At 38.0% G+C, this 60,948-nt stretch overlaps 2 protein-coding genes across 4 annotated transcripts in view; both read right to left on the bottom strand.

The window, feature by feature from the left end:
* Positions 1-8,001: 8,001 nt before the first annotated feature.
* Positions 8,002-47,892, bottom strand: clcn5b (Cl-/H+ antiporter 5b). Of its 3 annotated transcripts, none has more exons than XM_042512033.2 (17): positions 47,592-47,892; positions 46,878-47,027; positions 29,985-30,151; positions 28,501-28,600; positions 27,643-27,830; positions 26,027-26,149; positions 24,450-24,656; positions 23,742-23,822; positions 22,095-22,329; positions 21,819-21,994; positions 20,646-20,786; positions 19,491-19,677; positions 16,303-16,445; positions 15,986-16,135; positions 15,100-15,205; positions 13,987-14,203; positions 8,002-9,219 (listed from the first exon to the last, which is right to left on the bottom strand). In XM_042512033.2, exons 2-17 carry the CDS (start codon positions 47,017-47,019, stop codon positions 9,129-9,131), a joined length of 2,454 nt encoding a protein of 817 aa, XP_042367967.1. In that variant the 5' UTR covers positions 47,020-47,027; positions 47,592-47,892; the 3' UTR covers positions 8,002-9,128. The 3 variants fall into 3 exon arrangements, with proteins under 3 accessions (XP_042367967.1, XP_042367966.1, XP_042367968.1); XM_042512032.2 differs by lacking the exon at positions 47,592-47,892 and adding an exon at positions 47,106-47,504; XM_042512034.2 differs by lacking the exons at positions 46,878-47,027; positions 47,592-47,892 and adding an exon at positions 35,052-35,291.
* Positions 47,893-54,495: 6,603 nt separating this feature from the next.
* The window catches only part of shroom4 (shroom family member 4), a 70,315-nt gene continuing 63,862 nt past the window's right edge, over positions 54,496-60,948 (bottom strand). Inside the window, 7 exon segments of the mRNA XM_088073326.1 lie at positions 54,496-55,033; positions 55,623-55,765; positions 56,316-56,486; positions 58,210-58,311; positions 58,482-58,611; positions 59,572-60,234; positions 60,935-60,948. The exon segment at positions 60,935-60,948 is cut by the window's right edge and continues 832 nt beyond it. Coding sequence (XP_087929452.1) covers positions 54,877-55,033; positions 55,623-55,765; positions 56,316-56,486; positions 58,210-58,311; positions 58,482-58,611; positions 59,572-60,234; positions 60,935-60,948 — 1,380 coding nt within the window. The 3' untranslated portion in view covers positions 54,496-54,876.

Below are 60,948 nucleotides of genomic sequence, written 5' to 3'. Positions count from 1 at the left end.
CAAAACGTAACAAACAAATAAAATATGTTTAACAAATATCCTACAATTTTTATAAAATGTAGTTTGCAAATGGAAAAATATAATTAACAATAGGATATTGTTTTGCAAATACAAAATGAATCAGACAAAAACACATCATAGCCTACAAGTACAATAAAATAAAATAAAATAAAATAAAATAATGTTTTCTACAAAGACAAAAAAAAAATCACGACTTTTGGCACTGATTGATACTAGGATTTACTCACAAATGTCTCAAGTTATCAAACACCACACCAGCAGATGGCGTCAGTTTAAACGCTGCTGTTTTCTGGATAAAAAGAACAATAATATTCATATTTCACAACAGATTGCAATGAGTTGTTTTTAAAACTGCACCTGCCAATTGTATCACTGCACAGAGGGAAGCGTGCATCTATTGCTAGGTCACCGAGTGCTAAGTGCTAACCGTTGGGGAAAGCAACTAAGTACATTTACTTAAGTACAATATTGGCACACTTTGCATAAGTATTTCCCAATTATGATACCTTATACTCCAAACTACATTTTGGAGACAAATGTTGTACTTTTTTAAAGCTTTAGTTTAATTTTGTTTTACACTATTTTACTCACATTTTGTCTTACGTTTGATTGAAAACAGTCACTTTTTGTAGTTTGAGATAAAGTCATTAAAACAATAAAAACAATGTTTTACCATTAATACATCAAATGCTTAGGTCATAACCCACACAAATAAAGGACCATTAAGCATGTTTTTTGCATAGAGGAAAACAATGAGCTATAATAGGAGTTTGCATGAGATATAATTTTACAGTAAACTTGTATTTAAAAATACCCAAACTATAATAGTAAACAAAAAGCACAAATAAGCCCTTGTGGAGTTATTATGACTAGCCATTATTTTTAAAGAAGGCTCTTTATATGGGTTTGGCTAATGCTTAACAAACACTTAAACAATAAAAATCCTTGTGGGAGTAAGATAAAAGCTTTTGTGGATAATGGATGTGGTTGAGTGTGTTCAACCATGTGCTCCGTGAAGGTACAAAAAGTGCTGGTTTTGAGCAGAAAATAGGATTATATTGCAGGTTGGGGATGTAAATTGGCTCGCTCCTACTGCATGACCTCAACTTAGTAAGTGTCTGTGGAGAAAAATTACAACACATGGAACAACGTTTTGGATGAAGACCAATCTGATTGCAACCAGAGATCCATATTTTGATGTGTGTTCTGGAGGTCAGTGATAGTCGTCACACCAAAGAATGGGCCGATCCAAACCCACGGCACTCAGGAGCCCAATACGTGACGTTTCTGGGGTTAAACCAAAACCACCAGAGAGAATATAAATTTATGTGGCACTGGTATAATTTAGATTACTTCCAGAGTATATGTTGGCTCTGTAGAAGTTTTCTTTCCATTTCCCACTTTCTCTGGATTCAATCACAATCTTATCACCTCCTTAAACTCTGAATATGATCAGCAGTTCTCAGCCTCATTGCCTTGTGAGCTTTTAAAAGAAGCAGTGCCTGCTCGTGTCACCCCATCAGACGCTGCATTTGCAGTTCAACCAAGGAATGACTTTCCCTTTTTGGGTTGTTTCATTTGATTAACTACAAGCAGAGGCCAAAAAAGCCAGAAACCCTGCAGTATATCACCAGACAAAAGCTAATTTTGTGCACAATTATCAGCGAATAATACAATTTTATGGTGGCAATAGCATTAGTTGGCAGCACGACCTGGAGTTGCAGTTATAAGTTGTGCTGCAGCTACATACCGCACGACTTGGCTCATAATTTTTGGGTGCACCAATTTTTTTCAGGTACCAGGAGGACATAAATAGTTCTTTAGCCTAGTCTTGAACTTCCCCCGACACACTGAGTTCATGAGGGGTTCAAACTATTTCATTACCAGTTAGGTGTGGGCCCCCTGGGAGAGATCGAGTCTCTGAAATTCCTTATTTGAAATGTAGAAAGTCCAGTCTTTCGAGTCCTAAAGTGCTGTTACTTGTCAACACATCTCAAAACTGCGCTGATCAGTATTTTGTAATAACAATGGATCAAATGACGCATGTTAAGTAAAAGGGATTGCATGTAGTGACAAACCTGTGGAGAATGGGAAGGGCACTCGTGGTGACCTCCGCCAAGGCCAAATGCCCAATTTAGCAATGTCAAAGGGACGATAGACATTCAGAACATTCATGTAAAAGCAGACAACTATTTAGGATTAAAATTTACAGTGGAGTAATAGCATCCCAAGCAAAGAAATAATCCACACTCTCTCTCTGTGTTTTGTAATCTGAGCTTCTTTGTTCTTTGTTTTGGTGTTTGCATGTGAATTTTTGAATTTGAGTTCACAAAATTTTACAAAAGTGAAAAATAATTCATGCATCCAACCCAGGAAAAACAAGGACAGTAGTTTTTTTCGTTTTCCTGCTGACAAACTCTGATATTTCTGCCCCCAAGTAGCCAAGATATTAATTTAAAGCAGGTTTAAGTTTTAGTTTTGCTTTTTTTTTTGCTTGAGTTCTGAAAATATCCATCAATTATACAGTGTCTGTGAGAGGAAAGAAAAAAAATCCAGCAGTTTATTTTTCATAAATTAAATATAATATCAGATAACTTCAGAAACTAATCAGACTGGCATTGGCAGGATTTTTAACATCGTTGACTGTCGTCTCAGGCCTCCTACACATAAATGGACATGTTTTTAAACATATATTTCCTCCATCCCTTTAAAAAAGAAAAAATCTCACAATAAAATGCACAAACTACTCAAAACACTTGATGGGCCAGTCGCTGGTGATAGAAGCTGTGTCATTTTCCTTTGGTGTTATTAATGAATAAAACAATCAAAATCATTAAACATCAGTTGCTAATTATTTCTTTAATCATACAAAAATAATATTAAACATATTAAGCAATAGGGCAAAAACTACATATGTCTCCTGTGTGGATGGTTAACAAGGTACATGTAAACAAACCGGTAATCCATCATTGTTATTGTTTCTTATATATGCATATTACACATGGCAACAACGAACATGTGCATTGTTTTTATTGTTTCTTCGGAAGCATTTTCAAAAATCTCAGCGACTTAAAATTCTGTTTGCTTGTGGACTAGAAGCCAAAATGTAGAGGTAAGTATCACTTTTCAAAAATATCTGATAAACGCACCGTTATCATCTGACACAATTAGCAGTGCTATTCGGTTCACCCATGAGGCTAATTTTTAGCTTTAGGTTGTTTGGTAGTCAAAGGTCAGTGTGATTATTCTCTGTTACATGAGCAGCGGCAGAAGCTGTGGGAACCTCCACCTTTATAACCTCAGGTGAGACCGAGAGGGCAGAGATGCAACACTGTGAAGTGGATTGGATTGCATTCCTTGAAAACACACGCATACACGACTACATAGACAGTGCCTGCTCCTGCATATTTGCTGGCTCCGTCCAGCCCTCGGGGAAACACACACACACGCACACGTCATCTCTTTGCATGCATGCTCTCTGTTGGAGAGAAAGGTAAGGTTAGAGAAGAGATCTGACACTTTGGGGTGTAGGATGACACCTTGAATTGGCCTATTACCACACTGAAATGTTTTCGCTGCTTTGTAATGTGCACCGAGACAATAGAAGGCCTGGGAATGGGATGACTGATATGAGAGAGAAGCAAATGAGGTAAGGCAACAAATTTCAGAGAATAATGAACCAGGAACATAAAGGAAGGAACGGGCAATCAAACAAGGAGAAAATAAAGGCAAGCACAGTATGTGGAAGTCAAATTTGTGTTCATGTATGTGTGTGTGTGCGTGTTTGAGGTGTGAGAATGCAGAAGCCACAAGCAGGTCGGTAATTCAAGCCCCATGTGAAGTCTCAGCAACAGGAACTGAGCTCAGGAATACACTGAGTCATTACTAAGCAGCTACAATGCACTCACATTCCCCAACAGGCACACAAGTCCAGTCTCACACACACACACACACAGACACACACACACACACACACACAGACAGATGTCAACCACCCACTTACATCCACATACAAACACCCATGCACACATTAACACACACATCCTCTCCATCTCTGAACTCTAAACTTCTCACAGAGATTATGTGGCCAGAAACGAGTTCTGACTCGTTGTCGAGACGGTTAGTCAGGACTGACATCATAACACCTTTAACCCCGGGGGTCCGCAGTATAAACACACACACTGGGGTCATCTAAAGTGGTCCCAGATATGTTCTAATAATAAGACAGACATGAAAAAAGGATCAACACTAAAATAAAATAAACACACTAACAAAAGCTACTTTAAAAAAGATATTATAGAAGACTAGTAGTGCAATGGAAAAATAGAAAACCAAACTTTAATATATTGATTTGCTTATTTACTGTAGCCTCAGTACTGTACTGCTGTATTATGATGAAAAATAATCACAAATCTGTGTTGCTGGATATTAGGGGTAGACAGATCATCAGCCTCGCTAATTATTGGGGCTGATATTTGGCATTTTGCCAATTATCTGTATCAGTGTTTTATTTTAATGATAGCAAATTAAATTAATTAATTAAAAAGTGAAAAGAAAGTGTCAGCGTGAGAGGAACTTTTACTTTGTCAAATCTTAGGGAGCTATTTTTTTTTTATTAAATATTTGCTAAAAGCATGTAAACAAATTTTGCGTTGGAGTTTTTTATATTCCAAATTCTAAATTTTATCAGAAAGATTTTAACATTTATTGTAAATTCATATTGATTCCAAACATTGGTTATCGGTCTCATTAACTACTAATAATTGGTATTGTATTGGCCCTGAAAAAACACCATCAACTGTAATTATTTTTTCTCTGATATGGCTCATTTAGTAAGATCTTGGAATCTTATAATGAATTTGGACTGTTTTTGTTTGTTTTTTTTTGTCGTATATGTGACAGCAAATCTTTTCAGTATGTTGCGTCTGTATTTTTGAAATTATATATTGTTCCTTTTTGTTCTCTTCTCAAAATATTCTTATTTTAAGCTTCTGGTATGTTTCTTACATCCATACATTATCTGCACACAATTATCCGTTGCAGTCACATGGACTACAGCCTCACCTAGCTGACAATGGGCGCCATAAATCATGATTCAGCCGGTCCACGTTATGTGTTGCAGACCTCTGTTGGACCTTTGAAACTGTGCTAAATAATCACATAAAATGAAAGATTTCTTAAAGTTTTAAAAATGGTTCTTGCATCAACTTAATGAGGTAATTGCTGAGTATGATTAATTTGAGTAGTAGAATTATTAAATCAATCCTTTTCACAAATAATGTTTGGAATGGAAATTAGCTGCCTACAGAGCAGTTGCTTTTGTGAGGTTATTATTTTCTTAAGTTTGGAGTAAACTGAGTTGAATCATCAGGGACCACTGAGCCAATTATCTGAAACGAATCAACGCAGCCTTGAAAGAATTATCTCTCTGGCAGTAAATCCACATAATAAATCATAATAAAAGCTGTGACAAATTCATACAATGGGTTTGTCTCGCAACACTTCAACAGTAAACAGATGTATTGATAAAGACATCACAGGGCGTTTGTGCATGCTGTGCAACAACAGCTTCAAGCACGACATAAGTGAGACTCTGATTAAGTTACATTTGCTTTCATGAAGTCAAACTGTATCAATTAGGCTCGATTCAAAGATTATATCTTCTTGGAAGTGCTGGATCTTCCTGGTGCTGATTTGTCAGATGGATCTGACTGCGATAATAAATCTGCAAACAAGACTGATTAATTTGCAATGACAAAATAAAAGAAAAATGACTCCACATGCCAAGTTGCAGATAGAGCCTCTCTTTGGTCCAAGAGTCAACTTTCCCATGAAAGAATATGTTGTGCGCACATTCACAGGTTGATAACATGAAATACTTTTCTTTAGCAATAGTTTATAATAAACAGTTGTGTTTGGATTTCCATTAACCTACAAAAAGAAGACAGTTGGTTAATGCTGCAAAGGAAAGTTCAGAAAGTTTTTTGTATATTTAATAACCTTTTTTTGTCATCAAAACTCTATCAAAGTCTGTTTGTATCAATATAGTTTTTTTCAGGCACTCTCTTATAGAAACCTTTTTTGGGACCACTAAGGGAGCTTAGTAGTATTTACAACTAATAATCTCGCATTGTTAACAAAAATCATTTGTGTATCTGCGCAGTGATGCCGATCTGCTCCAAAATTCGATGGGTTCTTCCTTGGCCCATGTTTCACCCTGGCACCAAGTTTCATGAAAATCAGGCAAGTAGCTTTTTGGTTAACCTGCTGACAAACACACAAATAGAACAGAAAACATAACCTCCTGTGTGGAGATAAGTAGATTTTGACCACTTGGGGGCAGCAGAAACAAGCTGAAAGCACAAAACTAACAAATGATCATTTTAAAAAGTTTAACTTTGTGGCAAAAACTCAACTGTTTACACATCCATTCGACACGAAGCAACACTAGCATTCATTTAGAATCATGTCTGTGTCCGCCTGATAAATATTAGTCCAATCTTTACTCTCCTTTTAGCTCTGTTAAGGTCTCCACCAACTCTTTAAATAAACTTATTAATTACTCCACTATGTTGACCAGCTAGGTATTCTACAGTCTTTGTTTCTTTTGCTGAAAACAGCTGTTTGCCACTTTTGAAAACAATGCTGAGTAAAGTTATAAGTTGTAAAGCCAAAGCAATTTAAACTATTACTTAGTGTTTTTGCTAAGTGCCAAAAGCTTTTTGTGCCCAAACACAAAAGTTCATGCTTCTTAAAACAGTCAGCAAGAGTGTGTTTTAAATTAATAATTTAGGTGAAAGTGAAATTTTAGCATCACTGGAATGTTTTTACTGGCATAACAGAGCAGCGTCCAGGTGTGACATAATAAAAAAGAAGAATCAAGCCAGCGGACTAAGAAAAACAGAAACAACGAACCAGGGCTGAACTTTATGAGTACCAGGCTGAAGAAAGGGAGCATGAGGTCCAGACATGCTGCTCAAAGTTTTAAAAATACTCCAGAATAATAACAATCTGCTAATGCAAAAGGATCAGCAGGATCTGGGCGGTGATATAACGTCTGAATAATAATCAGAAGCAGGTCACAGGGTGAGCAGGGCTTTTCTTTTTTTAATCTTTCCTTTTTTGTGTTATTATACGTGAAAAAAGCCAAGGGAAACACACTAGCAGCTGAAAGTTTTTCAGGAAATCAGAAGGTTCAGAGTTTAATAGTTTAAAAAAAAAAGTCTATGCTTAAATGTAATGCTTTTTAAGACCTAAGATAATTTTTAACCAAATTTAAGCCTGGCTTTTAAACAAATCATCCTTTTCTTTTTCAGGCATTGCGGGTAAATATGAACATATGTGTTTCCATGCAGAGGTAGGTTTTATGTAGGAATATGGTTATTAGAGGGAGTTAGGTTAATCTACATTTTGCCAACAGGTAAGTATAAAACAAAAAGACAGTCTTAGATTCAGTGATAGCTTTAACATTTTGCAATGTAAGAAATGTGGACTTTCAAGTAGAGCTTGACTAATTTTGCCAAAAATAAAATTAAAAGATGGCTAAATGAAATTAGATAAAAATGTTTGCGGCAATTAAGCTTTACAAATTCAAATGTCAGACTATTTAATGACCTTTAAGACCTATTTACAAATTTGAATTCAAGACATTTTTACATTTTTAAGGACCTGCAGACAGACCTGACGTTGTGTCCAGGCCTTAACACAAACCTCTAGTTCAAACCTCATATCATGTTTCAGCTTAGGTTTTTAGCAAATGTATAAATATCATTCAGGATATTTAATAGGGAATTAGGGAATACTCTATACCGCACACTTTCTCGATTCAATTTTTTTTAGATTGCTCAATTCTATTTATCACTCAGTCTAAGTCTCAGTCGGCAAACTGATAGAATCAACCGTGTAAATTAAAAACTTTTTTCCCAAAATAGAGAAATTCACTGGATGAGGTTTGTTATTATACAAAGACACACAGACAGATTCGAGTCAGTGAAATAATTTAGTGGGACAGACAATTTTACATTTACACAAATTAACTTATGTGTCATGATTTTCGCTCTCGTTTGTATTTTTTAGCCCTTCCACAGCAGCCCAGAAACACCGAAACCCTTCCATAAGGCATGACGTGGCTTTTGCAGCGTTGTCATTATGCTTGTATGACTTTTAAAAAAAAATTTAACAGCCATGTTGACAATTGGAAAGTCTTCATGGTAAGACAACACTGCATAGTTCCCGGACTGGTGTCTCACGCCGTCCTACAAATCAGAGTCTATATGACAAAAAAAAAGACATTTCTGGAGATTTCCCAGGCTGTCAAGAAGTCTTTATGGAGTGTAAGTGTGTGTATTAGATCCTCTTCTCACACTCCTGTATGCTTCGCCCCCGAGGCTACAGGAAACCTCACAGAGGAGGAGGAGGAGGAGGAGGAGGAGGAGGAGGAGGAGGGGAGGTGGCTGAGCATCCATCAGCCCAGCTCAGAGTGCTCTGTCTGGGCTCGCTGTGACAGCCGGAGGGCAGGCACGGAGCTCCCCAAACCTCTCTTTATCCCTCCTGATGTCTTTATTTCCCCTCCTCTCCTCCTGTCAGTATCTATGACACAGGATTACCAGCTCCCACCTCCGTTTAAATGTTGTTCTCTCAGGTTTAGCTGAGAAGCAAGATGGTATTTTGGCTCCTTGGAGCTGCAAATTTCTCACTTTTTTTTTAAAGAGAGAAAGAAAAGGAATGGAAAAAGCCGAAAAGGAGCAGATGCAAACTATTCCATTGACTTTTTTCTCATGTGTATCTGTACTACATCCTTCTGGGTTCAACACAAAATTGGGGCCAGCAGTGTCAGTAAGGATGAGTCACTTTTTCTGAGAGCATTTTTTTTCTCTTTTGGAAAGCCAAAAACGCCTCCATTTTACAAAAAAAAGAAGAAAAAAAAGAAAAAGATGCATTGTTCTGTAGTCGCCTGTGCAAATGGAGCTTGACTTACTTGGCTTTCTCTGCACGGCTTTTTCTTTAAGTTAAAGAGGTACAAGGTGCATTTCGTTCGAGTGTGCGAGCTGGTGTCTTCTTCTCCCGCTGGTCTACAGAGGAGAGACGGCCAAGAAGGACGGAGGAGTTCAGTTGAAGAGGATGGAGTCGGGGTCTCTGTTGGCGATCTGTGCCATGTGTTTCAGGATGTCTTTTTTCGTGATGATTCCCAGCAGCCTCCTGAAGACATACCAAGAGAGAGGGAGAGAGAGAAAGGGGAACAAAAGTCATGGAAAAGCTGATTATTTCATATCATTCGTTGTTTGTTCTGTCACGGAGAGTCAAAGAATTGACAGAAAGCAGAGCTGCTCACATATGGAGAGGAGGTCTGGCCTCCATTTTTGACATTGCGGCATAGTTCAGTTTTATTACCGTCCCAGAGGGAAACTGGCACGCAGCGGGAGATGAGTGTAACACGCAAACACAAAGTAAACAGATTGAAAAGGGGAAACAAAAAGAGCATCATCACACCAAAGCCAATTACAGCTGACATATCGGTTTTAGGTTTGTTCAGGTTCACACTCAGGACACCGAGCAACAACAGCACAAATTAAGTCATCTTAAATTAGGTAGCGTCTGCAGCCTGTGGTTCAATGCAGTCTGACGCTGTGAGAAATAACTTCGTATACGGATGATGGATTCCAGTATCTTCAGAAAATAGACGTGGCAACATAAAAGAAAGTATTCAGATTTCGACACGATAGATGCGTCCTGAAGAAACAGTTTATAAGCAATAAAATACTTAATTTCTTTTAATTTAAAATCTACTTAATACTTAATTTCTCTGTTCAACATATTCAGGAGTTTTACTGTTTCAGTATTTCTTCATCAAGATTTTGTTTTGAAAATTATAGAGGTGATTTTGTAGCTCCTAACTACTTGTGCTGCTGTGCTGCTGACGCTACATTTACATTATGCTGTAATGGTCACTTGTGGCTACAGTGGCTGTTTTTAGCTCTAACTTAAAAGCTTTAAAATAAAAATTCAAAGGGTTAGATATTCATTTATTACTACAAACTATTTATTTTGAACAATCCAACAAACACCTGCTGCGGGAGTTACTCACTACTAAACCAAACTAAAAATTCGTATCATTGTCGATTAACCTGTCAATTATTTTCTCAATGAATTGACTAATTGATCTATAAAATAATGAAAAAAAATTGATAATTGTTTCCCGAAGATGATCAATGTCTTGTTTTGTCCACAACCCAACGATATTCAGTTTACTGTTAAAAAGAAGAAAAAGGAGGCAGAAAATATTCCCATTTAAGAAGCTGGAATTGGAGAATTTTGACTTTTTGTTTTCTTAAAAAATAACTTAAACTGATTAATCAATTATCAAATTAGTTGACAATCAATTTAGTAGTTTACAACTTCTGGACTGACTGTTGCAGCTACTACTCACTATCTGCAGCTGAAAATAGTCCTTGACAACTACTATAGGGCTGCGTATTGAAAAGAATTTGGCAATACAATACGTATCACGTTACAGGACTTATGATTCAATATATTGTGATATTGCAATACTGTGAGCAGGGCGATATCGATATTTAGATATTACAACACTGAAGGATTTACTAGTCAGAGGTTTCAACACATCACTAAATGAACGACTGCTGTAAATAATTGCAAATTGTAAACTACTAATAAAAATCAATAATGTTTTTGTGAATCAATACAATGCTATAAAACATAACACCGCGATACTGAAGTGTATTGGTATATTTTACACCCCTATCAAATACATAATTAACAACTTTTTTAGAAACATTTGCTTAAAACTAAACTGCTACAATGCATTTTATTTAGACTACCTTTATATAGCGCTTGACAGTTTCTTCTTATTCTCAGTTATGGAAAGTTCGACATGTAGACAGGTGGAGCTGGGGATCGAACCGCAAACTCTGTGACCACTAACTGATTAGTGGTTGACCAGCTCTACCTCCTGAGCCGCAGCAAAACATATATCCTTGACCTGTTTTCAAAGATTTACGTCTTCAGAAGGAAGAAACCACTGGGCTCGGGCTGGGAGCCGCAGAAAGAATAGAGATGTCAGAAAATATTTAGAGATGCTCTACGGATATGTTGGCAATAACAAAAATATAGAATATCACCAGACTCGTGTTTCAACAATGAAGCTTTTAAACATTTCTACAAAACTGATAGCCTTCTCAGGATGCGTCGCCCACAGGTCCCCTTGGAAGCTTCTGTTGCTGAGCAAATTTCTCACAAAAACAAGATCCATTCATACATTTAAGCCTCAAAATGGGATCAACATCAATGGAACAACAAATATTCAGCGCAAAAACACAAGACAAAATAACCACACGTCAAAAATTTCAAGGCTGTTTTTTGTGGTTTTGTCATAACAATGTGTTAGATTTCTGAGTGAAGCTCGTAAAACAAGCTTGTTTTCCAAAATAAATTGTTCTCTCAATTTAGGATGTCAAAAGAAAATAAACAAACCCAGACTAGGACTCGATATAACCCCAGCCAAGAGGCGACCTTGAGCTACGGATACTAACAAAAGATATTCTGGGAAAATACTTCTGTTGCCAGTCAGAGTGATGAATTTAACAGTATCCATCTCACAAGACGTCTGCAGAGATCACATGATGCACTCTTCACACAGCCTCAAGGTCTTCTTTTTGAGTGTGTCAGACTATCGTCATTCCCAGACAATGAGTGATAAGCCTTCTAAAACCTCACGTGAAAACACAAATCCTGCCTGATGGAGCAGAATAGAGGTTTTTTTTTTAACCATATTCAATTACTTCTAGCCTGGAGCACAAAACCCTCCCTTCACTGACCCCTTTTCTGCGCCTCTTCTTGTTCTCATTTACCCTTGGTGCCATAAAAAATTGTGAGATTCATCATAAATTTCCATTTTCCTCTCACACGTGGATCCACTCTGGTGATTTCAGCTTTCTATTGTTGGCCAATGAGCAGCCCTTATGAGGCAAACATGTGGAGTCCTGAAGAAGACATTGTGCCTGTCAACATCCTTTCAACAGCTGTGTGCAATGTCAAAAGTGCCCATGGGCCAGGCAGTCAGTTAATGGTAAATTGCTCATTCGTAAGAAGATGTTCTGGGAGAAAAGCCGCAGCTAAATGGCGTGTAAGTAAACACGTAAAGTGAAACTCAAGGGCATTAGTCGAGTTTTGTTGACAGCAGTTTGTTGAGTTGGTTTAAATTACAGTTGATCAAACGTTCACCTTTAAGCTACACACGCTTCAAGCTGCGCTGAGAGTCTTTACACATCTGCTTCAACTTGGCAACAGATGCAATCTTAAAGCCCTTTGATTTAACACATTAGGATTAGTTCGCAGATTGTTACATATTTTCTGCAGCAGCTCATCTACATATCCTTCCACAATGTCTCAATTATCTAAGGCTGTTTAGTCTAAAGACAAAAGTTGGTCTGACCACGACTAACTCAAACAACTAACTTTCAGAACTGAGGGTTTTCCCCTCCTGCTGGAAAATGAGTACAGTGTGTGTGTCAAGAACAGAAAGTGTAAAAAAGAAACCACAGGAGATATTGTTACATGTGTATGCGAGCTACTACAAGCATGAGTTTGACAGTGTTTGTCAAATACACTGTTTCTGTACAAAAATATACATATACATGTATGAAAATATACATAATTCCACTCTAAAATCCCTGAGAGCTGTGTGTTTGAACATGTCAGATCTCCATCTAAACAACTGAAGTCTCTGTGTGTGTGTGTGTGTGTGTGTGTGTGTTTGTGTGTGTGTGCGTACATGCTTATTCTCACTGGGAGTATCGACTGTTCTGTTCGGTCTGAATGTAATTCTCTTGACTAATGTTGTTGTTTTGTCCTCACAGAGAACGTTTTTTAAGTCTAACAGAAAACAGGACTCAGTGTGTGTGTGTGTGTGTGTGTGTGTGTGTGTGTGTGTGTGCGCGTGTGTGTGTGTTAATAGAAATATATATAGAAATTCAAGCACCTTATGTCTATTTTCTTTTTTTTCCACCTCAAATTCACTAACTTTGAAGGATTTCAAGGGTCTGTGGGAACCCTGCAAGACACCTGAGAACATCACCTTTGCTCTGGGAAAGTAAAATGAGCAGTTTTCACTATTTACTGACATTTCATAGACAAAGCGAAGAACAGATTTATCGACAGAAGTAACCAACAATGGAAACCACTGTTACTTGCAGCACTAAAAACACCCTGCATCCAGATAAGTGTGTGTGCACGAGACACGAAAGCATCTTTACAGAAGCACAATGGGAACATCCTGATAATCGGAACTCTAAATCCCTGTTTTACCGTGTCTAAAATGCCTTTCTGCTGTAATAGATGCTCACAGAAGAAGCCAAATATACATTTGTCCTATGCTCAGGTTTCCAAACACTCCATAAATCATCCCTTTGAAGTGTCAGGTGAAATATAAACCTTTAAGATGTCAAATATGCAACCTTTGCTTCTGTATTCGAACATCATGGTGTCAACATGGATGTTTTCCATAGCGGATGTTTTAGATACCAGAAAGGGGCCCTAAAACATGTCTTCGATGAAGTCCATGGGGGTGAAGTGATTTGGGTAAATACACCTGTGGAATTTTCCCCTCCCCTCCATTAAGCTCCTATGTCTTCCTCCCTAACTGCTCTGCCTCCTCGTTTCTCCTTTAATTCATGAGCTGACAGCGGAACGACCCGAGGCTCTCCTACACATCCATCTGTTGGTGCCTCCATCCCACCGCAAGCACAACTTCCTACAGCCGAATCGCTTCCACATCTTCGGGCGTGGGAGTGTGGTCAGTTTATGTATTCGTCCATCTTTCCTCCCATCTATCAGTCCCATCTTCCTTTCTTGTTACGCGACAGCAAAGAGGATTTTCTACCCTGACAGAAATAACTCATAGGAGCAAAAAGTAAATAAATCAAGCCCTGCTGTGTGTATGTTTGTTCTCACCCATTGTGTGTAACCAGACACTGACGGAGCCCCAGCTTCCTGAAAATATCCACAGTGATGTCCATAGGTGTGTGGTCTGTGACAGTGAAGGGGCTCAGGTCCATGATGCCTCTGAGGCGGAGGGGTGGTGGAGCTTCAGCAGCCTGAGCCGGAGCATGCTCAGTAAAGACCACCATGGAAGCGCTCACAATGCCCTCCTGACGCTTTCGGGCGTTATCTGAAAGGCAAGGTGGGTAACATTAATTATTTCAAGTGAGTGCGATGTAAAAAAAAAAAGAAAAAAAAGAAAAAAAGAGGATGCCACAATATTTTTAAAACTGAAATTCTGGAGCAGGTGTCTGAAACATTAAGGCCACAAACAGATAGAGGGTGTTAAAGCAGCTGGAGGTAGCTTTTGTCATTTTTTCAATGGGAGTGAAGCCTTTTGCTTGTTGGTTCTGCACTGCTGAGCCAGGTGTCATACTTAGTATTGACTCAGAAAAATCACAGTGGTTGGTTTTTTTTTCCCACGGTCCAATTAGATGAATTGAATTGTCACTAATTTAGTATCTGGCTAATAGTCTCCCCTTCTACTCCTGAGTTATGGTGTTTAATAACGGCCAGAAACGTGTTTTTGCAGAACATTATGATGTCACAGTGAAGTTGATCTTTTAGATATAAAATGTTATCACGTCATCATTTTATCCTTTTGGATATGTGTCCAAAATTTTGTCATAATTGCCGCATGAATCCATGAGTTATGGCCAAAAACGTGTTTGGTGAAGTTACAGTGACCTTGACCTTTGACGAACAAATTCTAATCAGTTCATCATTGAGTCCAAGTGAACATTTGTGCCAAATTTAAGGAAATTCCCTCAAGGTGTTTTTGAGATATTCACAAGAATGAAATGGACAGGCAGCCCCAAAACATCATGCCACCCCCGACAGCTATTGCCAGCGTAGAGACATCAAAAGATGCAGCAACCTACATAACGCGATGTCTAATTGTGACCTTAAAGTTTTCATTTCAAGATTGTACAATGTCATACAATATGTTTTAGGTCTTCAGCTGATAATCATTCTTATTGAGATGGACAGCAAATATATTTCCATGAACACAAACATAGTTCTGACCTATTGATATGAGCAGGTCTCTTCTGAGTACAAATCCCACGAGCCTCTGGGACTCCTGAGAGACGACCACAGGGAAGCCACTGTAGTGAGTGCTTTCAACCAAGGCCTGAAAACCAAATAAGACAGTTCATGTTACACACAATATGATACTCATTAGGGGTCGACAGATTATCGGCCTGGCAGAATTTTGGAGCTGACATTTGGCATTTTGACGATTATCTGTCTCTATTTTAATGATCGCCGTTAAAATTAATTAATTGAAAAGCACAAAGAAAGTGTCAGCATGGGAAGAACTTTTAAAAACCACAGGGAGCTATTTTTATTTATTAATTTATCATTTAAATCTTCACTTGACTTTATTAAAAAAAAAAAGTGGGGAACTTGCTGTATATGGTGTGTGGTATGGCATGTTGAAAGTTTGATTAAACATTTGCTAAAGGCATTTAAACAAAGTTTTGTGCTGGAGTTTGTTATATTCCAAATTCTAAATATTGACAGAAAGATTTTAATCTTTTATTGTAAATGCATGGCGGTTTTAAATATTGGTTATTGGTCTCATTAACTACTAATAATCAGTAACGGTATCAGCCCTGAAAAAACAATATCGATTGACCCCTAAGTCCTTAGTGAAGAGACAAATTTAGTTTTTTGTTTCGACAGTTTTACAATAATAAATACCATATAACACCAAAAATCTACTGTTAAAACTACTATAAACAGAAACATGCAAGTTATTACTTACACTCCTCTCAGATGCATTTATCTGTACCCACATCTAAACACATTTTGCTTTCCTAAACCCACATGTGCTTTTAACAATACTGTGTATTTTTCTGCTTTTACCGCTCTTCCAGTATAATAATCCACAATATGCATGCTTCCATACCTCCACCTGCTCTACAGTCATGCCCTCCTGAGTGAGCACAGCCAGCGCAGGGTCCGACCTCCTGGGCCTCATCACGTCCACAGCCAGGCTGCTGTGTTCAAACTCCTCTTTAGGCTCCAGGAACGGGTATCCGTTCAGCCTGATGTGAGCCTGCAGAACATTGATGAGCAAAAACTTAAAATCATGACTTTTTAAACCTAACACACATTACAGCGCTTTTAAATGTGAAAGAAAGCAGAGGTATGTGTTTACAGTTTACAGTTATTACACAATTTCACAGTTGCAACAAGCACATCGAAAACACATGGACACCTCACCTCATAGATTCCTTCTCTTCCGAAAGCATCTGCCACCCATTTGCTGGTCATGGTTGCGGCCATGAGGGGGACGATGTACTCCAGACCGCCAGTCAGCTCAAACATGATGACTACCAGCGACACCGTCATACGTGTCACTCCACCTGGAGGGTAAAAAGTTAAAAATACTCTCAGGCAAGGCATCTGCAGGTGATTCAAAGTCACATGCGTTGAATGAATCATTGTGTGATTCATCTGTTCTGAGTAAACAGAAAAAAATTACAAGTAAGAAAAAAAATGTATTTTGTTTGGATGGAGACATTTTTTTATCAGAAAGTTTGAGCTCTTTATTTTCCCTTGTCGTCATATGGAAATGTTGAAGATTCTTTCAGTAGTTCCTCTCTGATTCCAATTATAATCATCTTGTTTGGTTGCAGCCAGAAATGCCGCCGCCCTCTTCATCTAAAAAACCAGCTGAGGTCATCTTGATGGAAAAGAGTTTTATCATGACTGTTATATATTAATTTTTGGAGGATGATTTAAAAAAAAAAAAAGTTGCATTTTGCAGTTTTTTTTAAAAAATGCAAAAATGGAGACAACTATTTGATCTCAAAATTGTTCCCTGATGATGATTGTTGTGTAGTTTAGACAAAATACAATCACATGTTTTTCCGCGAGAGAACAAAGTTTAGTAAGAAGATACTGTCAAATGTCCTCAAACAACTGGCTTATTTCAAAATAAATCTTTTTCATATGAGAGAACTGATTCAGTGTGTCCATTTTTTTCTCTGTTTTATTAATATCCAAAGCTACCGGTTTAAGAAGTTGGTAGAAAAATAAGCTCACCAGTCACACTAACGTTAACCAGTTTCTGGCTTGTGACTAGTAGTATTTTTTCAGCCTGATAAGGGACCAGAGACATGTAAGCTCACATTACATTTGACACATCACAACATAAAAAGACCAATAACCTCTATGCATAACAGAATAATACACAAATAAGTACATAAACAAGCATTCCATGGGGTTGCTATCAGGTCCACCAGACCTATGATGTACCATAGCATACATATTAAAACAGTGTCTTAAAGGGATTGTTCAGATCCTTTGAATTTGGGTTGTAAGAGGTACCTACAGTAGATGGTAATCAGCACGTCCTTAGTTTGGAGAGGCAGACAGGAGTACTGCCATAGAAGCTAAGTAATGCACTGCTGTGGCTGGTGACAGCAGCAAATTTTACGATCATTATCAGTTTAAGTATGCTACGTTTCTAAAATTTTCACTGCTTCACCTTTCTGTCAGACAGCCTGTTCAGAGGGGGGGAAGCTGTTAACAGCTTCATGCTGAAAATGGGGGCTGCTGGTCTATCGCTTCCCCATTCAAATTTTTGTTTTGTGGTATTGTGCAAGTTTGATGAAATCAAACTAACCACTGAAAATGCCAAAGTCACATAATTACACACACTAATGAAGTCAAAGAGGCTTCAGTAGACCAGCAGCTCCTGTGTTCAGCAGTGTTAATGTTTTTTTATGTTTTGTTCCAATGGAGTCTGGCTTTGAAGAGAGCGATTTAACAGCTTCAGTTCTCCATCAAAAGCTGCTGTCTGACAACAAGATGAAATGGTAAATACAGCGTGGTGCAGTGCTTGGCATTGTCACCTGTGTTTCAGGTTTGGTGGCCAGCTGGCTGAGGCCTTTCTTTTTGCATACCTTTTGTCACCACTTTTTTTGTCACACTTTTGTCACCATGTGTTTTCTTCAGCTTCCCTCCACAGTCCAAAGACATGAGGGTTAATCGACTCGTCTGTCTCTGTGTGTCAGCCCCGTGATAGTCTGGTGACCTGTCCAGCATGCACCCCACGTCCGTCAGCTGGGACAGGCTCCAGGATACGAGGTTATTCATAATGAATGAACAAATGTATTAATTTAGGAATTAAGGATGAACACAGCCTCTGGGTAAATGCTGCTTGACTTTCATAGCTTTTTCTGAAAGCACTTACAGGGACATTATAAACAGAGAGACAGATTGTAGTAAAGACTTCATTGACTTTGAAGTCAGATGAGATTGAGTCACAGCTAGAGGTGCTTTTTAGCCACTTGCATTAAATGCTATTTTACAAGGGTTTAGTACAGAATGTACTTAAATTGTTACAAATATATATTAGTACGTATTTCAGAAACAAAGAAACTTTGTTTCAGATCTACTGAAAAGACTAATCTGACCCTAAATGCTCTGAGAAGCAAAAATGCTCCCCTTGTGGTGAGAATTTGGTACCAATCTGTTTTTATACAACATATTTCCTGAGTGTGACAAAGGACACCAGCTATCTGTTTTCTGCAATTTGTTTGCTTTGGCTTTGACAAAAGAAAGGAAGGTAAAAGGTTTCATTTTTGTCATCCATTAACACCTCTGGAATTCACTGTATAAAATACCAAACAGCAACTGTCAGTTAATATGGTAAAATGCTATTTGGGTTGTACTTTTGTAGTGCTGTCATTTAACTAAAACCTCTATGATAGTGTGAATATTTGTTTCCAGTGTGTCATTTTATGAAATTATGGAATAAATCCACAAAGTCAACAAAGGACTGAACAGTCATTTCTTTTCACAAAAACTGATTGTATAAGACTCTAAAAAAAACTGATGGATTTGATGATAAATAAATTGTCTGCATTATTGTTACACTGCAAATAACTACTTTATCAAGACATTTTTTGTCGATAAAACCGAAAATAAAAGCTTATTTATTGGAAAACTTGTGAAAAAAGTTAAACAAAACCTGATGTTTATAAAGTACCTGACACTCATAAGAAAATCTGAGAACACTGTTAAGTCTCCTCGTTAGTCCGTCCATCATATACCTCTTATCTGGCTCTGAGTTGGAGTGGAGGTAAATACTTCAAACCCATAACTAACTGCTCTCTGGGCATCATGAGACACTCCCAAATCAGACTGAACATACAATCCTAATCCTTCACACATGTTACCAGTCGTACATGCTAAGAATATCGCAATAGGAACGCATGCTTGAAACATGCTGCTCAAATAAAATGAATAGGTTCTACTTATCTGTTCCTAGCTGCTCCTGAATATCTGAGCTCCAAAGCCCTAAGGGTGAGGCCAGATACCCTATTATGGCTATTTGGTTTTCGGTGACTTTTAAACAAATCCTGCATCAACTCAAAATTTTACTGCCACATTTGACTCACCTAAACATGCCGCGGCTCCGACCATGGCGTACAGCCCCGGCGTGATGCAGTCCGCTCCCGGTGAGCACCACCCTTTAAAAATGACCGAGTCGTGGTTGTAGTAGGCCAGCTGCTCCATGCCGACACCCAGCAGTCTGCCTGCAATGGCTCCGACTGCCATACTGGGGATGAAGAGACCAGAGGGAACCTGGGGGGGCAATTTAAAGTCGTAATGAGAAAATGGAGATGAAGTATTTGCCAGTGCTGCTTAGCAAATCTGGTTGTGTCACACTGAGTCAATAAGTGTGACAACAATTATTGACCATTATGCACTTTCTTGAAGTTATTCTCTTTTTTATTGTTTATTTTCAGTTATTTTTCTTGTAACTTTTTAGTAATTTCTTGCTATTCTGGGGCCATTTCTTGTTCAGTTGCTTGTCACCATCTTCCCATGTTTTTGAAAGAAATCAAGGAAATTTGCTCAGGTATCATAGGGTTAATATCACAACGCAGTATTATGCCTGGAAATCTTGGCTCCTGGTGTTCATGTAGATGTCACTTGACACATGCCACCCTCCCAAACACTGGTACAGAAGAAGCACACCCCTTAATAGCAACATCATCAACAGGTCTTGACCGGTCCTAACCGGTCTTGAAGAGGCATTAAAAGCAACATCCATATGCATTTTCAGCCTTATAAGGTACACCAGTTCAAGGCTTCTGTAATAAAAACAATCTTAATTAACATGTAAACCCATCATTAGTCCTTTTTTCCAATGACTTGATCCTTCAGTGAGCTACATTACAGTGAGTCATGCTGCCATGACTCAGCATATAAACCATGCAGAGAGCATCCAGAGGTTCAAATGCTTCATATGAACTGTTAAATGAGCTAGATGAGCAATGTCAGCGAATAAAACTGGTCTGAAATCTGTCTCCAGACGTACAGTATTAAAGACAGCCGTCCTCTTTGTTTTTTCCCACGCTATGTTACACAGAGTTCACACAGATCGGTACATCCATAAGAAGCTGTAACCAGCTTCATCGAGAAAAAAATTCCTCAGCGGTATCAGAGTTCAATCAATAGCGGTGACACTTTAACAGGTGACATACGACAAGTATTCAGAGGTTTGCAGGAGTGTGCTTCTGTTTCTGTCTGTGTGTGTTTGGACCGACCTTCATGCCAAAGGTAATCACAGTGATCATCATCTTGAAGATTAATGCCAGAGCCAGCTGCCACAGAGCGGTGTACAGGCCGTCTCCTGCCGGTCGGTCAGCGAGGCCGTTGCCTACACCTGTTTCTGATGTGTTGGTTGGCTGCGAAGAGCGTGTGGGAAGAACAGTAGGAGAGGAAGATAAACAGTGTGAAGACAGACAAGATAAAAAAGCCATATTTAAGGAATATAAACAGGGTTCCTACAGCTCAAGGCGAGGCAGATTTAAGTTTTTTTAAGACTTTTTTTAAATGCCACTTGAAGTTAAGTTTTAGACCAATTTTCTAATATCCAAAACTGAAGACAATTTTATTTGCCCAAGTGCTTATTTTAACATAAAGCTTTTTTTGTACGGTAAAAGGGTTAGATTTTCTACATCAAAAACTGGTGAAGACAACCCTTTTTAGAGTGGAACACATGGAGGACAATGAACATATTATATTCATAAGGTATCTATTTGGTTTACCAACAGAAGTGGAAAATATCTGCCATTTCTGGCCTGTTTTCTGGACAATTTTGTGTTTCTCAGGCTGCATGTGAGATTCCACCACTTGGATTCCCATCATGACAAATTGAAGAAGAGGAATTTGTTAAATTATTTAACAAAAAAAAGATATTACCAATTATTTTTAATTTTTTCAATGCAACATCAGAAAAAAACAACTCAGAAAATTCTGCTTCCCATGCCTGAGCAGTTTTAAGACTTAAAAACATAACAGTTTATGTCAATTTAATACCAATTAAAGCCTTTTTTGGATTAATGATTTCAATACATTTTAAGACTTTTTAAAGACATGCAGGAACCCTGATAAAGGGAGTCTGGCGGAGACACAAACTAGACAGAATACTTTTGAAATCACTTAAAAGGGTAAATAAAACATTAGTGTCAGGGATCTCAGTAATTATCTATAATACAACACCATTCCCACTTTAAATTAAAAGGTCTTAATCTCTATATTTGCTTACTTTGTGGGAATGAAAATGATAAACCAGAATGAAAATGCTGACTTATTCTTTTTCCAAACAAACAATTTACTCCTCCCCCCTCCCCACACATACACAGAATCAGCCTACAAACACATATAAACAAATGCTCTCACACACATACATACACAAACAAGAGTCGATAGCTGACCTGTTGGTAGCCGCAGAGCTGAGAGGAGTCGAGCAGCGAGCAGTCGTTGAACAGCTCAGAGATCAGCTCGGCTCCACTCATCCTGGTGTAGCTGTTTGGGTAGGCGACCACGGCGGTCAAAGCTGCAACCACCAGCACCTCCATGACGGGGTAGTGACCCAGACGAGTGGTTTTGCCTTTCAGAGACACACATTATAAACAGGCTTAACTGTCTCAGAAAGAAAAGGGTTTCATTTAAATAAATATGCCACACATCTTGACTATGACTTCACTCACGTCTCCTGCACCAGGCGATGTTGGCCCTGATGAACACCGCCCCCCAGAGGCCTCCGAATATTCCCAGCAGGATGAAGGGGCCCAGCTCCACAAGGTGCCACGGGGCATGAAACTCCACGTAAAACAGCACCAGGCGGCTGTTTCCAAACGGGTTGATGGAGCGCAAAGTGAAGGCTGCTACGAGGGCGGCGAAAAATGAGCGCCACAGGGTCTTTAGAGGGAAGTAATAACTCACCTGAAGGAAGAGAAAGAGAAAATGAGAAACCTTTAAACTAACAGAAGGGATCAATCAAACAATTGATCCAATTAGATGGACAATTAAATATGGGAAAGAATTTCAGATGAAGATGTTTTTTTCATTCAAAGCTTCTATTGAGGTTTTGAATGAAGCTTGCAAGTCTGTCATTATCACAATAAAAGAAATAAAGAAAATCCTCCCACAAAATCCTCAATTTAAATCATATAAACTCAAATAATATAAAATATTTTGTTTTATTATTGTGATTATATACTGTATATGTTATGTATGGTGCTGTTATGGTGCTAATACAGGTGCATGCCTCCCTTTGTGTGCGGCAGGAGAGCAAACTTTTTTTTAACACAGTAAATTTTAAAGCAAAAATTATTTTGTTCAAAACATGTAATGAATATTGGAAATTATTACATCCATCCTTTTTCCAGTAAAATTTGACTTTTGGACTTTAGTTATTGGAAATGTTTGGATCATACAAAGCAGAAACAATCTTACACAGCCACTACTGAAATCTAACAAGTAACATTAATTATATTAGTGTAGCCTAATCTAAACCGGCAACTGTGTCGAAATACTCATTTTAAACAGAATGCAAAAAACAAACAAGAAATGTGGATTTAGAATTATAGTGTAAATATTATAAATGGCACAAAAAACTACAGCCATAGAAAATATAGACAGGAATTGTAATTCATAACTTAAGAATCAACAAGTGAGTTAAATGAGACCTGCTTTACTATTTTGACAACCGCTGAGGTGCCAACATTGCAGTGAAATAATCATTTTCATCATATTATCTGATAATAAAAAACAAACTCAGAGGACTGTCTGTTCAGCACAAACGTAAAAGCTGTTGTAATCACTTTACTCACAAATAAATCAGCAAAGTAGTGCTTAGCTTTGAGATTTATTTTAGGGCTCTGAGGTGTGAAACTGCCCTCAGAAGAATTACCAATATCATCATCCAAAAACTCCACAGGATATTTTGCTGAAGATGAATTACAAAGCTGCTGAGACACATTTATTTCCCAAACCATGAATGCAAACTGTGGTTTTCAGCATCCAGAGAGAAATGGTCAAGAAAAATTAAAGAATCATAAAGCAATTAAAAACCAGTTCAGATTAGTTTGTTATCTGGTGCTGATAAAATGATTTGCCTTTGCGGTATTGTCGTTCTGATGCAGAAAACAAGAATATCTTACTCTTGCATTGCGAGATTCACTGTGATGAGATCCATTTTTGCCTCAACAGTATGTTTTAAAATGGCCGTAGATTCTCATGTGCATCAGTTTATCCTCTGATGTTGTCTAAGATTTCAACATCTGTCTGAATGGATTACCAGACAAATAATTAGCTAATCCGCAGGAATTTAGTCGATAAATAATGGTAATTACCTCCTCCAGGCTGAACAGGACTCCTCCAATGGGAGCACCGAAGGCCACGGACACACCCACTGCGGCTGCTGCAGATAACACCTACGAGCAAGAAAAAAGAAAAAAACACATCTGTATTGCACATTAAACAAAGGAAATAGAACAAAATGGATTAAAGGGGCATTGCACTCTTTTAAATGTTGGATGAACAGATGTTTTTAGGTACAGACGATTTACTAGAAAACAGCTGAGTCACAACAGGCTGACCAAAACCAGTAGTTTCCAATGGTGGTGAAAGTCAAATAGCAGTGATTTTAATCTGTTATTCTGATATAAAAAAAATGCAGTAAAATAAGACCTTTCCCTTATTAGCTACTGTTTCTGCGATTTCAGATGCAAAGACTATAAGAAAACAGCAGCTTGTTTGGATTGCTATTTTATTTTACAATTTCTCTATTCAAAGTAAACACGTACTTTTCACCCAGCTTTCAAAGCCAACAGGTACTCCTCGTAAACTGTCATCTGTTAAGTAAATAACAAATTAACCACAAACAGCAGCCGACTTTGTTACCACATAAAGCTCATCTCGACACTTTCCTTCAGGGGAGACTAGAAAAACAAGGAGAGCCCATTTTCCTGCTCCATCGTCCAAAACTAGAACAATGAATCCTTAACAAGCTATAAACACCCTCATTATTCTCCTCACCCCCAAAATGCCTCAGGGCCTACCTCTCGCCGCTTGGCCTCATTCTTGCGGTACTTGGTGAACAGATGACACAGTATGTTAGCGCAGCAGCAAGCCACGTGTACCAGAGGGCCCTCCTTTCCTAAGCTGAGCCCAGAGGAGACGGCTAAAACCAGGGTGATGGTCTTGATGATCAGGGTCCACTTCCCTAGGTAGCCGCGGATGATGAACCCACTGAGGATGGTTTTAATCTGAGAGAGAAAAAGAAGAGTGTGGATTAGTTTGTGTGTGTAGAGGCAACCAGGATATGTTTGTGATTGCGTTTATGTTAGGGAGAGCTCAGTTTACATGTGCGTGTGTGTGAGCTTATAACCAAGAAAAAGAAAGAGGAGAGAAAATTGAGTTTTTGTCCTGGATATTTTTCTTTCAAATAAGCAGTTAATCTCGTGTGCGTGGGCCTGCTGACCACCGCCTGACCTCTAGGATTCAAGTTTCACAAAATTAAGGATGTTCTTTGTTTGAGAGCCGCTGAGAAAGACAGGCTTAAGAGTTTATATATGCAGGAAAGAGCTGTGTTTGTGAGTTTGTTCTGTATACATGAAACGGGTGAATGCGTTTGGTTTTGTTTGTGCTCGGTTCGGTTATCCACTTGTATTTTTCAGAGTGTAAGCAAATCTTGAGCTTTTTACTTCCTTAGAGATAAAGAGTGAAAGACGAAAAGAAAGCAAACACTGAAAGCAGAACAGCAGAGACAGCAGGAAGTCCAGTCCGGCTTTTAGGTTTAGTGTTCAGTTGCAATGTACTCAATGTGAGTATAAAGAAGAAAATAATCCAAGACCACATTATCATGATTATCATTATTAATCATTATTTCTTTATTTCTGGAATGGGTTGCTGGTTGTTGTGCTCTTTTTCTTTTTTTGTTTTATCTCTGTTGATCTACAGTTATTTCCAACGTTACATGTTGTCTGTGTGAGACGACAGCATAGAGAAAGAAACAAGAGATGAATTATGTTTGGGATTTACATTATTTGAGGGGCGCATTGGTGAGGAGTTGGTTTCAGGACGGTGGTTAGAAATAGCAGGACTCACTTATATATTGATATTGATATCAATATTGCTAGTTGCATGTATGATGTTTATCTGTTTTTTAGTTTTTTCTGTCTTTCTGTTTGTAAGTCAATAAAAGATATTTACAAAGATGAAATGTTTAGTGTCCACAAAATGTATTTTTTTTTCAATTTGGATGTAAATTAATCTCAATGTAAATAAATGCTGTTAAAAAAAAAAACTAAGGGAAATGGAGGAACAAATGTTTATTAACACTGCTATCCAAACACTCCACTGAGCAAAACCCAAACATCTCCAAAGTGTTTATTCTTGCAGCTAAACTGGGTTTTTTAATCAAATACATAAAAAATAGAAAAGAATAAAATCTGCAGGAATAATTACATGTAATTATGTGCAGATAAGAATCCTGTTCATCCTGTTAAAATCCTGTCCATAAACAAACATGCATTACTAAAGCAAATAATGTCATCAACAGAGAATTACATATGACATGAATGGAAAAAGACACTCCACCCCTCTCTTTATGTGATGATTCTGAGTGCAGTTTTACCTCTGGTATTCCTGAGCCGCATGCGTACGGCGCGAACGCCCTGACCAGAGTGACAGCCAGGAAAGCGAAAAGTAGAGCCCAGAAGATGTACATCAGGTAGTTCACGATGTAGGCAAACGCACCCTGGAGGAACACACAAACACACGTGTGTAAAATAAGACACTTGATTTCTTAAATTCTTCGAAATTATATTTTACAAAGGAAAGAAAAAAGCTTAATTTATTCAGCACCTGGCTGAGCTGTGGTGTTGTCTTGTGTCATGACAGCTTATAACCAGCAGGTGGGATCAAAGCACCGTTAAACCTTTTGCTAGTGACATGGGAAATGTGTGAATTATATGCTTTTGTTATGAATTTCTGAGTGCGAGAGAGCATGACTGGACATGAATTTTTCTATCCTGTGAAGAGTGCAACTGGCCCTCATGTTGTGTATAAGCAGAGCTCTCTTCAAAGACGGCACTGAGACGCAATAAAACAGGCAGCAGCTCACTGCCCTGGATCATGACATGGAATTAATTTAGGTTTTATACTTCATACACATCTGGGGCCAAGAAATTTGCATTTTATTAGTTTAATGTTTTACTCTGAAAGCATGGGCTTGAGACAGCTTGGATACTGAAAATTTCATGGATCTAAAGGCAAAACACACCGCGGCCAAATGGCGCACATCAAAACAGCTGCCACTATTATTTTCTATGTAAAAGCCCATACCGACGGCAGCTGCGCTTGTGTTGGCAATCATGGATGCACGGCCCCGTGATACTTCACGCCGCTGTGCTATATTCAGCCTTGCTGCCCCTGAAAATTTTTTTTTCCTCCACTTGCTCCCTGCTTGCGCATCCTGGCTCCCATAGCACAGAGTTCATGCAGCTCAAGGCAGGGTAGATTTAAGACTTTTAAAACGCTTGGTATTAAGTTTAAGATCAATTTACTCATAAGCAAAACAAAGGGACAATTTTATTTTGCCCATAAGTTGATTGTAACATAAAACAGTACTTTTCTTGTCCAGTGAAAAAAGTCACTTTCTTTATGTGAAATGTTGGAAAAACAGCCTTTTTAGAGTGGAGCGTGGAAGACAATGAACATAATATATTATCATAAAAGTGTCTTTTTTGGTTAACCAACAGTTAAATGTTTTTTTAAATGCAGGTGAAATCCCACTGCTTTGATTCATATCACAGTGAGTTTAAGAAAATAAATGTATCAAATTATTTAACAAAAAAAAGATGTTTCAAATTATTTTTGAGATTTTATAATGCAATGTGAGAAAAAAAACAATTCATAAAATCCTACCTCCCATGTCTGAGAATTTTCAAGACTTTTTAAAGATTGATTTAAGGCAAATGCCTTATTTCTTTTATTAATTAATTCAATGTCTACAGGGCCTACAGGATTTTAAGCTAATGCAGAGGTGGAAGTGACACAGATCTTTTAGTAAAAGTAGTAATAACTGTGTGGTCTTCTGCTGATATGAAATGCTTCCTATAGGTGCTAGGTGTTGCAATTGATGTGCATCATATGACGTGCCGCAGTGCTGCAGCAGAGTGTGTTTTCAGCTTCAGTGTGCAGAAGATCATTTTCAATCTGGATTAAATTCATTTTGCTATGTCCCTTTACCTCTGCTGTCCCTGTTATGAGCTCAGCCCAGCTCTGCCACTGTGGACACCTGTCCCTCTCCTGAAACGTCATCTGGTTGGACTTCCAGCAGCAGTGCTCGTGGTTGAACCAGAAGCCGATGAGACAAACCCCTTCTTTCATGTCGGTCAGCCAGTGGGCTGCGATGTCGATGCCGCCGGCTACAGCACCTGCGTGAGAGAAGGACAAGTTCAGGATAAGAGAGCAGACTGTGGAAAGCAGGTTTTTAATCCATCAAAACACATTTTATGGGTTTGTTTTGCATCTGTGGTTGGAGGTATGTTAATGTGTACCAACAAAACATCCATCATCAAATGTCACGTGTCACGTTTTGTGTCTAAAGGTAATTTTGTGGCTTGCCACATAATGAATATGCGCTTCCTTTAGAAGTATGCCACCCTGCTGCCTACTTTCAGTGCAATGTTAGAGTTTTTTGTAGCTCTACACCTGCTGTCTTTCACCACATGGGAATTAACTTTCAGCTGAAGCAGGCACCACAGAAACATAAGGAAGGGTATAAACAGGTAAATGCACCACTATTTTGGGTTTAATAATCCGTGTTGTTTTTTTTTTTTTATTCATAAATATTACTTTCTTAAGTGATATTTTGTTCTGTCATCTAGCTGTACAGATAGTTTCATTTCCTGTGGCTTTTACACAGCTGCTGCAGAGAAAAAAAGGTATGAAGAATTTGGTTTTTAGTATCTTTAAAGCAACTCAACTGCAGTGTTTTTCCAGAAACAATGCCCCAGTTTCTCAGATTAAACGTCACGCTTTACTGTCAAGTTGATTTAATTCTGAATGCATTAAAAAGAATGAGTCCAGACCACAGTGCTCTACCTGACATGAGTCCCACTAGAAGCATGAGCAACCATCCAGAGAAGGCATCACTGACACTGTGCAGCAGAGCCACAGTTGACTGTCTGCTCTTATTGGTGATCTGGATGGACACAGAGATGAGGAGATCAATGTTAGAAAGCAATTAACATCATCATTATATTTTTTGGTTTCATATCCTTTATCATATTACGTTGTAAATGGAATCAGTGATATTTTACATTGCTGCCTCACTGCTAAAATACAAGTCATGTGGTCAGGTAATGTACTTTTATTTTGTCCATTTTTATCTTTTGTCTGTTTCATGTGGTGCTTTAAAGTAATACTTCACCCCTCTAATTATCATTTGGATCAATTACTCACCCAACCTTGTGTTGAATTTGTGATGAAATCTTTGTTTTTCTTGCATGCATCTGGTGAGTGAAGAATAGAAAAATTGAGAAAATTCTTGATGAATTGAAGTCATAGGGGATTGAGTTTAACAGCCAAACTATATCAAAACACCCATTTAAATTCTCTTACACAACTCATGCAGTATAATCCATGTCTCGTTTATCCAGTCGAATACTCAGTACTTCCCAAAAAGACAGCCCTTTCCAACAGGGAAGTTTACGAAAAGATAAACTTAATCTAAGCTCTTCTTAAAGCCAGACTCCATTGACAAAAATATATAATTTTAATTTTACCTCACTAAACACAGAAGCTCCTGGTCTATCCGTGCATCAGTTGGATAGTTAGTTTGCAGTAGGCTAGCAACTCCTGTGTTCGATGAGCTAAAATTACAATTTTTGTCAATGGTGTCTGGCTTTGAAAAAAGCATAGATAAATTTCACTTTGTATTCAGCTCCCAGTTGGCAAGGGCTGTCTGTTTGGGAAGTACCAAGCATACGGATGGATAAATGAGACTTGGATTATACTGCGTGAGTTGTGTGAGAGTTTGACAATGGATGTTTAAATATAGTTTTGCTTTTGCTAAACTCAGTCACAGATTACTTCAACTCATCAAGAACTTTTCTCTGCTCTTTAATTTTTTGTTCACCGTGGAGGCATGTGAGAAAGACTTCACAAATTCAATGTAATATGGGAGGAGTAACTGGTATATATATGGTCATTTGGGGGGTTAAGTGTTCCTTAAGAACTTCTTTTGCCCTTGAAGTGTTAACTTTTCTTACACTGGCAGTAAAAGCAGACCTGTTTAAAACAATAAACTATATAGAAAAAACACCAGCATCACTTCAGCAGCTGCTATCAATAGTAAACCACATAACCTCAATTCTCCAGTTTCTGTGTGAATGCGCGTGGCTATAAATATAAACTGTAAGTGGAGCATGAAGAGAAGAATGCTTTACATGGAGGTTGTCCTTCTTTACCTTTATACAGGTATGACCAAGAAGTAAACACCTCTCTGTATTGAATGACTATGATCTAGTTAAGGTTTTTTTAATCTCTATCCCTTCTATAAATACTCACAACGCTCTGCTTCATACCTCTCTGTGTCTGTCACGGTCCTTGCTCTTCTCTCTGACCCAGTCGATGGTGTTGAAGTCTTCGTAGGTTCCCAGTCCGGGCAGCGGGTCCTCCAGAAGGTCCACAAGTTTGCTGGGGCCGTTACCGTTCATACCGGCTGCTCTGCTGCTGTGCTCCTCGTAAACTCCTGGGAGGGAGGGACAGGGCGCGAGAGGGAGAGAAAGGCATTCGAGATGCACATTAACATTCTCTCACACAAACACCAGCCTCTTACTGGCTACCACATCGTTCTTGCCTTGTCATTTTAGGCATTTTTCTTCTATTGTTTTATGTCATGTTGTGTTTGGGAGCTATTCAAATTCTCTTATTTATGTGTTTTGTTTGTGACTGAGATGTTACTTTTTCTTTTTGTGGTCAGAAGAGGTCATTAAGTGCATTCACAGAATGAATGCACAAAGACAAGCATGTGAATTCCTTCACACACAGAGAGGCACAAAACTCCAGCAGTGTTTCCCACATATATACTGTATTTGTTTTGATCTGCTTCAACATCAGGCCCAGTGTGATATGATTGAAGCATATGCCAACATATACTCTAAGTAACATTGACAACTCTAATATCTAGATCTGCACAATCACAGCCGAGTGTATAGCTGCAGGGTAAATTAGATTCAAGACAAAAAGTCTGAAGCCCTGCAGTTTTCATTACACCTCACAATACAAAAGTGATGGATGTAACAAATATACTGCTCATTTCACTTTACTTTGAGCCTTCAAAGTGTGGCTAAAGATTTAAAGATTGTGCTGAGGGTGATGAAAGGAAAAGTTGGAGAGTTTTGAACATTAATTTCATCTGCCAATTTCACATTTATTCTCCAGGAAACATTAAAATGAACCCTGGTGGTCGATTTTAGATCATATTGGGCTCCGAAATGACAAAAAAATGTCATGTGTACAGAATAGACCAACATAATGAAATTATAATACAGACAATACAGATGTCAAAAGAATTCAATATACATATGCTGGATCTTCTACAGGTCCTCAAAATAACTGTCTCAAAATATACATTAACGTAAATCAAACATATTTTTAGAAAGATAAATTTATATAATTTTTTAAATCATAAATATTTAATTAACAATACACAACATTTATGATAAGCTCACTGTTCCCCATGAATCTAATCATGTGAGCTAGCTAATGCTAAATCACTGTGTGGCACCTGCTCATAACAGCAAGGCAAACTAGTCACATTATAATCAAACATATTGACAAATTAACTGAATTATTATTTTCAAGTTTACAGACGTTCTTGTGAGCCAAAATGCATTGTATTCAAACTTTTTGAGCAAGAGACTCTGACATACCGTTCACCTCAGAAACCCCTGGCAAAAGTGCAGAGAGTAAAGCTAACACACCATGCCATGCTACAACTGCTGTTGACCTGCCAGCTACACCCGGAAATATTCAGAGAATTATCTCAAGTGCAACTCAGTTTTACACTATGTTTGTATTAGGAGGTCCCTGCTCTGTGTCTCTTTCAGTCAGCTGGCCCTTTGCCTGAAAAAAGCTGGAGACCCCTGATCTCTACAATGAAAATATTTTGCGCTATTAAACTCTTTACAAGAACATGTGCTGTCCTCCAAAGATGGATGTTTCAGCAGCAGAAAAATTGGATGCACTCTCAAAACTGACTTGCACACGTACGCACACACAAACACAAGCCTTGAGAAAGTGCTAGCAGTAGCAAACCCACTATTAATGCTGACTATTGTTACTGAGCAAAGAAAAACGGGAGAACTGCGTGAAAAGGAGCAACAGAAAATGTGCATAACTTTCAGCTGTAATACTGCATTAATGAGTGTTTAAGGCAACAGCACACAAAGCTATATAATCGACTTCAGCTTCATTTGGCTCACAACAAAAGAGCTTTGAGTATGTGGAAGCGTTCCAGCGACAGACAGCAACAATTACCAGACAGCAGCAACCAATCAAAACCAGCTTCCCTACGGAAACAGGAAAAGACACAGGAAGTTCTGATTTATGCTGTATGTGAGCAACCCACAACAGAGCTGAGACAAAATAAAAATGTGTTTTCATTTGAGTTATAATGGAAGACATAATAAAAATGTAAATGATGGTGGAGATGGCGCTTTCTGTCTGTGAATTTAATGAGCTGAAGCCGAGAGAAGAAACTAATGGGAGATCCACATGAAAACAGCCAATAAAGCATGTTTTTTAAGTAGCAATCACTTTAACAATATTTCATCTCACATTTCAGAGCGAAAAACATCACTCAAGTAGTAAGGTTGCAGAGAGGACACTATACCACTAAAATCTATCTACACCATAACCTACACCATCTTTGCCTCACAGACACAGATACTTTTCTGACATGACACTGGAGGGAGGAGAACATTTGCATCCATTAAAACAAAAGGAGCTTTATACACCTGAGCTGACAAGTTGGACTGGTTTTACACTAAGAATGAAAAAAATGCCCTCTCTCTGTCTCACTCTCGCTCTCTGTCACATCTCTCACATCTGTTGCATACAATATACTGTTTTCTGATATATATAAATTATAGATTTAAAGTTAAGTTCACTTAAAATGTATTTGTTGAAAGAAGAAGAAGAAAAAAGTCAGAGAACACAAAAAACTAACAAGTAATACATAAATGCACATGTATATCTACACAATCCTGTCTACAATCTGCTCAGTACAGCCTTCGTCATGTACTGGAGCAGCAGAACTAATAATAGCATCTCGAGTCACTTTAAGTGACAAACATGTTTATTTCTTCTGCCAGGTCATCTAGTCTTTCCCTGTGTCTCAACTTACCGGGAACATCACCATGTACAAGGTTACAATGCTGGAGTCAGCTGATGGTAATCAAACCTGAAATGTAACTAGACCCAGGTGTTAGTGAGGACACAGCTATTATAACAATCGCATTTTGTTTGGCTTCCTTTTTGTTTAACCCACTTTTTCACTTAGCTTGTGCTAACAATTTGTTGTTCTGCTACTGGCATATTGAAGCTGTTATTTACCTGCCCCTCTTATATCAATTAGCCTCGCTGTAAATGCATGCTGGGACCCCTCATGACCCAGTACAGGACTGGGTGAGTATAACGGATAAATGAGAGGGAAATGTTTGGCTTGTTTGCATGGAAGGATTACTGAACGGGAGCAACGGGCACAGACCCAGGGTAAAGGGTAAAGTGCAAGGGGGGTTCTCCTGACCCTAATGAACATGGACTGACCACAGAGAGACACAAAATGACCAAAAAAGACACAAATTACCTAAAGAAATACAAAAAGATGACAAGAGATATACAATCAAAATAAAACTCATTACGACTACAAAGACATGCACAGCAATGATCAAAAATGCATCCACACAGTCGGGGGGGGGTTATCTCTGCAGAGAAGCCTTTTGTCTGATAGACCGCCCCTGCTTGTATGCGATGCTTTTAGCCATATTCTGCACTTGGCAATCCACCAAAGTCTGTCTGATCCTGTAAAATGTTGTGGAGATGCAGTAGTATTTATTCTCCAATTATTCTTCACTAGAGAGCTCTCTGCATTAGCTCTTTTGAAAGTCCTTTATGTGACAGATGTGAGCCATAGCTGGATGTAATCCAGACATCTATCAGACATCTAAATTTAAGGCTTTTTAAGACCTTTTCAAGATCCCCTTTAACCAAATCTAAGATTGATTTTGGAAAAAAATAGTTATTTTTTCTTATTGAAGCATTGGTAAGTCTAAAGGTAAGTAAGGTAAGTCTCAAGGTAAATGTAATTAAATTTCATGATCATTTCACTGATCATTTCATTTCATTTTAAGACTTTTTTAAGTATGTGCACACACTGTGCCTTATGTTATTGACTGACCGACAGTAGAGGTGGAAGTATAAATAAAATCTTCTATCACAGCATGTCATCTTTTATTATCATAATTTAGTAAACGTTTTTGAAACTCAATATAAAAGCTGCTAATAAATAAAATATGGGACACACTTACGTTACACTTCAGTAAAATATACCATTATATTTCCAAACCCTCCCTTGTGGTTGCGAAAGATAAATGGTTATCTAAACCATCTGTCTAACCAGAAATGATTGTTATCATTTAAGTCCGTGTACACCCTTTCTATTTCGGGTAAATTTGCTGCTGTGACCAACCTTTGCACATTATTCATGATAGCCAAAACACAAATTCTGTGAAGGCCAGAGAGAATGCAATCCAAAATACACAGTCCCTGTCAATAAAATGAATACAAAAAATAAATAAATAAAAATAAATAGAACACACAAATACAAGAATTTACCATTTATTTATTTTTTAAAATGGACAAATCTGATAAAAAGGAGTTAAAATATAACTCCACAAATACTAAAGAATGCAGACTAAAGCCATCGGGAAGATGTAAATATTCACTGCTCTACATACGGAGGAATAAAAAGCAAAGACAACAACAGAAAACAAGTATTACATATCTGATTTTGATCTCAGCTTTAAAATCACAACCTCATAAAAAAGGACAAAACGGCCTCTGTGACCCCAAACACACATGAGGTAGGAAGTACACTACCGCACACACACAGATAAGAGTGGTTGGAATTCATCATGTCTCTGTTGCTGTCGACCTCTGTGTCAAATACACAGACTCACACAGCTGTATACACACACCAAGATCCAAAAAAAGGTTTATTTCTCTCATGCAGGCTGCAGTATAGAAACATTAACCATGTGAGTCAGTGACTGATACGTCGTAAATGGTCTTAATGATCAAACTCCACCGTGTCAGAGTTTAAGGTATCAACAAAAACACAACAAAGCCGAATTCAATTTTAAAATGTAGCGCATTTAACATAATTAAAAAGCACCTTAAAGCAGGAGACACACACAGAGGTGGCTGCAATAAAGATGTAGAAGACATTCATACAACTTGTTACTCAAGCACAACCTGTGTCAGCAGTCTGACGGGAGATGACGCCAGCTTTTCCTCTAATGCTAGAGTGCAGACCTTATCAGACAGCGAAAAGAAAAAACAAAGCTACTACGGTGCTACAGACTCACCATTCTCAAACAGAACCTCCTCATCCAGCTTCTTACTCCAGAACTCCCAGTGCATCTCTCCTTTCCTGGCTCCTAACACAACAAACTGAGTATCCACAGTGAGTGTTAAAACTCAAACTAAAAACCTCTTCCCTCCTCTGAAATCCTCAAGGAAGTGGACTCCAGCAGAGCACTCCCTCATTGGCCAGAAAGGTCGGGGAATGAGTAATGATTGGCTAATCTGTCTGGGAAGTATGACTGCGTGCTGAGCTAGTGGGAACTGTTATTGATAGGTTGTGAGTGTTTGTGAGCTCGCTCGCTCGCTGTGATTGGCTGAGGTGGTTCACTGCGTAAAGATGAGGTCGTGTGTGTATAAGGTCTTGACCTTTTGAAACCAGTGGATAGTTTTTAGGAAGAGAGGCTGCGTAATGCACAGTGCTGTGAAACAGGGTCAGACTGGGGGTCAGTTTACTGTCAGTTCAGTCCAGTCTGGGAATGTAATCCAACGTATGCAAATAAAAACAAATACTGTGGGATTTTAAAATTGTGTGTAGTATTTTTTTAATGATAAAAAAAAGGATGGGCAATTACGTTAATGTTATCTTGCCAATGTTAGTTATATTTATTTATTTATGTATTTATTTTAAATTCTGTTAATACTTTCCCCACTGGGTGTTCAAGTACTGTTTCCATAAAAAACATGCTACCACGTGTGCAGTCTCTTGACTTCGCCCCCTCCAGTCCGCAACATGGAGGAAAACTCAAATAATTGATTTTGTCTGCAAGAAATGCAAGATACATATTTTCTTCTTTTTACTTAAACTACATTAAAACTAAAATGTGACCTTTTTCACAAAACGTTTTCATTTTAAGCAATGTGTGCTTGCGATTTCAGTTGTTTGAAATATTCAATTAATAAGCATAAATAGTTCATCTGTGTGTATTTCTTTTGATTATTTTCAAATTCACAAATCTAAGATATGTACTCTTTCATGAGGAAAAGTATCTCAGCTTTAACAGTTGAGCATAATTACAGAGCAAATATTGTCAGTGAACTATGAGAGCAAAACAGCAACAAAAAAAACGGAGGGTGAGGTAAAAGGAAAAATGTTTAATTAATCATTAAATTTATTTGAGGTTATATTGTCCAAACTTAAATATCACAAAATTTATCAATATCAGAATATAAACAAAATAGACCATTTGAATTGCAAAGCACTTTGTAAACAACTGTTTTTAAAGGTGCTATATTAATGAAGTTACTATTATCATTATTATTATTATTATTATTATTATTATTATTATTATTATTATTAGTAGTAGTAGTAGTAGTATTATTATTATTATTATTATTATTATTATTATTATTATTATTATGATTAACAGGTTGGTTTAACAGACACTGAAGAATGAACTTCACATTTTGGTAATGAACTAAAATGAAACTCCTAATCCTCACCCTGCTGTGAACTCAGGAGAGGTGTGTTACATTACTCCCTCTCACACAAAAGGTGTTAAGTTAAACTTCCATGAGATATACACAGTACTGTGTATTTAAAGTAGATAGCGCTATACCACAATCAAATTTTTTTGACTGCTTCTGCTGAAAGTTTGCGATTGGGCTGTGGAAACTATTTCACCCCTCGCTTTCAGTTTGATGGCATGAAATGTCAAGAGCTGAAGAAAAAGTTAGTCACAAATTTTAACAAATTATGTGATTAACGTAACTTCATTGTCAGATGTCTCAACTTATGGCCTTGCATGACACTGGTAAAACCCAACATGAGTCACATTATGGTTGTTCTTAAAGGAACAGTTCACTAAAAAAAAAATAAAAAACAACATATTTTTCTTACCTGTGCCACTCATCAATCTAGATTGTTTTAATATTGATCAGAGATTTATCTTCACCTCCTGAGTTTCCTACATGAAACTGCTCACAATAAGGTCTACGGATTATCTTGAGTAACCTGGTTATTATTTATGGAAAGAGACTTTAATGTTGAGTTTTTAAATGTATTTCTTTGATGCTTTGAACACCACAAGCAGATTGCTATCTTGTTACATTATATTGGAGAAAAGGCAGACATCTCTTCGGACAATATCTCCAACACTCAGCAACTAACACCAGAACAATCTCGGTTGATAAACAGCACTATGGGTAATTTTGGGATTAACTGTGCCTTTAATACTACAAGTTAACAGGAACATAAAATTGACAGGAAGTAAAAGTGGTAAACTGGTGTCATTGTGACAGTGCATTCATGTTGCACGGTTTCCTCCAAATCTTCAATCAAGCGTGTTTAAGCATTTATTAAGCATCCATCTAGTTTTTATGGGCTGTACAGTGAAAGGAACTGAAAGCTCTCCCCGCAGAGTGAGAGGAAGGATTGACAGATTGCCGTCTATCACAGGGCTCACAGACAAACGAGAGCGCAATAGAGGGAAACTAAGAGTCTCCAAAAACGCCGTGCTAACCACTCTGCCGTCATGCTTGATCTCCTCATCTGACTGTTAAAAAAAAGCAACACGGTGGTGCCATGAAACAACTGAACACGTACAGGAATCCTGTTCACAACTTCAAATGCCAAAAACATCCCTGACAGATTTCACTGTGCAAAGTGCAAACTGATCCAGTATTAGTGCTTCTCAGAAAATGGGTCAGCAACACGGAGTCCCTGGAGCAACTCTGCTTGTTTTCAGCAAGGGATGTCATGCTGAGCTCAGCACTCACTCTGTGTGTGTGTGTGTGTGTGTGTGTGTGTGTGTGTGTGTGTGTGTATTTGTCCTAAAGGAACAGTGGAGAATATAATCTTGCATTTGCACAGAATATCAACACACACACACACCTTTTAATTCCTCACAGAAAACTCTGGAAAATGTGACACACTCTCTTTGTCATATTTTTGAGCCAAAACTTCCACAGTTTGTTATCTACTGTGGATTGATTTGCTCACACACATATAAAAAAAGGCTGACAGACACACACACACTGTTTCCAGTAAGGATTTGAACCTTGAACTCCTGAAGTCTGGTTGCTATGGGAATTGGCATCTCATGTAACCCCCGTGACGCTTTAATACGGCAAACAAGCATCTCTGGAACATGTTAATGTCATGGACTGTCATTAATTTTCCATGCCTGAGTTTTTAAATCATATTTACTGGGGCAGAGGAAATTTAATTTAAAAAAGGAATGTGTATCTCCACAGTTAATTAATTTTGTCCACAAGATGTTTTCCACGTGCTGGAAAGAAACCTTAATCATAAGTATATGATGCAACTGTCGTGCTGGAAAACTGCAGAAACAACTTCTTAGGAAACTGGCTCGGACATGCACGAACGGAAGCACTTCTGAAGAATTTTTATCACATAAGGATTTCCTGTCATCGACGTTTCGTTGGACTGGACCACAACTACAACACGCAGCCAATACTAAGGTTACAAACTTCTATACGTGAAAAAACTTAGCTGGAAACTGAAGCTTAATACTTTTTTAATTTCTGACTAAAAATAAAAAGTTCTGAAATTTGGCATTGACTACTTGATAAAGTAGGGTTTATGCATTCTCCTGATCTAAAACTGAAAACCAAAAAAAGAGTTGATATATCCCAAACTAAGAAACAATTAGATTTGGCAATTTTATCAAAACTCAGGTATCATATAACTACTTCTATCTATAGTTGCTCTAATACTAATACCAGTATGAAAGTTGCCTTTCATACTGCCTAAAATGCTGGATTGGGTGTTTGCGTTTGCACAAGTCCATGCACTGATTTAATAGATTTTGATAAACTTCAAAGTAGTTTCACCCAAATAAAACTGCAGTTTGACAGGAATTTAGTGGCAATTTACTGCTCTAAAAGTGTTGCCTAAACAGTGAGTTGCCCTGTGCAGCCAAGTAGTGTTTTAGAGTAACAAAAGGAACTGATTTCGGGTGAATAGTCTATTGTTAAAATTAGATATTAAGGGAAGTTCTATGGGGTATGTGTTTGTTCATGTTTTTAAAAGGGCGTCACGTGAGCAATGACAGCAATAATTTCACAACAATACAGGGATTAATTTATTTCTTTAGCTTAGGTATATGAATTGGTATCTAGAAGGAAAAAAAATGGTATTATGTCTACTTATAATGATCATGTTCAAGCTACAGCTGCTGTTATTGCTTGATTAATCCAGTCTAGGGTTGCAAACTGCAAGCACTTTAATTAATTAATTAGTAAAATTAACAACCAGTTAATCAATTCATCATTATTAAAAAACAAACAAACTTTGCTTATTTCAAATAATACCAAATGTATTTTTTCCTCGGTCAGAATAACATATTGCATTTATTTTGACAGTATTTCATAGCCTATTGATTCAGCAATTAAATTTCACATTCAGGGATTAATTGTAATCATCCCTAATCCAATCAAAAAAAATCTGCTATTTGGATAACTGGTTCATTTCCAGTTTCTTCTTCCTGGTTCTCAAATGTGAGGATTTGCTGCTTTTTTTTTGTTTCACGTAATTGGAAACTAAACAACTGATTTATCAAGACAATAACCGTTAAATTGATACTGAAAATAATAGTTATTTTCAAACAATGCCCATCCCTCATGACACCATGATATATTGTAAAATTCTTCACCTCGGTGAGAAGCTGGATGAGCAGAGTATAAGCCGCTTACAACATCTCACCAGGGGATTTCTGGGCTCTTGAGATATCTCAGTAACCACAAAGTCTGGGCATGATGTTTCATCTCGATTAAAACAAACATCAGAGCGCAAAGTTTTGTGACTCATTTAGGGTTTCAGTCATATCTTAAGTTGTCTAAGTTTTACTATGACCACAAGGCTTCTGCTTGCCTCTTTTAAGAGCGTTGATCATGTATTAAATATACGAAAACTTCTAATTAAACCAGCAGAGCATCTTGGGATTCACCAGTTATTATGTGGTTGTACTGGCGAAAGGTATTGCAGTAAAAGGAGGGATATGTAAGCTCAGCGAATTCCTCTTTCCTTGCATGGAGGAATCTTTTACAACTATAGGTACAAAGCTGTAACTGATTGACAGCTGTTGCAAAATTTGCAGCTTTTTAAATGTCCCTGGATGACCTTTCCACTTTCTGCAGAGGCCAAATCACAGGTTAGTGCTAAACTTTATAGCGTGTTATTCTTCTCTAAAAAAACAGAAAATCTGCTCACCATTCTTTACATAAAAACTGTTGCCCTTCCTTTAATTCTTTTGACCGTTCACTCGTCTCTTTTCTTTTTTCTCACCTCCCCTTCTTCCTGTTTCACAGTCTCCACATGTGACCTCATGAAGTAAACACTATCATTTAAAAAAAAGCACCAGATAGTCAGACTCACTGTATCCAGAGCTGTGACTCATTCCCTGTCAATCATTATATCTGTTGTCACCACCAGTTAAGGCGCTGACAGCTTGACCATGAAAGTCCACTGCTTACAACAGCAGCTCTGACAGGATACACTGTCAGTATAACTAGCAATAAAATATTACTGGCAACAGTGATAATCTTTATTTATACAACACAGGCGATAAAGCAACATGAACTGATTTTAACAAAATATATACCCAGCCGACAGTAACAACAGCACCGAATAAAACCTGAAAAACATGGAAGTTTACTATATTTCTCAATTCACACATTAAAATATAATCTGCTAAAATGATTACATAAGTTGGTATATATAAATAAAGGTATACTGTATTACTGCACAACTGTAGTTTGACCACTTTTTGCTATATTTTGCTTTATTATTGCTTTTAGGGGATCACCTCTCCTCCCCTCTCTTTTATTTGCAAGAATCCACTGCAGTTGAATGGAAAGTTACCAACTGGAGCTTTAAATAAACACTTTTATCTCGCTCTAACCAGGAACCGAAAAAGAGATGTAATATGACTACTTTTGCTGCAGCTCCTGAAAACATTTCTCTCTCTGCTCCCTCTTATCAATAAAACATGAACTAGTATAACGGGCCTCAACTGGTGTCCAGAGTCATCACTTATCGATGTTTATCTGTTTAAATACTTTAACAAAATGATGGGGATCATAAACACAGTGCAGAAAGTCAGCATATGTGATAGATTTAGTTCCATCAGACAGTGTTTGCACACTTTCAGCCTGAATGCATTTTTGCTGTTGTCAAGTGCTGTTATCATCCCCTAGTTTCTGTCTTTCTGTTCTTCAAAAACAAAAATAACTCTCAGCAAAGCCAGACAGCCAGGACAAGCGGTGACATGCTCGCTTCCTTCAGAGCAGAGAATCCCTTGGAAAAGTTGGCTTTTCTTTGGATAAACACTACCATAAATGAATGGATGAAATTACAAGGAATAAAAAGCACAATGACAATGTATTTTTCCATATATCTGATCCTAAAACATTAGCTGACTGACTGTTATGATGCCAAATACACCGCAACAAAGGCATTTAGAGGATGACTGACTTTCACACACCTTCCTTGTACATTGTTGACAGAGGGATCGGAGCACCTTGATACAACTCCCAAGCCAGTATTTGGACAATCAACCCCTCCTATAGCTCAAACTCTCCTCTATAAACATTGGAGGCTAATGAGTCCCTGAGCAACAGGTTAAACAAGGCTAAACGATTAAGGCGGCACTAAGAATGGCTTTTAAGAAGGCTTGCATGGCAACAAGTTCAAGTACTCCTTAATGAGCAGTTAGGGAACCAGACAGCACTTTCCACTGCCTCAAGAGGGAAAGAAAAGCAGGAAGTGTGAGCTGAAATGCTAAAAAGGCAGGAAATAAAATGCGAAGTGAGACGATGTTAATCTAGGGAGCTACAAAAGACTGATTTACTCTTTGATTTGACTTCTTTTGAAAACATGGATAAAAGAGATGTCCACGAATTGCAAGAAATTAGGAAAAAAGTGAGAAGAAAATTACCTGAAAATAAGTTTTTTTAAGGGTGGGAGAAAAAAGAAGAAATTAGTGTGTGTTAATAATGATTTTAAAATAGGGTCAAATGTCCAGAAAATGATATTTTAAATTACTATTAATAGAATTATTATTACCTATTTTATCTATCTATTTTTTTGCATTGTCACCTTTTTTCTGTGATTTTGGTTTTGTGTTTTGTTTTAAATTTTTATCTCTTTTTTTGTTAAATTTCGGGCAATTTTCTTGTAACTCGTAACCTAATAGTAACTTTTCCCCTTGTTTCTGATAGAAATCAAGTCAGTTTGCTCAAAGGGTTAATGCTTTCAACAGTTCATGAGTTTATTCACTTATATCTGACCTCTTGAAGCAAAACCTGCCCTCACTGATAAAACCATCATTTTTTGCTGTCATCACAAATTTTGATGATGGACTCTGCATGATGGAGGGTGAAATTAACCCGGCGTCGTAGCCCAAAGCCTCCTGATTTCCCCGGAGCCCGACTCACAATTATAATCAGCCTGAGGCCATGCAGCGAAGCACCACTATTAGACACAAACCTTGCAACTCCAGTTCTGCTGATTCTCGTTCCTCTACTTAAACCGAATCACCACACACACACACACACACACACACACACACACACAAACACTCTCCCGTGGGTTATGATTTTCTTTCACAAACCACTTCGTAATTCTAAAAATACATGCTTGTCAGTTGGAAAACAATGCTGTGATTCTTCACTCCCCTCAAAAAAGCTGATGCAGTGGAAACACATGGTTCAATCCAGCAAAAGCTGCATCCATTGAGAGAAAATCTCATCTTCTGGTTTCCTTTCCTGTTGGCACAGTTTTATCTCTGTGTTTCAAGCGGGACATGGTGCTGGTGATGTCACAGGGACATCAGCAGTAACCAGGCAGCGGGAATCCCAGTCTGACTTGTGGTCATATTTTTAATGCACTGACTTGCCCTAAAAGTTGTCTTCTTTGTCTTATTTTGGCAAATGCATTTTTATTTTCAGTGGTGAACTTTTTTTTAGAGATGTCATGATGACATTAGCAATGACATGCCAACATGTGATACTACATTTTCCACTGAACACAGGGTTCCTACAGCTTAAGGCAAGTTACATTTTAGACTTTTTAAAAGCCAATCGGAATTAAATTTAAGACCGAAACTATATTCACCAAATCTGAAAAGGAACAAAAAACACAAGCTGACATAAATTCCTCAAGTCAACGGACAGTTTTGTCTGCCTTTTTTTTGTCTCGTGGCGCAGACGAGGGTAGAACAGCAATGAGCAATACCTGGTTCTCTGTGATTTTTTGGTGATTTTGTTATTCTCACTCTGCGTATAGGACGCCACAGCCTTGATTCCCATCATGGTGAGTTTTAAAAACTTTTTGCACTTTTTGCAAAAAATACAGCGAGGCTCGTATGCAGTATGCAGTGCTGTGTAATCTCTGTTAAATGGCCAATTTTTGTTCAATTTGGGCATATAATGTGCTGAAAAAAATGATGATGCCTTATTAGCATAGAAAATCAGGAAGAGTCTTGAAGCTGCAATAGTTAAGAGGAAGCACAACAATGTTTAAACCTGCATGTTGTGTAATAGCTTTTCCGTATAAGGAGTAATTTAGACTCTGGATGTCTATATGAAAACCACTTGAGGAACAAACTACACCGGCATTAAGCATCGGTTTAGGTATCAGTCTGTTCAGACAAGTTAAGGAATTCCCATAAATATAATGTGATAACACCGCTGCTAATATTGCCAGAAAACGTATGACTTTTTATCATGCTTTAATGTTTAGTTATGGAAGATGAAACTCTTTTTCAGTCCTCCATCTACAAAAATAAAATTCTGCTGTTTTTAAGGAGTCACTTTGAGGAGATTTTACGCACCATTTAAACTTCTCCACAGCAAAAACTGACCATAACACATCTGCAGGAGGTTAATGGGGCTGTTAATCAATACCAGTGACTCAGCAAAGATCTGCAGACTTTACAAACAAAAGCTAAAAAAAACCTCTGTTCTCAAGCCAAAAAATGCAAATTGCCCAACCGTCTTTCTCTCTAGTTTACCAGATGGTAACATATTAATTCTTCACCAGACATTTCTTCTTGATCTTTCCCCTCATCAGCTAATTTTCAGCATCTCCACAGTGAACTGCTGAGGTCTCACACTGACGTCATGATGGCATAAGCAAAGCAGAGATCACTCATAAACATGAGATAAATCTCCGTTCTGCAGTGAACGTTATAATACTGAAGATATATCTGGCCACTAGGAGCTTGTTGTACTAAAGGAGAGTCTCTGACATCATCAGTCACCAGGCAACCCTGGTGCAGAAACAGTCAGTGCTCACCCTGCTACTCCCTCAAAAAAATAATACCATAACTCACTTTAATGGTTGTTTTATGTTCTCATGTGAAGTCAAAGCAAAAACACAGTAAATCAAGTTGATACCGAATGTTTTTATGTTTGTGAGAGAGAACCTGTAGTAACTGATTATTCAGATGTATGACTACAACACACGGAAAGCATGTGACACACACTCACAACACCCAGCGATGACCGATAAAACTTAGCAGTAAACGATGAGTTCAACACCTCTGCAGCAGTTCAGCAATTCATCATATCCTGAGATCATGGCTCCAAATCTGAGGATTTATAGATTATTTTGTTAGAAACTGCTTAACTTGTTTCTCTGTTATTGACTGTTAAAGGCCACAAAACTTAACAGAGAGAAAATCAGGTTGCTAATCTCAAATCAGTTCAAAAAAAACATTTGCAGATTCAAAGGAAGCTAAGTTTTATGATGTTTGAAGAAATATTTACTGCTGCTACTTACAGCTGAATTAAATACCAAGTCAAACAAGTGGGCCATTACAGAGTGACAGGTCTTGCAATTTAAAACTGGTAATAAAAGAGATTTTATTACTTGAGATAGTACGTAATGTGAGCCACCGATTAGAGCAGGAAATGAGGGCATAAAAAGATGAGTTATGAAATGCAACAAAGATCATCAGCTGGAGTTCAACCAATATGTTGTGATCGCATGGTCAGAGCTATAAACCTCAAAGTCGCCCCGGATTTTACTTTAATTTTCCTGCTCCTAATGAGTCTGCTTCTGCTGTTGGAGGGGGGCTTGAAAAGCAGGTAATGAAAAGCTTGGTTTGTAAAAATAATTAGCGCTTTAACTAAACTGAATGACACACCAAACCAATGAAAAAAATTTGCACTGACAAAAGCTGACTGTTGCTCGCCTCACATCGCTTATATCATGGCCAAAAAGTTGCACTTGAACACACCACGAGAATACGGGCAACAGCCAACCAGCAGGTACATTTTGTGCCTGCATGGGAGGAAATAACTCTCCATACAAGCAGACAGGGGCAGTCTGTATCCGCCATTAAAAAAGGGAAACCAGACGACCGGAAGACCATTTGACACTAGTAAGCCACTTAGCTCATTAACAACACAATCCATTGTTGAAAGAACAACAGGTATTTACCGTGCACCAGTGAACAACAACAACACAACCCCCCAGGATAGGTTTCAGCTCAAGAGCTCCACAGCTCAAAAAACAATTTTGCTTATGAAATGAGTTGGTTTCAAGCTCACTCCCTCTTGAGCTCTTTGTTTACCTCACTTACATTTCTCTTCTCCTGCGTTGAGCCGAACTGTCAATCTGAGTGATTTTATTCGCTGATGGGCTCCACCATCTGTGACACAAGCCAACTAGGGCCAACTAGGGCCGACTAGGGCCGACGTGTGCCAACGGTGCAGGATGCACCACAGCAACTAGGGCGAAAGATGTTCACTAGGTGAGTTTCCACAATCCTTACAATTGCACAAATTGATGTTGCGAATATAAAATACACCTAATGGAAACATGAAAATTTCTAAAAAAAATCCTATTTATCGCAAAAAAGTTTTTACACTTGCATGAGGTGGTATTTCAGGCAATTCAAAGAAGCCATATTTTGCAAAACTGCAATGGAAACCCTTTTTTTTTTTTTTTGCTTTTATAGGTCACACAATGCTATGCACTTGTCAGTAGGAACTGGCAAGCGCTACAAGAGGCGTTATTGCATCGCATAACAAAAGTTAAGTGGATCATCCAGATGTTTTGAATTCCTCTGTGAAATCATGGACTATCACCACTTAGAAATCTGTCAGACATGGCCGCTCCCACATATAAGGGGCTTGCCTTTCCATTATCGCTCACATGACACGTCAGCATCAGATAATGACGGCTAGTGCAGTGGCTGCAACAGAAATAAACCTGCTGATGTTTGAAAATCCATCGCCACACAGCAACATGAGAAAAGTCACATCACATCACTCAATGGAAACGCAGTCATTTCGACATTTCAAAAATAACGCTTAATTTGTTTTGGAAATCTGCCTACTGATGGCCAAACACTGACCAACAACCGACCGTCAGCGTAGTGTATCAGAGCTTTTAAAGGTGCAAAATGGTTTAAAATAAGACAAACCTTTATTAATCCCAAATGGAGAAATTCTGTTGTTGTAGCAGTTTACAGTACCAACAGTGAAAATAGATAAGAACAATTAAAATATCCATATATCCATGCAATAGGATTTGCCCCCCAGTAAAAGAATGGAAACGTAAAAAAGCAAATATTAGTAAAAAATATATAATAAAATAAATAATAGATGTGTGAGTTAGAGACATGGATAAAGAGTGGAAGGGTGGGGGGGTGGGGGGGGCACAGAGACTGCTTAGGACCCTGAATATGGTGCTACGCCCCTGATGCAACCACACAAATATGTCTATGTTTGCATGCTGTCCTGAATTGGCTGACAAAGACAACCTGCTCATGCCAAAAGCTTCACAACATCTGCACAAAGTAAAACACATTATCCAGCTGTAACTGGACTTTATCTAAAAGCAAAATCCGCGTAGTTACCTGAGCTGAGAGGGGGGTCGTCGTCCGTGGTGGAAAAGTCCAGTGTGGCTCCTGCAATGTCCACCATCTCGTCATCATCATCGTCACTGGGGTGATGAAGGCTGTCAAAGCTCCCGGTGCGGTAGCCGGTGTTATCCATCATCTCAAACTCTGCTTACAACACAAGAGGACAGTTAAGCAAAAACAGAGACAACCTCTGGGATTAACCACAACATGATAAGCTTTTACCTCTGTGACTTTCGGCTGCATATTTTCGATACAAGTTGTCCAAAAACTGAAACATTGTCAGACAGCAGTGCCTCCGTACTTCCAGTAACTAGCTGTATTTCATAAAAACAAATTCTTGGTAGTGTTCGTGGGTTCTTGTGAAACAGCGGACCCGGGACAGCTGGTCCTATCACCCCGCTTCATCATAACCAGTAATGACAGCACAGCTCCAGTTACGTGGGACGTTTTCGCAAGCGTTTCCGCTCTTTTTCTGCTCTTCTGTTCCTCCTTTTACTCTGTAGTTACGTTTGTAACTAGCATAAAAAGCGCCTCACTGTGGAAAACACACCGCGGGTAACGAAAGAAGATTATTAGCCTAGCTTAAGCTGTTAGGGACAAACTGACAAAATGTAACTGAGCTAACTTAGTTTACCGCGTTTAAAAACCACGTCCAGTTACGCATTTGTGAATAAAGAAATAAGACGTTAACTTGAGGCCTGACCTTACCTGTGGAGAAAGAAAACAGCCGTCCTGCTCAGCGGAGAAGTCTTATGACTCGGATTTGCCCCGCCGCCGTCTCCGTCTACTGTAGGCTGCTTATGTCAACAATGTAAACTTGACGCTCCGCAGCGGCTGCTCAGCAAAAATCCTGCGTCATTCTCCGGCTCCAAAACGACTGTTTTAACACGCAAAATGTGCACTAAAGGAGGCCACTGCACACCATTATCTTACCTACGAACCTAAAATGGTAAAATAGTGTGAAATTGTCCGCATTGCGTGTGGTTTGTGCCACTTAAATTTGCAAACGTAAAGCGAGCGTCAAGTTAGCTAGCATTAGCTGCCACTTCCGTTTTGGCAGTTGTGAAGCTGCAATAAAATTGCTTATTTTATAGTATGGCATGGCACTTTGGGGGATTTTGTAGTCATACCTTAATCCATTCTCCCTTTTGCGTATGTATTTTGTTTTCTAAACTACAAAATCCCACCTTGTTTCTGCAAAATGACAAATTTTGCTATTTTAATTTGAAAGCCAAAACGCCTTTTCCGGTTTAACTGTCATCTTGACACGATCATCTGTAGGTCAGGATTATCAATCGAGTCAAGAGCTATCGGCGCTTCTCCAAGTGGGTCAGTGGAACAGTTCGACGAATCGGTCAGCAGTTTTTTTTCACTGCAGAAAAAATATTTAATATCAGATGTTCATAAAAAGCAACATAACTTAAACAACGAAATTTAAAAATTATTTAAATATTAGATTGATATTTTTGTTTTTCAAGTAGGCTATATAAAGAAAGAAAAGGACAATTAGATTTGAGTCTTGAGTCTAGATTTGAGGACTTTAGGGACTGTTCATTATTTGTGAAGAGGGAGGGTTGATGCCAAACAGAGGAAGTACTTCTGAAATTTTTAAGCACTGGTGAGGGAGTTATTATTTTGATTTGGCTTAGGGGAGAGACATTCGACTTTTTTCTTTCCCTCATAAAAGGGTATTTTTGGGGTTGTTTTACCTCATCTGTTGTGAAGGTTCAAGGACAGAACGATGTTGTATGAGTTAGTATTACTAGTTAGTATGACTTATGATTTGTAATATTATAGACCTTATAGATCAAACTGAAATTGAATTGCAATTATATTTTTGTTCAGCCCTTTTGGGCATGCTTTGTGGGCTACAATGAAATGTATATAGCACTTTGGGTTGTGTCTGAACAATAAATGTGCCATATAAATACATTTACCTATGTTGCCTTAAGTGGTTGTACTTTGTATTTATTTAAATTACCCTCATGTTCATAAAACCCACATAAATGTGTTTTTTCAAGGTATGTTTTCTTTTTTAAAAAAATTCCCAAATCAAACCATTTATCACAGCCAAAAATTGTGAAATACAGTCATTTATGGCGGAGGGAGGGTCATACATTTTTCTCCAGTAACTCAGGGAAGCTCAAGGAAAAATACTTGTGGCTCCAGCAAGGGTCATGATATTTAAAAAAAATCATGCCCAAGCCATCCCCTCATCTGATAAAAATAAAACAAAATGAAATACAGTCCCTTAGATGTATATACAGACTTTTCAAATATATAAACTTTTTATTTAGAAAAAAATAATTTACCATCAAATGAATACATTTTTCCTCAGTTATTTTAAAGTAAAAACTCACTATTTGGATTTGGAGTCAGCCACAACTTTTTTAAAAATTAAAAATAGGTTTTTAGGTAGATCAAAAACAAACCAGACAAAAAGAAAATAAGTTTTTAATGGAAGACAATGAAAGAAAATAGTTAGGAAAGTACACGATAACCCAGAAAAAGATGTTGTTCAGTATGCTTTTATACTGTCTTTCTGTGTCAAACATGTTTGTTTTTAGTGTGTTTCGCTGCAATGATTTGTTTGCATTGGACCATTTAAATGGAATAAAAACAGTTAAAGGGCGACACCTTGTGTTCATCTGTAGGAAATGACTCGAGGCTGCTTATGGGGGAAAGTGGAGCATTTGATGGAAAAAAATGACAAGGGTGTGTGTGCAGACAGGCGTTATTATATACTGGTTTATGTCTGTAGCCCTGATTAATCATTGCAACCTCTTTCCTTCATTACTTCCCATGATGCATCATTTCTCTCTGCACACCGCCCACTCATCTTCTTTTCCTGCAGTCCGCCACTCTGCTCCGGCTCGGCCCAACATAAACATTTCTCCAAACTGCCTCCCACAGCGTGGCCTGTTTCTCATCACTTCCTTTCTATTCCTCTGTGTAAACTCACTTAAAGTGAGATTGCAATAATTATATCTTTGATTAAGATAGCCTTAATATAAGTGATGGATTTCTCTTTTGATTGACATAAATATGTAAATAATGAATTTATATCTTTGATGAGGATATCATATGAATAATGACTATATTTTCTGTATGGCAAAGATAAAAGGTAAATAATGTTAAATTTAGACAAGTTAAGGCTTTAACAGTCACACTAAGGAATGCCTTTGCAAAAAAAAAAAATACAACAGGTCATAGAGTATGTAAACAAAATGCATAGATTTACAAAGAAAAGTGCATTTTTCCATTATAATGCATTGTAAAAAGTGCAAATGTCCATGTAATATAATAGAAATATTTCTTCATGCAATAACTGTAAAAATAAATAAACAAAAATAAATTGTTAGAAATAAAAATGAATCTAGTGAAGGAGTCTGACTAAAATTCATGGTAAAAAAAAAGTTATATAATAAGAAATGGAAAATAAAAATAACTTCATAAAATAAATACACAAACAAAATAAATATATAAAAATAAACAAATAAAAAATAAACATAAATAATAATGAATCTAGTAACAAAACCTGTTTAAAATGTATGGTAGAAAAAAACAGTCAATTTAGTATAATAAAAATAAAATTTAATAGAATCAGAGTATCTATATCTAGTTTCTTTTTTTTACGTTTGAAATAAATTTCTGAATCAAATTAAATCATTCTATATTGCCTCCTTTTTTCTTTCTTTTTTTAACCATCTTTTTACCGACTGCTTTATTCCTCCTCATGTTTTTAGAAGCAGGTCACTTTGCCCTCTGCACTCATTCACGCCTCCATGTTTTGTCTTTCATTTTTCTCTCTTTCTTTTTCCAGCTCTCCTTACATTCCCATCAGTCCTCTGTTCTTTAATCTGGGTCAGGCAAAAGACTGCACTCCCTCGCTTCCTCATAAAATGCAGATTCTTCACTTCTACGACAGCTGTTTTCTTTATTATTTCCACAGAGCAGCACCCCCAGCTCTCTGTGTCTGTGAGGCCAAACGTGTCCGCCTCAAACACTGTTCTCTCCGTCTAGTTTTCACTTTTTTATTAATGGTTCTGGCTCTAACCTCCATTAAAAGTACCACTCGGTTGACAGATCCACATGTGTTATCGTCTAAAATAACATTTTACCGCTGCGTCTTCTGTCTCTGGATGAAGGTGTGATATTATTTCAGTGTGGGGTTAAACAGAATACATACATAACAGGTTTTAATCACGTTTTTGATACGGAAAGATGCCAGGCTCTTGTGAAGTAATAAATATTTGGAGCTCCTAAATTTCCTCTCAGCAATTAATCATCTTTTGCTTTCGTATGGAAGCCAATTCTGGCCAAGAAAATGACAGGTGAAAAGGTAGAAATAATAAAAATAATAATGGTAAGTGGAAAAAAAAGACAATGTTCTTTGGAGGCATGAAAAATAGTCAAAATCTTAATTTGTTAAAAAATAAAAGTCTTTAGCTTACATTTGAGTTTGAAACCATCTTGATTTAAAGTTTTTTCACAAATAATCTCATAGTTTTGAATTAATTTTATGGTGAAACTTGACATAAAATGTGCTTTTATCATCACTTTAACACAGAAACTAGATTTCACATATTTTTGAAAGAAAAAATACATTTTGACTTAATAATTTTGACATTAAAAATTAAATTTGGGACTTATTTTAAAATCTAGTCTCTTGTCCTTAAATATACAACTAGTAGTGAAAGTGTTGCTTTTTCTGAAGTATTTTTTTGTCAGTAGTTTCACTTTGACTCCTGAGTTTATATTAAGAAACTGCATCCATCACAGTAGTCAGACTGTGTTGTGTCTAATTTGACTTCACCACTGCTGTGCACTTTATGTTGTGGTTTCCACATTTTCAATAAAACATTAGAAATTAATAACAAAGACTACAAAGTTCAAACTAAATGTACATTCCTGAGCTTTTGAAAACATTTTTTATTGCTGTAGCATTTCCACTAACTTCAAACAGCGTCCTGGTTTGAGGCTTTAAATGTCTCTCTGGCGTCCTGCTGCTCGGACCCCCAAACCACGACATCATCAGTGTTTTAATGAGATTCTTCTTTCGGAGCTCGAGCTCCCTAAAATGAGTCTCTTCACCACATTTCTCCAGCTCCTGCAGGGCTGCTGAACGACTCCAGCTTCAGCACTCCACTTATCATCCGTCAACCTCCATTTGCCCTCGACCATATTTACTTAACCGTCCCACCACATTCAAACAACAGTTCCCCCCCCAGAAGGGAATTCATTTCGGCGCCGGATACCAAAGAAACATAAAGAGGCCGTTCACCCAGGACGGATATAAATCACGACAGGAGACGTAAAGCTAGTTTAAAATACTATTATTATTATTTATGGTACTTTTTCCTCACGTGAGTGTTTTTGCAGTTACAAACTCTGTAATGCATTTTACAAAAAGGTTTTGTAATAAATCAAAATTACATAGGAAAAACACAAACAGAAGAAATATACTCTCAACAAGCAACTTTCTCTCCTCTCGTCAAGTCAATGCGGTTCCAGTCGATTTAGAAAATGGCTGTTATAGTACAAGAATACACGTAATATGTACAAGTAAATGTGGACACTTTGAGTTCAGGGTTGTTTGGTGTTAAAACAGCAGAGAACAAACTGCAGAAAAGAGCAAAAACTGAGCGTCAAACTGTAACTTTTAACAAACTTTAAGCTGCAGATTTGCTCCATCAACCAGTGAAACTGAAAAAGTAGAAAATAATAAAAGGTATCTGTGGTTTTACTTAACTTCAGCATGTCCACCTGTCCAACGTGTCCTCTTCCAAATCCCTCCCATCTCTTGTAGAGCTGCAGTTTTTGTGTTTTGTTTTACTTTATTTGATTTCCTCAGATAGCAGAGGTCAACAAACGCAACGCTCAGGACAGTCAATGTTTCACAAATTGGGAAATCAGAATTTTTCTGTCTGTTGTGGCAATTTAAAATGTACAAAAATACACATTTCACTCAAGTTTGCAGGAATAGTTTGACATGTTTTGGGTGATACACTTATTTGCCATGTTTCAGAAAAAGAAAGTGACTCACATAAGCCCTCTTTCAACTACACATGCTTCTTACAACTTAAAGTGAGTGAGATTTAAAACTTTTTTTAACAATCTTTTAATGCCACTTGAATTGGAATTTAATACTAATTTTACAGTAGTGGATACTGATGGAAAACAAAGTACAGAAATCAATCACCTAACATTAGGGGCTTTTTTTTATTTTCAAATATTTATTGTAACATAAAACGTGACTCTTTGGTTAATGCAAGGGGCATTCAGCAAATTATTATTACTTTTTTAAGTTGCCTACTATTTTAAGCTTTTGCAATGCAATGTCTGCAACGTCCAATGTCTAAGCATTTTGTCTAAGACTTTTGAATGATTGATTTAACACATTTTAATGCTTATTAAGGCCTTATTTTTGGGTTAATGAACTCAATGCCTTTATGACTTTTTAAGGATTTGCCAGAACCTTGCTACCGTCTTCATTACATACTAAATGGATGATTTAAACATCAAATGGAGCGAGCAGAAGAACGAGTTTGGGAAAAGAAAATGTCACCAAATGCTTGAACGAGATAACGACAAAAACTGCAACTCTGGTTTCAGGTCATCCAAACTCTTGCCCTTCAAAATATACAGTAAACGTCGACTCTTCCTTCTTTTTTAACAACCAATTTTTTACAACCAATTCCAGTCATTAAAAAACAAAAAATCACTATATACACATCGTATACATTATAAACACTGTACATATCAATTATCACGTGACAGTATAACGAGTGGCCGGAGTCTCAAACTCCGCGCAGTAAAACTTGTTACAGTAATTGGGAATACAAAGTGATATGATGATACTATAGTAGATAATACAGTATATTTTGTATTGCTGACTGCAGGTGTCAGCCAGCAACAAATAGAAAATCCCAAAGGCAGTGAATAATGCTGCATGTCACAATGCTGACTTTAGCGTTGCTAACGGAAACACAGTTTCTTAGTGTGAAGCACCGGAAAAAAAAGTCTCCTTCAATTCTCTGAATCAGGAGATTTAAATACAAAACTCAACAAAAAGCAGCGTCTCAGTGACACATTCATCAAGAGAAAATGTCTTTGGCAACGTAGTGTTAGAAGAAGTGTGGCGTCATTAGCTCAGTCTTACAGTACAAGTTCAGGCACAAAACGTGAAGCAGAGAGTATAAAGATTTTACTGTGAGACTAAAATGTGGTTATTTTAAATTCTTTTCTTCACTTGTTAGGTTTGAAAAGTGAATTATCAAGCTCAATTGAAATCCGTTCTGCAGTTTCAGTCTTCTTCTTGAGTAAAATTCGAGAACAAAATGAGCTTTTCTTTCTTTGATCACAAACTCGTGTTTCAGCGACGTACAAATCCTTTTGTAACCGCCAACGTGCTCTCGGCTCTCTAGTCACATCTCACGGGATGAGTTTATTTATACTTCTGGTATGTTTGTTGTATTTTAAGAAGTTTAAAGTCTCTAGTTAATAGTTTATGTGATTCCTCGCTCAACTTTCTTCTTCTTTGTCTTTTCTTTGTTGTGTTTAAGCACCAAAGTTCAGTCTTTAATCTTTTTGACACTTCAGACTCCTTCCTGTTTTGGTTTCAGCCAACATCAAGTGCTACCGAAAAACTAGACGGGTGTTTGAGCTGTTGGTTTGGTTCTGAAACTTCTGGATCTATATCTCTGCTAAACCTTAAAGGAATAGTTTGACATTTTGTTGGTCAAATGGACAATTGGTGAGGCGTTTTTTTTTGCTGGCAGACATGAGAGTGATGTTGATGCTGTAAGGGATGCAGCATATTTCCCCAAAATGTCAAACTATTCCTTTAAGACAATCTGTAAATCAAGGTTTCACAAACATCTACACTGCCTTTTTTAAAATCACATCTTCATTTTGTCTCAATCCTGAAACTGATTTAATGTGGCTACAAGCCTCCTGCTTCTTCATCTCTTTAGGCTTTTTCTTATTTCTTTCAATAATGTCCGTATCCCAACGACATTCCCATACCGATTCCCAGCCCCAGCCCCAGGCTCTCCCTCAGCCCCCTCAGCTGCTCCTCTCCCAGCCGGATCTTGTCCTCCAGCTGCCTCTGCTCCACCAGCAGGGCGGCCTTCATCTTCACAAAGTGGCTACGGAGGAAAAAAAACACACACAAACAGTTGAGAAAATGTGCACAGTATGGGTCATTTTAGGGTGTGTCATTTTTGGATAAAGCAGTGAACTATTTAACTCTTAACTTGTCAACCTTAAGCTTATGTTTTATGTTTATGGTGAATGTTAATATGTTTTGTTTATGTGTGTAATGTTACCCCGGATGTTATAACTATGAACACGTCAAAGTAAGTTTCTAAATATGTCTGTTAGTAACTGCAGTTATGTTGTTTTTGACCTAAATCAGAAAACATCTGTCAGTTGGCTTTTTTTGGGTTATTAACAGGTTAGATAACAATAAATGAATGAAGATTTTCTTAACTTTGTGGCAAAAAAAAACACACAGGCTTCTACGTTAATGTCTTTGTGGTAATATATATGTAAAAGTCTTAACTGTTCCTTTTTTCCCAAAATACCAATTTGACAGACTAGATGCCCAAAATGACTGTAAAATGCTGGTGTATCAGATTAAAAAATCTATGAGTTACATGTCATTAACCTCTGTTTAGTATGAGTTGTACAGCAGCGGTGCACACGAGGACAGTGGGTGATGAAGTTGTGTTGTACCTGTAGTCTCTGTGCTGATCGGGGGAGAGGCAGCGGGCCAGCACCCGGCTGACGGCCTGCTCTCTGCGGTCAACGTGGTCCTTCAGGTCCTGAGCCTCCGACAGCTGCCTGATGAGCTGACGCTTCTTCTCCAGCAGAGGGAGCTAGAGGACAGACGCGCACAGAGACAAGAGGTGACGTTTATTGATAGCATTTATTACATTTTTTTTTAAAGTGACAGTTTTCTTTGATTTTGATATTCTTCCTCCATGCTTCAGTAGATCCTGTAACATCTTAACTTTCAATCCTTCCAGCAGTTATTCTTCCTATCCTTCATCAGTCTATATTCTTTCTTGTTTTTTACCCTCTGATTGTCTTATAAAGGTTAAAGGCTGAAACTTGTGGAGAAGTCTATGAGGACCTTTCTGGCCAATTAAGATACAATTAAATACCATTTTCTGCCAAAACACCAAATAGTTGAAAAACAGACACATTTTTGCATTTTCATCCCATTTCGAAATCTTCGCTGTTACTACTGCAGCAAAATGTCATGCTGCCACACACACTCTGAATATGATGCAAATGTTTAGTTTAAATATACTGTAATTTAAGCTGTTAAACTACCTATCATTGTGCACATAAAAGCTGTGTTTAACTACAGCAAATTACACATAACACCTTGCGCCCCACTGCCCCTCCTCGTCCTCTCCTCACCCTCTCGTGGTGCTCCGTCTCAGGGTCCAGTGTGTCCAGCGTGGTCTCCACTCTCAGCAGCCTCCCGGACAGCGACAGCAGCAGGCTGACCACTTTGTCCAGATCGCCGATGAACATGCGGAACTTGTCCACCTCGTTGGGCTTGCACACCGCCACCACCATGCTCTCCACCTGAGGACACACACAGACACACACAGCTGGAGGTGACCAGTGGTGGACAAAGTATTCAGATCTTTTACTGAAGTAAAAGTACTAATGCCATCCTGTGAGAATACTCTGTTACGATTAAAAGTCCTGCATTGAAAATGGTATTTAAATAAAAGTAAGTAAGCATAACCAGGAAAATGTAATTAAAGTATTAAAAGTAAAGGAACCAAGTGCAGGAAGTCTTAAAATAAACAAACAAACAAACACACACACACACACACACACACACACACACACACACACACACACACACACACACACACACACACAGAAAAAACTCAAAATTAATTTAAAAAAAAAGAAGAAGAAAAAAATCCAAAAAACTCACAAAAGTATTTAAAATTAAAACAGAACAAAAAAAACAAAGCTCAAAATTAAAGTTGAAAAAGTAAAAGTGAAAATAACACCTACCAAAACTCAAAATCATTTAAAGAAAAGAAAAAAACTTCCTATGTTTTTTTAATACAAAAATCTTCATTTGTAAAGTAACTACAGCATTCAGATGAATATGGTGAAGTAAAATGTATAATATTTCCCTCTGAAATGTAGCGGCGTAAAAGCCTAAAGTAGCATGAAGAGAAAATACTCAAACAAGTACAAGTACCTCAAATTCATACTTAAGGGCAGTACTTGAATAAATGTACTTAGTTACATTCCACCACTTGAAGTGACTGAGCTCAAGGAAAAAAAATAGGGCTTTTCTGGCTTCAGTCTAGATTGTGGTTTGATTTGGTGCTTAAGATGGCAGGGAAGGAATTTTGGACATAATGAAATCTCTTGAGAATGTTTAATTTTAATTGACATGTCGATGACCCGAGAAGAACCAGTGCCCTTCACATTTGGCACGTTTTATGTTGAGAGACTCCCGTCTGTCTGGAAGATAGAGGTCGACCTTGTTGACGTTTCAGAGCAACACACACACTCTCTATCCGACTGTTTGTGAGGATACAAGGATAGTCGCTGTAAAAGGCTGAACTGATTGTTCTGTGCTTGAAATATTCGGTATATCTCTGTCCATGCACATGTGCTGCTCCAAAGCGTCAATAAATGTATAACACTAATGATGCAAAAGTCAAACTAAGTGAGGATTAATGACAAAAGCTTAAGAACAATTAAGAATGTTAACGTTTTAAATAACTTTTTAAGCAAAAACGCCAAAAGTTCACAGGTACAAGCTTCTAAAATTGACATTTTTGCTTTTTTTCACACCATGTCTTGAATTGGATACTTCTGTTAGTTTACTTACACTATGAACCTACTTGCGATGTGTGCAAATTTTGGCAGGGTGTAACCTGGCGATCACTGATCTCTGTTTTATATCATTGTAAACTGAATATTTTGGGGTTTTTTTTTTTTTTGGACTGTCTGTCGGACAAATTAGCAAAACTTGAAAACACGCCCTTGGACTCCCCCCGTTTCCTGTTTTTCTGATTAAAGAATGACATGGAAAAATAATTAACTTATTTATCTATAATAGAATTACTGTTCAAGCTCTAATGACATACTTGAAAAAAGAAAAAAAGAATTTTTTGAAATACAACGAATCAGAGTTGCAGCCCAAAAATACACAGAAAAAGAGAGCCGGAGAGAGTTCCAACTCTTTCACCACGTCCAGTTTTGGGAGGCTAAATGTCATGAGCGAAAGCCAGAAGAAACGACTAAATAAGAGGATGAAGTTTCTCCCCACCTCCTCTCCCAGCTGCGCATTGGCTCTGATGTCCTCCTGCAGTCCCCGCTGAGCCTCTCTCAGCACTCCCAGCTTCTTGCGGAGGCTCTCCATCAGCTGTTTCTGCACGACAGACGGAGGAGGAATTGTTTAGATACCTCAAAATGAAAATAACAGGCAACACGTGTCTGTCAGCTTTACGTCATTATCGTTCATTTTGACTGGAAAACACTAGAAACGCTGACTGCACAACACTATCAGTTCAGTAGTGAGACAGTAGCTGCAGGCGTTACCTTGTAGGTCAGCTCGTCGTCCTCGTCCCTCTCCCTGTTATCAGTGAAGTCCTTCATCTGTGACAGGAGCTGAGCTTTGGCTGCTGACGTGCTGTAATAGGACGAGCAGCTGGAGCTCGCACCGGACCGCCTGTGGGGGAGAGTTTGGTTTATTTACGTGGAGATAAAACACAGGCGAAGCGATAAAACAGACACACGATCGTAAATACGGTCATTAGAAAAGTACATAAATAAGAAACGCAATCAATTATGCGGGCTAAGTGAGGCAGAAGAAAAACAAGGAGGCATCTGGAAAACATCTCAGCTTTCGAACAAGCAAATAAAGTAACAAAAATAAGATGACAAGTTCAAACTGCAGCAGTTAACAGAGCAGCTGACACCAAAATGAAAAATGGTAAATATGACTTTTGGGTGACAGCAATGCAAGTGGTGCTCTGTGTTTTTTTTTCTTCTTCTTTTTTTAAAGTTACCTATTATTTTGAGATTTAACAATGACAGGTCAGAAAAAAAGGTTCATAAAACTGGATCTTTTATGTCTTAGCACATTTAAGACTTATGAAAAACTAATTTAAGACATTTTAAGACCAAGTAAGGCCTTATTTTAGATTGAATAATTCAATACTTTTTGGATATTTTTTAAGGATCCGCAGGGATCTTGATATAGCAATAATGGAAAAACATTCATACAAATAATGTGATATTAATTTCAACCATACCATCCAAATCTATGTTGATAGAACAAAACTGCATTTTTTATATGGTTCACAACTTTTATATACTGCAGGAAAAAAGCTGTCTAAAAGCACATTTCCATCATGTAAACTCTCCAGGACTTGTATATCTGTCATATGTGGCAACAATTACCCAGCTGGCACCTGTGCTGGCAAAAGTAAACCATTTGTAAACGAAACAGGGAGAGCAGAGAGAAATCTGGCTGCAGTGAGGTGCTCTGGAAAGGTTGTGGGAAACGGGGAATAAGCTTAGTGACAAGAACAGTTAGGTCTTGTACAAATCAAATGGTCTGTGAAATTAACACACACACACAGAAACACACATTCCACCGCTCGGATTTAAGCCTCTCTCTCGTTACCTATCCAAGCTGTCGGTGTTGTGCTCTGTGGTTTGGTAGGCTCCTCTCCAGCTCTCTCTGCCCGACTCTCCCTCGCTGCTCTGGGGGAAGAGCTCCTCGAGGCTCAGCCCCTCTCTGCTGCTCTCCCCGACCTCCAGCTCCTCCTCCAGGGAGCTGCTCTCCGCCCTCGTCCTGCCCGACGGCGAGGCCTCGGTAGAGGCCGGCAATGTGTCGATGTCCGTCTCCAGGACCGTAACCGGCAATGCGAAACATGGCAGCTCGCTGGTGATTGGCTCGTCTAACACTGGAACATCCTCCTGGAAATCATCGATGTCTGTCTCCATGGGGACGTCCAGGTCTGCGTCCAGGCTGTGCACAGGACTCGGGCTGAGGGTGGTCTCTGATTCTGTTCCTGGTTCGGGGATCTTCTGCGGATCAATGCTCTGAAAGCCTCTGCTCATACGAAGCTGCTGCTGCTGCTCGTAGTCAATGGAGAAGTAGGATTCAGGGGGTAAAACGCCACCAACACCTCCGTTTTCTAGGACAGGTGGAAGGGTTGAGTCGCTGTGAACTCTGGGAGATGGCACTCTCTCCCACTCGGCTCCTGGTCTCACGTTGGACTGTTGTTTCTGAGGTTTCAGTGTTACTTTGTCCTGGTTGGGGCTGATGTTCATCTCAGAATAACTGCAGAGACACAGATACACTTTGTGAACTTTGAGACATTTGCATGAAATTTGGTCATGATTAGTGTTTTAATTTTCATGGCCAAAAACATGTTTTGTATTTATGAAATATTATATTTAAACATATACAAACCACACTTGCTTTTTGTTTTTATATCTGGGTTTTTGTATATTTTTGCAAATATTTCTTTTAATTATTGCTTTAAGTAGGAGTAACATTGTGGATTTTTGTACAGTTTGTTTTGTTGTAACATCATTAAAGACACAGATACACTTTATTAACTTTGATCCTATTTGTCTGAAAGTTTGTCATGATCAGTGTACAAACGGACTTTTTTGTGAGGTCACAGTGACCTTGACCTTTGAGTCAAGGATGAACCGATTAGAATTTGGCGTTCAAAGTTGACATTTGTGTCAAATTTAAAGAAATTCTTTCAAGGTGTTATTAAGATATCTTGCTCACGAGAGGAGGGTGTACAGTGTGGAGGCAAAAAAGCACTAGACATAATCTGGACATCTCTATAGGACATTTTTTTTTTGGGATTGTAACTCAAGGACTTAAATTGGACAGATTTGGGGTACCTTCAAAACATGTAAACATTACATGGCTGTCAGGTTTACTTTTTTCCTTCACTTTATCAAGAATTGAATGAAATGGCAGAGAAACGCAACACAATGTTAGAATTTACTGCCCCGCTCACCTGCTCACACTGTC

This window comes from Plectropomus leopardus, chromosome 23 (assembly GCF_026936395.1).
Source record: "Plectropomus leopardus strain MGB_pleo_1.0 chromosome 23, ASM2693639v1, whole genome shotgun sequence".
Lineage (NCBI taxonomy): Eukaryota > Metazoa > Chordata > Actinopteri > Perciformes > Serranidae > Plectropomus > Plectropomus leopardus.
Note: the sequence above shows the minus strand (reverse complement) of the source record. Positions and strands in the feature narration are given on the sequence as shown.

Excerpts from the sequence above, each read along its gene's own strand:
- clcn5b (XM_042512032.2), bottom strand. The coding sequence starts at position 47,160 with ATGTTTCAGTTTTTGGACAACTTGTATCGAAAATATGCAGCCGAAAGT. Across the intron at positions 28,601-29,984 it reads ACCGTGACAGACACAGAGAG|ATCACCAATAAGAGCAGACA; the intron begins GTATGAAGCAGA and ends GTGTCCATCCAG. Across the intron at positions 21,995-22,094 it reads CATCGCCTGGTGCAGGAGAC|GCAAAACCACTCGTCTGGGT; the intron begins GTGAGTGAAGTC and ends TGTCTCTGAAAG.